At 46.0% G+C, this 72,089-nt stretch overlaps 1 protein-coding gene across 1 annotated transcript; it reads right to left on the reverse strand.

The window, feature by feature from the left end:
• Positions 1 to 20,686: 20,686 nt before the first annotated feature.
• On the reverse strand, positions 20,687 to 53,007 carry LOC132394673 (E3 ubiquitin-protein ligase TRIM39-like). Its single transcript, XM_059971042.1, has 6 exons — positions 52,571 to 53,007; positions 52,389 to 52,484; positions 51,345 to 51,578; positions 50,227 to 50,249; positions 50,012 to 50,130; positions 20,687 to 21,302 (listed from the first exon to the last, which is right to left on the reverse strand). The coding sequence occupies exons 1-6, from the start codon at positions 52,979 to 52,981 to the stop codon at positions 20,770 to 20,772; spliced, it is 1,416 nt and encodes a 471-aa protein (XP_059827025.1). The 5' UTR covers positions 52,982 to 53,007; the 3' UTR covers positions 20,687 to 20,769.
• Between the last annotated feature and the right edge of the window lie 19,082 nt (positions 53,008 to 72,089).

Here is a 72,089-nt window from a genome sequence, read left to right on the forward strand (position 1 = left end):
GTGACAGCACACACACCGGCCCTTCGACGTAACATGTCCCTGACAACCAAGGTGGCTTCCTCAGCACGTCCCATTTGACAGCATTTGGCCAGCATTCCTCTAAACATTTTCAATCAAATACTTCTCTAAAAGTCTTACAAATGTTTCAGTTCAATCAGTTCTGGATTCACAAAGCAATGTTCCCCCTGGATTCCATGCTTCCTTACTTTCCCAATAAGCCTAGCATGTGGCACCTTGTCAGATGCCTTGTCAAATGCCTTGCTGAAATTCATATACACTATATTTACTGCTCTTCTTTCAACAATGCGTTTAGTAACATCTTCAAAACATGCAATCAGGCTTGTAAGGCACGACCTGCCCTTGACAAAGCCATGCTGACTACTCCTAATCATATCATATGTAACCCCCTGGGTCGCCTCAGGCTCGCTCAGCTCGTTCTCGTCTAGGGGGAGCAGCCTTCGGCCCCGCCAAACTGGGTAATCAGCTGGTGTGGATGCTGTGTGATGTCCCCACCTCACCCAAAAACAGACAGTACACCATTTGCGATTAAATGAGTACAATTTATAAAGGTTACTATAACTAAGTGATTAATAACGATACAGTATATATGAAGAGAAAATTAAAGAAAAGGCGCCAAACTTATCAAAGTCCAAACCACTTCGTGCACAGCCGTTGGAGCTCAATTTCTGAAGTCTTCTGGCCACCATTCGATCCCCTCCGAACTCCTCGACTCGCAGCTCAGGACCCTCCGAACTCCTCGGACTCTCCAAACAGCTCAGGACCCTCCGAGTGGTCAACCAAGCACATCCAGCTTCATCCCCCACCTCCTCGGAGAATCTCCCGGCCTCGGACCCCCCTTTGGGGTCCGATCCTCGCCCAGCTTAGAGCATTGCGTCCTCTCTCTCGACCCCCTCGCGCCGATCTGCCCAAAAGCCCGTCAACAAAAGCTTACAGACTCAGAAGAAAGAACATTAGTCCCCATTACAAAGGAATACCATTCTCGGTATCAGTAAATTAGCATTCCTGCTAGTTAACAAAAAGAAACCCTTTCCCAACAGTAACAAAGAAAAAAGAAGAAACCTCCTTTACACTCTCCCTCCACCAAATAAGTCATGTCCTCATGACTACTAAATAACTCGCCACCTGTCCTGCCAACACACCGTAATCCAAGCACAAACAGTGACATCTCCTCCCCACACAGTAACCCTCATGCCCTGTTCCTCAGGCGCTACTTAGGCCAACTATCTGGGAGTTCCCTAACCCTTCTGAGGCCTCCGTACCCCCTCACCTAAACCCTTCAGGCTCGGACACAACTGGGAATACCTTGGGCCCACTACCAACTCCTCTCTCAACCTCTCACTCATGCCCCACACTGCACACAGCTAACCCTCCCCACTACACCTGACTCAATGGGAGAAGGGCCAAAGGTCTCTTCCTCAATCGATGGAAAGTCAGCAAAAAGCAGGATGTACCACACATCCAGCACATCATCCATCGAATCTGTATTCTTCCTCATTCCTGTGATCGGTAGCTACTGTTTGATCTTCTCCAAACAGAAACACATGGCCTGCACTGCTCCTGCAGTCTCTTCAGCCTCCTGTTCAGTATTCACTGCACTTCTCTCCAGCTTTTTCTTCCTCATGACTTCTTCCAGATCAACTTTCAGGTTTCGCACTTCATTTGAACTGTCGATGGTCATCTTCAGGTTCCCTTCAAGCTTCCGCTTCTCTCTTCTGAGATTCGTCTGTAATTTCTTCACCTCCGCAAACTCCCCTCTCCGGGTTCTCAGTTTGCTATTACCCTCAGTCAGACAACTTTCTTCATTCTCTCCAACTTGTAAGTCTTCCGACTGGTTCCAGATCGCTTTCTCCAGTCTCTCCGTCTTCATTTCAAACTTGATTCCGTAGAGACAGTCACTCACGAGCTGCGACCTTCGCCAGCCCTGGCACGTGTCCAGAAAACACTTTAACTCGGTAGTTCTCAGCTGCTCCTGCAACGACCTCACTTCATATTCTCCTGAGGCAAATCCAAATACCAAGAGATCATCCACATACACCAAAACTCCAAACGCCTCCATATCCCTATGGTCTTCCACCTGCCCCGCAGGAAGGTTGCAAGGGCTCCAGATATACCCTGTGGCATCTTTTCGGACCAGAAGACTCCTAGGGAATTTATAACGGCCGTCTTGTCCTTGTCCGCCCCACTCATCGGGATCTGGCAACATCCACTCCTCCGATCCAGCACCTTAAACCACTTCACACCACTCAGACAGGCCATCGCCTCTCTGGCCCTCAGGGCCGTATTCTGGTCACTGACAGTGCGCCTCTTCAAAGCAATATAATCCATACACACGCTGCCTACATCTTCCACGGCTGTAGGGGCCAGTCGCCGCAACTGTCTCTCCGAGGTGTCTTCAGCAGTCAACTCCCCTCCCTCGTGGTATTTCGCAGCGTCCACTAAGAGGGTCTCACCCTCAGATGCTTCCCCCAGGCCGTACCACCACTGGCTCTTGTTTGAATTCAGTATCGGCCCAATGCTGCTACACACGTCCGCACAAGCAGCTCGAAACTCTGGGTGCATCGACAATGCCTCCAAACAGCGCTCACCCGCCTCCTCCGGGCAGGCCCCCAAGCACACCAGCAGGATATTGGTTCTCTCTAGAACAGAAACGCTGCCCGTCTGAACAGTGTCCGGACACATCAGCATTAACGATTCATGAACCTCAGTCTCCTCCACATTTGCCTCCAAGAACTCCATTTTCACTGACCAACAACCGTCGTCTGGATAATCACCGGCACAGGTACCCCGAATCTCCAGTGTCCTCAATGTCGTCAAGGGTAAATGCTTCCAATAACGGTTATGAAACAAACTGTACAGCAACTTAACCGGCGCCCCGGTGCCGAGGATGGCTTTAACTTGACTTCCATCCATCCGTAACAACATCTGTGCGCATGGCCCCTCTAAGCCTTCAGGAATAGAGTCTGCTCCTTTTGGGAGTTCCTTGGTACATTGCTGGGACCGTGCACCCCCAGAGACCCCAAGCCGTTCCCCCACTGGGCCTCCTCTTTCCCGACACCTCTCGAATCAACGGAACAACTGATCCCCTTGACAGATCCCCTTTGCACCACAAGCAATTTATCTGCCCCCCTAGGCAAAAAGGATACCCTAAAAACTTCCCACCAATCTCCTGCCACAGATATAATAAGCCCCCCAGCTGCGGCATTTGACTTCCAGTCGAACCACACGCATTTTCCCACACTTTCCCAGAAATGGCAGCGGTCACTTCGAGGTAATTGCGCCCGACAGTTCTAACAAAGTCACCAGCCCGTCCCTGTCGCTTTTCCTCAGCCAAGCACTGCCACTCACCCAACAACTGAGGGGTCCGCTCCGCCCACGCCTCCGCCCCTTTAGGGCTGGACATTATTCCAACAACTGGGTGGAGCCCACCACTGCTGAAACATCCCAACCTGTCACTCCTCACTCTCCAAACAGTACGGACAACCCATGGTCACATCACCATTTCGTCAGCACTAGTTGGAACTCGAACAACGACCTCGAGGCTACCAACAGCAGCCACCCCACCCAACACACACGCAGCGATAACCAGCAATCACACACCCAGAAAGGCACACCAGCTCTTCGCCGCAGACACAATTTAAAGAGGGTGATCACACAGCTTCCACAGAAATCAACCCCGGACGAGCACCCCACAATGTAACCCCCTGGGTCGCCTCAGTCTCGCTCAGCTCGTTCTCGTCTAGGGGGAGCAGCCTTCGGCCCCGCCAAACTGGGTAATCAGCTGGTGTGGATGCTGTGTGATGTCCCCGCCTCGCCCACAAACAAACAGTACACCATATGCGATTAAATGAGTACAATTTATTAAGGTTACTATAACTAAGTGATTAATAACGATACAGTATATATGAAGAGAAAATTAAAGAAAAGGCGCCAAACTTATCAAAGTCCAAACCATTTCGTGCACAGCCGTTGGAGCTCAATTTCTGAAGTCTTCTGGCCACCATTCGATCCCCTCCGAACTCCTCGACTCGCAGCTCAGGACCCTCCGAACTCCTCGGACTCTCCAAACAGCTCAGGACCCTCCGAGTGGTCAACCAAGCACATCCAGCTTCATCCCCCACCTCCTCGGAGAATCTCCCGGCCTCGGACTCCCCTTTGGGGTCCGATCCTCGCCCAGCTTAGAGCATTGCGTCCTCTCTCTCGACCCCCTCGCGCCGATCTGCCCAAAAGCCCGTCAACAAAAGCTTACAGACTCAGAAGAAAGAACATTAATCCCCATTTGGTTTACAAAGGAATACCATTCTCGGTATCAGTAAATTAGCATTCCTGCTAGTTAACAAAAAGAAACCCTTTCCCAACAGTAACAAAGAAAAAAGAAGAAACCCCCTTTACACATATCTCTTCAAATGTTCATAAATCCTGCCTCTCAGGATCTTCTCCATCAACTTACCAACCGCTGAGGTAAAACTCACTGGTCTATAATTTCCTGGGCTATCTCTACACCCTTTCTTGAATAAAGAAACAACATCTGCAACCCTCCAATCCTCTGGAACCTCTCTTGTCCCCATTGATGATGCTAAGATCATCGCCAGAGGCTCAGCAATCTCCTCCCTCGCCTCCCACAGTAGCCTGGGGTACATCTCATCCAGTCCCGGAGACTTATCCAACTTGATGTTTCCCAAAAGCTCCAGAACATCCTCTTTCTTAATATCTACATGCTCGAGCTTCTTATTCTACCGCAAGTCATCACAACAATCACCAAGACCCTTTTCCATGGTGAATACTGAAGTAAAGTATTCATCAAGTACCTCTGCTATTTCCACCAGTTCCATACACACTTACGCACTGACACACTTGATAGTCCCTATTCTTTCACGTCTTATCCTCTTGCTCTTCACATACTTGTAGAATTTCCTTAATCCTGCCCACCAAGGCCTTCTCAGGGCCCCTTCTGGCTTTCCTAATTTCCTTTTTCTCCTTCCTATTAGCCTTATAATCTTCTCGATCTCTAACATTACCCAGCTCTCTGAACCTTTTGTAAGCTTTTCTTTTTTCTTGACTAGATTTATTACAGCCTTTGTACACCACAGTTCCTGTACCCTACCATAAATTCCCTCTCATTAGAACGTACATATGCAGAACAACACACAAATATCCCCTGAATATTTGCCACATTTCTTCTATACTTTTCCCTGAGAACATCTGTTTCCAATTTAAGCTCCAATTTCCTGCCTGTTAGCCTCATAATTTGCCTTACTCCAATTAAACGCTTTTCTAACGTGTCTGTTCTTATCTCTCTCCAATGCTATTGTAAAGGAGATAGGATTTCTGATATTCTTCAGAGCAGTGAACAGACTGAACTGTAGGAGGATAGAAGGGGTCAGGTAATAATAGAGGAGTAGAACCGGAGGGTGTTCCCCAGTAAACAGACATCTGGCAAGAAAACGGCTTTAAAACTGAGTTTGTGAAGGTTCAGGATCAGTATTTCCTTGTTAGAGTGAATGGCAAGACTGGAGGGATGAGGCAACCCTGGCTGACAAGGGTTATTGAGGCTCTGGTTCGGATGGAGTCGTAGTTCAGATGAAACCAGCTGGGGTTCAGAGAGAAAATCAGGAGAGCAAAAGGGGTCACGAGATAGCTTTAACAGGTCAGATAAAGGTGATTCCAAACAGATTCTGTGTCTGTGGTAAACAAAAGGGTAACTCGTGAGTGAATATGTCCCTTGAATGATTAGTGTGGGCATCTATGTGTGGAGACACAGCAGATGGGCGAGGTCTGAAATAAATACTTCTCATCTGTATTTACTGTGGAGAAGGTGACGGAAGCTGGGGAATTCCGGGAGGAGAATACGAATGTCCTGAAACATACCGACATTACAAAGGAGGCTGCCCAGATTAAACACAGAAAGATGAATAAATCCCGGGGTCTGATGCAGTGTATCCTCTGAAATTTCTGGGTCCCTGGCTGTGATATTTCAAACACTGAACACAGAACAGTACAGCACAGGAACCATGCTGTCTAGGCTGACCATGATGTTATCACATTTACCTGCAAATGATCCATATCCTCCATTCCCTGTCTGTTCATTTCCTTGTTTAAATGCATGTTAAATATCACGATCGTATCTGCTTTCACCACTCCCCATCCCAGCCGCACATTCCAGGAAGATACCACTCACTGTGTCCAAAAATATTCCTTGAACATCCCGGTTCAACTTTGACTATCTTACTTTAAAGCTTTGCCCTTCACGGGAGATTACACTGACTGAAACCGTCTGATAATTAGAAGAATAAGAGGTGGTCTCATTGGTACAGACACAGTCTCACTGGGTATTGACAGGAATGAGGCAGGAATGATGTTTCCCCTGGATGGGGTGTGGAACCAGGGGTCACAGACTCACAATCAGAGGTCGCCTCAGCAGGACTGAGTTGAGGAAAAATTCCTCACCCAGTGTGCAGTGAATATTTGGAAATCTCTACAAAAAGTTTCAGGATTTCAGAACATACAGGGTAAATGGTAGGGCATTGAGGAATACAGTGGAACAGAGAGATCTAGGAATAACAGTGCATAGTTCCCTGAAGGTGGATCTCATGGAGATAGGGTGGTGAAGAAGGCTTTTGGAACGCTGGCCTTTATAAATCAAAGCATTGAGTACAGAAGTTGGGATGTAATGTTAAAATTGTACAAGGCATTGATAAGGCTAAATTTGGAATATTGTGTACAGTTCTGGTCACCGAATTATAGGAAAGATATCAATAAATTAGAGAGAGTGCAGAGACGATTTACTAGGATGTTACCTGGGTTTCAGCACTTAAGTTACAGAGAAAAGTTGAACAAGTTAGGTCTCTATTCATTGGAGCATAGAAGGTTGAGGGGAGATTTGATCGAGGTATTTAAAATTTTGAGAGGGATAGATAGAGTTGACGTGAATAGGCTGTATCCATTGAGAGTAGGGGAGATACAAACAAGAGGACATGATTTGAGAGTTAGGGGGCAAAAGTTTAAGGGAAACACGAGGGGGTATTTCTTTACTCAGAGAGTGATAGCTGTGTGGAATGAGCTTCCTGTAGAAGTAGTAGAGGCCAGTTCAGTTGTGTCATTTAAGGTAAAATTGGATAGGTATATGGACAGGAAAGGAGTGGAGGGTAATGGGCTGAGTGCGGGTAGGTGGGACTAGGTGAGATTAAGAGTTCGGCACGGACTAGGAGGGCCGAGATGGCCTGTTTCCGTGCTGTGATTGTTATATGGTTATATGATTTAAGGGGATCATGATGATGGGATGGTGCAAGGAATTGGCACTGAAGTCAATGATCAGCCATATTCTGAGTGAAGGAACATTCCTGCTCCTGTTTCTTACGTTCTTGAAATACATGTCGATCTTAGTGTCTTTTAATTTTTTGGTCTTGAGTCTGTTGGATTACACAGGGGAGCGGTAACCAATGCACTCTGTGTAGAGCATCCTCTGTACCCCGTGTTGACTGTATTCACTCCACTGTCCCCAGTGTTTGTAACAGGATGCAGAGTTTGTTGCGTTCATTGTTTTTGTATCCAGTGAGAAACGCGTCTGTGTAAGCACCCGGGACACTTTACTGCATTTATACAGCGACTATCCCTAAATACCAGTTGCTGTTGTTGACTGCTGATTCAACAGCTGCTGAACATAGAACATTGAACAATACAGCACAAGAACAGGCCATTCAGCCCACAAGTCTGTGCTGAACATTGTGCCAATTCAATCTCACCCCATCTGTCTGTACATGGTTCACAACCCTACATTCCCTGTCTGTTCATGTGTCTGTCTAAATGTCACTGAAATGTTGTTGTTGTATCTGTTTCCACCACCTCCCCTGACAGCACGTTCCGGCACCGACCATTCTGTGTAAAAAAATACATACCTCATCAATCTCCTTTAAACCTTCTCCTCTCACCTTATATTTACTCCCTGTAGTAATTGACATTCCCACGCTGAGGATAAAGAGACTCTGACTGTCTATCATGTCTGTGTCAGTTGCTGACTGTTTCTTCAACAGCTGCTGAAGCACCGTGTTCCCAGACTTCTGTACCTTGTGATCCCCTCAGTCTCTGATGCCCCTTCCCTGGTAAGGGGACAGAGAGTGTGGACTAGAGTAATTTTCCACAATTCCTGCGGGACAGTGGGGAGCAGCGAATGCTCAGTAATCATTTGTTCACACACTTCGTCCCGACTGGGGGAAAACAGAGTGTGAGAGCGAATTACTGGAGCAATTCTGCCCCCTTTAAACCTTCTCCTCTCACCTGTCGTATTTACACCCTGTAGTATTTGACATTCCCACGCTGAGGATAAAGAGACTCTGACTGTCTATCATGTCTGTGTCAGTTGCTGACTGTTTCTTCAACAGCTGCTGAAGCACCGTGTTCCCAGACTTCTGTACCTTGTGATCCCCTCAGTCTGTGATGCCCCCTCCCTGGTAAGGAGACAGAGGGTGTGGACTGGAGTAATTCTCCACAATTCCTGCGGGACAGTGGGGAGCAGTGAGTGCTCAGTTATCATTTGTTCACACACTTCGTCCCGCACAGTGAGGACTGCCGAGCGCATCATTGGAGCATCCGTGCCCTCTATTGTGGACCTGTACTCTTCCAGGTTGAAGAAGAGGGCGGGGAACATCATAAAGGACTCCTCCCATCCTGCGCACGGACTGTTTGAACTGCTTCCGTCTGGTAGGCGCTTCAGATCCCTCCAGACTAAGACTAATAGGCACTGGAGAAGTTTTTTCCCTACTGCGGTCACTTTGCTGAACAGTTAACTGCCGGTTAACTGTCGGCTAACTATTACTTGGATTGCACTACTTGTATGTATAATCTATATTTTCATTTATATTTATCATTATTATTGTTATGAGCAGAGAGACAACATCTGCCGGAAGTAAATTCCTTGTATGTGCACAGATACTTGGCGATTAAAGTCTGATTCTGATTCTGACTGGAGGAAAACAGAGTGTGAGAGCGAATAACTGGAGCAAACCCGCCCCCCTGCTGGCCGCACCCGGAAATACACCTTCTCCTGCAGTCCGAGTTGCCTAATGGCGAGCCAGAAAGGCTTTTCAAATCAAAAGTATAACAGGGGAGATAAAAGATCCCGTAAATGATCAGTGTCTGTGTGGAATCATGGGAGATTGGTGAAGCCTGATGACTTGCCTGTGATTTAAGTGAAGAAGGGGAATTTGCTGACGTTTCCAACGTCTACATTTGCGTCCGACCTGATATTCTGGTGCTTTGCAAAACCGTAGTTAATGTCCTGAATTCAGGACTCCGCCATTTCTACTGATGGATGTGAGAAGGTTCAGTTCATGGCAGTGCCGCGATCAATCCGCGGATGGGGGTGACGAGCAGCCGGAATATCTGTGCTGTTTCTCTTTCCTGCTGGAACCGGTACTGCAGGAAGGACGGGCTCAAAATTCTGCAACTCCCTGCTGGAGCAAAGTCAAAGCGAATTTATTATCGAAACACATAAATCTGAATAAATGCCGAGAGTCTGACCAAGTGCATCCTCTTACATGGTGCGAATGCAGGGAAGGAATTGCTGGGTCCCTGACTGTGAGATGTCGAACAGTGAACATAGAACAGTAGATGTGGTGTACTTGGATTTTCAGACGGCCTTTGACAAGGTACCGCACGTGAGGCTGCTTAGCAAGATAAGAGCCCATGGAATTACAGGGGAGTTACTAACATGGGTGAGCATTGGCTGGTTAGCAGAAAACACGGAGTGGGAATAAAGATCAGGTTAGATTCGATTCAACTTCATTGTCATTGTGCCGAGTACAGATACAAAGCCAAATTAAATGCAGTCAGCATCTAACCAGAAATGCAAAGAATAGAGTTATTTACAAAATAACTGAGAATAAAAAGTACGTGCTACAGCACACAAATATAAAAGTACTGAGACAGTACAATATGAGTGCAATACTGCTTATCGTTGTGATGTGAGGTTCAGCAGGGTCACAGACTCAGGGAAGAAGCTCTTCCTGTGCCTGCTGGTGTGGGAGCGGAGGCTCCTGGATGTGAGGAGAGTAAAAAGTTTGTTGGTTGGTGTGAGATTCATCCTTGATAATGCTTTTCGCCCCGCCCAGGCAGCGTTTATGGTAGATGTTCTCAATGGTGGGCAACTGAGTGCTGATAATCTGCTGGGCAGTTTTTACCACACGCTGGAGAGCTTTGCGGTCTGATACGGGACAATTGCCTTACCACACTGAGATGCAGCTGGTGAGTATGCTCTCAATGGTACAGCGGTATAAGTCCGTCAGTATCCTGGGACAGAGGTGAGATTTATTGATGCTCCGCAGGAAATAAAGGCGTTGTTGATCAGGACGGAGGAGTTCAGGGACCAGGTGAGATAATCAGAAATGTGAATACCAAGAAATTTGAAGCTAGATACACGCCCCACCACAGCTCCGTTGATATAGGTGGGTATGTGAGTGTGGCTCCCAGCATGCCAGAAGTCCACAATGATATCTTTGGTCTTCTGGGTGTTAAGCGCCAAATTGTTGTCGGCTCACCACGTGGCCAGGTGCTGGACTCGTTCCTGTACCGTCTCATCATCTCCTCTGATCAGGCCAACCACCATGGTGTCGTTTGCAAACTTGATTATGGAGTTAGAACCATGTACAGGAATGCAGTCATAAGTGAAAAGGGAGTACAGCAGAGCGCTTGGCCCACAGTCTTGAGGGGCGCCGGTGTTCAGGATGAGAGTGGAGGAGGCGAGTTTGTCTGTTAGTCAGAAAGTCAAAGGTCTGATACCAAGGTGGTGAAGTTTGCCGATCAGCTTGGAGGGATCACAGTCTTGAATGCCGAACTAGAGTCAATGAACAGCATTCTGAGGTAGGAGTTGGGGCTGTCCAGGTGGGTCAGGGCAGAGTGAAGAGCCGTGGAGATGGCATCCTCTGTTCACCTGTTGGTGTGATAGACAAATTGATGGGGGTCCAGGGTTTGGGCAGACAGGATTTCAGATGTGATAGAGCCAGTCTCTCAAAGCACTTTGCAATGATGTGGGTGAGTGCCACTGGACGGAAGTCATTCAGACCCGTGGCAGTGGCACGATGATGGCAATCTCGAAACTTATGGGGACAACTGCCCGGACAAGGGACAGGTTGAAAATGTCCGTGAAGACCCCGGCCAACTGCCCTGCACAGACTCTGAGCACACGGCCAGGTATTCCATCCGGACCAGCTGCCTTCCAACATTCACCCTGCTCAGGGTGGCACAAACATCGGAGGTGGAAAGTGAGAGAGGCAGTTCACCAGGTGGGAGATCCGCTTTGAGGGTGACCTCCTTGTTCCCTCGGTCAAAGCGAGCGTAGACGTTATTGAGCTCATCAGGGAGTGAAGCAGAGCTGGAAGGCGCACATTACTAGATTTGAAGTCTGTAATGACCTGTATGCCATGCCACATGCACAGGGGGTCCAAGGAGCTGAAATACTCCTTGATTCTCTGTGTTTAGCCTGAGAGATTCCCCTCCTCAGGTTGGCCCTGACTGAACTGTACGCCGCCCGGTCTCCAGACCTGAAGGCTGAATCTCTGGCTTTGAGCAGGAGGAGAACCTCTCTGTTCATCCATGGTTTCTGGTTATGGAAGGCTGTTATTTGTTTTCTTAATAATGGATCTTATTATGGCTGGCTGCCAGTTACCAGTGGGGTTCCACGGTGCTGGGACTGCTGCTTTTTACGATGTATGTCAATGATTTCAACTGTGGGATTAATAGATTTGTGGCTAAATTTGCCGATAATACAAAGGTAGGAGGAAGAGCGGGTAGTGTTCAGGAGACAGAGAACCTGCAGAGAGACTTAGATAGTTTAGGGGAATAGGCAAAGAAGTGGGAAATGAAAGAAAATGTTGGAAAGTGTATGGTCATGCACTTTGGTGGAAGAAATAATTGGGAAGACTATTATTTAGATGAGGAGAGAATTCAAAATGCAGAGATGCAAAGGGACTTGGGAGTCCTTGTGCAGGATACTTAAAGGTTAACCTTCAGGTTGAGCTGGTTGTGAAGAAGGCAAATACAATGTTGGCATTCCTTTCTAGAGGAATAGTGTATAAGAGCAGGGATGTGATGTTGAGGCTCTATAAGACACTCGTGAGACCACACTTGGAGTATTGTGTGCAGTTTTGGGCTCCTTATTTTAGAAAGGATATACTGACATTGGAGGGAGTTCAGAGAAGATTCACGAGAATGATTCCAGGAATGAAAGGGTTACCGTATAAGGAGCGTCTGGAAGCTCTTGGGCTGTATTCCCTGGAGTTCAGGAGAATGGGGCAGGGGGGGGATCGCATAGAAACTTTCCAAATATGAAAAGGCCTGAACAAATTAGATATGGAAAGTTAATTTCCATGGTCTAGGTAGGACAAGAGAGAATGACATGAGGATTGAAGGACGTACGTTTAGAACTGAGATGTGGAGAAATTACTTTAGTCAGAGGATAGTAAATCTGTGGAATTTGTTGCCACGAGTGGCTGTGGAGGCCAAATCATGTGCATTTCAGGCAGAGATAGATAGCTTCTTGATTAGTCAGGGCATCAAAGGGTATGGGGAGAAGGCAGGGGATTGGGGATGACTGGAAGAATTGGATCAGCCCATGATTGAATGGCAGAGCAGACTCGATGGGCCAAATAGCCTACTTCTGCCCCTATACCTTATGGTCTTATGGTCTTATAGTACAGCACAGGAATAGGTCCTTCTGCCCACAATGTATATGCGATTATGACCAAATCACATTTGCCTCCAAATGATCCAAACCCTCCATTCCAAGCCTGTTCATTTCCCTAATTAAATTACTCCTAAACATCATAATCGTATTTGCTTCCACCCTCTCCGTCCCGGCCACTCATTGCGGGAACATACCACTCATTGTCTCCAAAAACATCTCAGTTCCACTTTGACCCTCCTACATTAAATCATTCCCCTTCGTGTGTGTCCTCAGGGAGATTACACCAACCAAGACTATCTCAGAATCAGAAGAATAAGAGGTGATCTCACTGACACAGACACGGTCTCACTTCCTCTGTTCCCTGTGTTTACTGTATCTTGTCCAGTTTCAAGTGCATGCAACAGTAAGCAGACAACACTCACAAAATGCTGGAGGAACTCGACAGGCTAGGCAGCATCTATGGAAAAAAGTACAGTCGACGTTTCAGGCCGTGGCCCTATGGCTGGACTGGAGAAAAAAACGATGAGGAGTATATTTAAAATGTAGGGGAGGAGAGAGACAAGCTCAGGGTGATAGCTAAAACCTGGATGGGGGCGGGTGTGGACGAAATATGCAGAGTAGCGGGTCTGGGTAAGCACGTGGTCGAGGAGACGGAGAGTATCAGGGATCACTGAGTGGGAGTAGTGAGAGAGGGTTTCACTGCACTCCCGTCGAAGGGAAGATTCATCCCTGGAAGATACTTCGCACACAGTGCAGTAATCAAATCACAAACAAGAGAGAATCTGCGGATGCTGGAAATGCAGAGTTTGTTGTATTCATTGTTTTCATTGTTTGTTGTTTATTCACAATAAACTGGACTGGTCAAAGAACCCTGAGGCTGTCTGCAAGAAGGGTCAGAGCCTTCTCTATTTCCTGAGGAGACTGAGGTCCTTTAACATCTGCCAGATGATCCTGAGGATGTTCTACTAGTCTGTGGTGGCCAGTGCTGTCATGTTTGCTGTTGTGTGCTGGGGCAGCAGGCTGAGGGTAGCAGACACCAACAGAATCAACAAACTCATTCGTAAGGCCAGTGATGTTGTTGGGGTGGAACTGGACTCTCTGACGGTGGTGTCTGAAAAGAGGATGCTGTCCAAGTTGCATGCCATCTTGGACAATGACTCCCATCCACTCCATAATGTACTGTTTAGGCACAGGACTACATTCAGCCAGAGACTCATTCCACCGAGATGTAACACTGAGCATCATAGGAAGTCATTCCTGCCTGTGGCCATCAAACTTTACAACTCCTCCCTCGGAGTGTCAGACACCCTGAGCCAATAGGCTGGTCCTGGACTTATTTCCACGGCATAATTTACCTATTATTATTTAATTATTTATGGTTTTATATTGATATATTTCTACACTATTCTTGGTTGGTGCGACTGTAACGAAACCCAATTCCCTCGGGATCAATAAAGTATGTCTGTCTGTCTGTATCCAGTGAGAAACGCGTCCATGTGAGCGTCCGAGACTCTTAAGAGCAACTGTACTGAAATGCCAAACGGGAAAACGTCCACTGTACTGTTTTTAATAGATGCCGCCTGGCCTGCTGATTTTCTCTAGAATTTGGTGTATGTTACCTAAATACCAGTTGCTGTTGACTGCTGCATCCACAAATGTTGAACATAGAACACTGAATAATACAGCACAGGAACAAGCAATTCAGTCCACAAGTCTGCACTGAACATTGTGCCAATTCAAACTCATCCCATCGGCCTCCATTCCCTGTCTGTTCATGTGTTGTCTGAATGTCACTGAAATGTTGTTGTTGTATCTGTTTCCACCACCTCCCCTGACAGCACGTTCCGGCACCGACCATTCTCCGTGTAGAAAAAAAGCTTACCTCATCAATCTCCTTTAACCCTTATGTTCTCACCCTATACTTACTCCCTGCAGTATTTGACATTCTCACACTGCAAACAAGGAGAGTGATTCCTCACAACTCCTGCTGGACAGTGGGGAGCGGCGAGTGTGCACTTGACACACTCCGTCCCGACTGGGTGAAAGCAGAGAGTGAGAGCGAATAACTGGAACAATTCCGCCCTCCTGCTGGCCGCACCGAGAAATGCACCTTCTCCAGCAGTTCCTCAGATTTGCAAAGCTGAGTCATGAAGGATTTTATAACCATATTACCAGCAAAACTAGAGCTAAGTATAGAAAGGTCCTTTTAAGGGTCAGTATCTGTGTGTGGAGCCAAGGGTGATTGGCGAGGTCTGATTACTTGCCTGTGTTTAAAGTGAAGGTGGGCGCGGAAGCTAGGGAGTTTGTTGATTTTCCAACATTACGTTTCCATCCTTATCTGATGTTCTGCTGCTTTGTAAAACCATAGTTCATTGCTGTTAATGTCCTGAATTCAGGATCCAGCTGATTAATGCCAGCGCTGATTTCAATGTGAAGATGGGAAAAGCAAAGCCAATGTAAATTTATTATCAAAGTGCGTACACGTCACGATATTCGGTAAAAACACAAAATGCTGGCAGAACTCAGCAGGCCAGACAGCATCGTTACTCATTTTCTTGTCAGTGTTTGCAGCGAAATAAATAAATACAATACAATTCTGGGGAAAAAAATCAAAAACGAAAACAAGTAATCAACTTGCAAAAGAAGACAATATCTGCAAATAGACATCGAATCATAGAGCTCTGCAGCAGAGAAACAGACCCTTCGGCCCATCTAGTCCGCATCGAGCTGTTGTTCTGCGAGTCTCACTGTCTTGCACCTGGATAATAGTCCATCATACCCTTCCCATGCATGAATTTATCCAAACTTAGATATTGAAATCGAACCACTTCCACAGGCAGCTCGTTCCGCCCTCGCACCACGCTCTCAGTAAACACGATCCCCTCCAGCTTCCCCTTAAATGTTTCACCCTTCATCCTTAACCCATGAACTCTAGTTGTAGTCGCATCCATACACAGTGAAAATCCTGCATGTATTTCCCCGATATATCTCTATCAAGTCATTCCTCATTCACCTAAGCTCCAGGGAATTAGTCCTCAGCTATTCAACATTTCCCTGTGGCTTGTTCTTAACATATCTGCAGACTCCCTTAGTATCATCCTTCACGTTTTCTGCTACGACAAACTCATGCCTTCTTTCAGCCCTCCTGATTGCTTTCTTCAGTGTTCGCTTGCATTTCTTACACTCCACACACACTTGTTCCTAAATTCCTTTACCTGCTAATCACCTCTTCTTAACCAGGGCCCCAGAATCCCTTGAAAATCAAGGTTCCCCAAGGCTATTACCTTTACCTTTTATTTTGACAGACACACACAACCTTTGTATTTTCAAAATTTCACTTTTAAAGACTGACCACACACCAAGTACACCATTGCCAGAAGACAGTCTGTCCCAATCCACACTTGCCCTATCCTTTCTGACAGCATCAGAATTTTCACCAGTTTAGAAGCTCATCCCGAGGACCAGACCGAACTATTTCCATATTTACTTTGCAACTAATGGCATTATGATCCGTAGATGCAAAATGTTGCCCTACACAAAGATCTATCACCTCCCTGTCTCATTCCCCAATATCTCACGCTCTCTGCCTGGGACTCAGACAAACCCCATTTCCAGAAAAGTTGGGATATTTTCCAAAATGCAATAAAAACAAAAATCTGTGATATATTAATTCACGTGAACCCTTATTTAACTGACAAAAATACAAATAAAAGATTTTCAATAATTTTACTGACCAACTTAATTGTATTTTGTAAATATACAGAAATTTAGAATTTGATGGCTGCAACACACTCAACAAAAGTTGGGACAGAGTTAAAATAAGATTGAAACGTGCACAGAATATTCAAGTAACACCGGTTTGGAAGACTCCACATTAAGCAGGCTAATTGGTAGCCGGTGAGGTATCATGATTGGGTATAAAAGTAGCGTCCATCAGAGGCTCAGTCTTTGCAAGCAAGGATGGGTCGTGGCTCACCCCTTTGTGCCAAAATTCGTGAGAGAATTGTTAGTCAGTTCAAAAGGAACATTTCTCAACACAAGATTGCAGAGAATTTAGGTCTCAATATCTACAGTACATAATATTGTGAAAAGATTCTGAGAATTCTGAGAAAGGGCAATGTCGGAAACCACTGCTGAATGCGCGTGATCTCCGAGCCCTCAGGCGGCACTGCCTGAGAAACCGTCATGCTACTGTGACAATTATAGCCACCTGGGCTCGGGAGTACTTCGGAAAACCATTGTCACTTAACACAGTCCGTCGCTGCATCCAGAAACGCAATTTGAATCTGTATTCCGCAAGGAGGAAGCCATACATCAACTCTATGCAGAAACGCAGGCGAGTTCTCTAGGCCCGAGCTCATCTCAAATGGACCGAAAGACTGTGGAACCGTGTGCCGTGGTCAGATGAGTCCACATTTCAGCTAGTTTTCGGAAAAAACGGGCTTCGAGATCTCCGTGCCAAAGATGAAAATGACCATCCTGATTGTTATCAGCGAAAGGTGCAAAAGCCGGCATCTGTGATGGTATGGGGGTGCATCAGTGCCCACGGCATGGGTGAGTTGCATGTATGTGAAGGTACCATTGACTCTGAGGCGTATATTAGGATTTTAGAGAGACATATGTTGCCATCAAGGTGACGTCTCTTCCCGGGACGTCCATGCTTATTTCAGCAGGACAATGTCAGACCACATTCTGCACGGGCTACAAAAGCGTAGCTTTGTAGACACAGAGTGTGTGTGCTTGACTGGCCTGCTGCCAGTCCAGATCTATCTCCTATTGAAAATGTATGGCACATCATGAAGAGGAGAATCAGACAACGGAGACCACGGACTGTTGAGCAGCTGGAGTCTTATATCAAGCAAGAATGGACAAAATTTCCAATTGCAAATCTACTACAATTAGTATCCTCAGTTCCAAAACGATTAAAAAGTGTTATTAAAAGGAAAGGTGATGTAACACAATGGTAAACATGCCTCTGTCCCAACTTTTGTTGATTGTGTTGCAGCCATCAAATTCAAAATTTGTGTATATTTACAAAATACAATTAAGTTGGTCAGTAAAACTATTGAAAATCTTTTCTTTGTACTTTTGTCAGTTAATAAAGGTTCACATGAATTAACATATCACAGATTTTTGTTTTTATTGCATTTTGGAAAATATCCCAACTTTTCTGGATATGGGGTTTGTACATTCTGATAAAGGAAACTTCCCTGAACACGAATGACAAACTCTCCCATCTAGTCCTTTAACAGTATGGGTGCAACAATCAATATGTGCATTTTAATTCCACGTCCCATTCCCATTCTGATATGTCTATCCATGGCCTCCTCTACTGTCAATGTGAATCCAAACAACATCTTATCTACTGGCTGGGTAGCCTCCAACCTGATGGCATGAACATTGACTTCTCTTATTTCTGTTAATGCCCCTCCTCCCCTTCTTACCTAATCCCTGACATATTTAGTTGTTTTTTTTTCTCTCTCTCTCTCTCTCTCTGCCCATCACTCTGCCTGTTCTCCATCTCCCTCTGGTGCTCCCCTCCCCCTTTCTTTCTCCCTAGGCCTCCCGTCCCATGATCCTTTCCCTTCTCCAGCTCTGTATCCCTTTTGCCAATCACCTTTCCAGCTCTTAGCTTCATCCCTCCCCCTTCGGTCTTCTCCCATCATTTCGCATTTCTCCCTCCCCCCACTACTTTCAAATCTCTTAGTATCTTTCCTTTCAGTTAGTCCTGACAAAGGGTCTTGGCCCGAAACGTCAACAGTGCTTCTCCCTATAGATGTTGCCTGGCCTGCTGTGTTCCAACAGCATTTTGTGTGTGTTGTTACTATGACAACCTTGTGTTTCCTGCAACAGTCTGTGATCTCTAGAAATATAATCCTATAAATCCCACGGAGTGTTTGGTGGCATATAATACAGGCCCACGAATATGGTCATACCTTTCTTATTCCTCAGTTCAGACAGCCGAAACGTCGTCACTACCTCCTCCCATAGATGCTGTCTGGCTTGCTGAGTTCTGCCAGCATTTTGTGTTTTTATTTATTTCCAGCATCTGCAGATTCACTCGTGTTGCCGATAGATGTTTGGAAGTTCAGTTCATTGCAGTGCCGCCTTCACCCACAGGGTGGCAGTGGCGAGTGACACACATATCTGTGCAGTTTCACGGTGCAGGATCACCACCTGCTGGTGAGAATCGGTACAGCAGGAGGAGCGGAAAGAAAATGAGGCAATTCTCGTGGGCGGGGGGGAACAGAGGCAAGAATTTACTGCCACCGAATGTCTTTGAAAAATGAGCGACTTAAGCTATTACATTCCGTGTGGTGTCATCCATATGAATCAATCCTTTACAATAATGTTAAACAGTGTTTATTAAGGTTAGTATTCTATTGAAGTTATTGGATAATTAATATCGCTCTCTCAACTTAAATGGGTGGCCACTGGGGGATGACGTATTGTAATGGGAATGGGAAGCGGAATTAAAATGGGTGACACTTCTGTTGGGGTCATTTACTGTGTTCTGCGCTCCCAGTGTGGCCTCCTGTGTATCTGAGAGACACGACCTACATTGGGAAACAACTTCACTCAAGCACCTACGCTCTGTCCACCAGAACAAGCGGGATCTCCCAGTAGCCACTCATTTTAATTCCACTTCCCATTCCCATTTAGACATGTGCACCAATGCCCCCCCCCCACCCTTCCTCCTTCACCATTTTCCCTCCCTCAGCTTATCTCCTTGCCCACCCATTGCCTCCCTCTGGTGCTCCCCCCCCCCACTTTTTCTTTCTTCCATGGCCGACTATCTCTTTCACTAATTTCTTCCCAGCTCTACTTCATCCCTCCCCCCCACCTGTCACCTGGTGTTTCTCTCTCTGCTGCCACCAAACTTTTAAATCCACTGCTCAGTATTTATTTCTCCAGTCCTGCTGAAGGGTCTCGGCTTGAAAACTCTACTGTGCTTTTTTCCATAACTGCTGCCTGGCCTGCTGAGTTCCTCCAGCATTTTGTGTGGGGAAGTCAGCAGCCATGCAGCATCGATGGAAAGGAATACAGTCAGTGTTTCGGGCTGAAACCCTCAGCAGGATTGGAAAGGAATGAGAGAAGGTGGGGAATGTGAAGAAGATGTACAAGGTGGCAGGTGATAGGTGGAGATTCCAGGAGAGGGAATTGGCATGGAATATGAACTCTACGGATTCGGACTGATGTGATGCACGTTTCCTGCATTTCCTGGAACAAAAATGGGTTCAAAACCAACTAACTGATTCTATGTGCGAACCTGCTGGGATCCCGGTTCTATTTGTCTTGTTCTGTCTGGTCAGCCTGCAACTTAGCTGCATGAACATCAAATTTTCGAACTTCTCGTACCTACTCCCTCACCCTCACTGTCACTTTTCCTTTTTAATTCTCTCTGCCCTCCTGATTGACAAACCATATCACCTTATCTCTTCCCCCTCCTCCCCATCTGCCCATTCCCCAAACACTCCCCCACCTCTTTCCATTTATTCTGGGCTCTACTTTCCTCTCCTAACAGATGCCATCTCTCACCTCCCAGCTGCTGACACATTTCCACCCTCTAACCCCTCCCTCATCTGTCTATCACCCCCTCACCTAGATCCACCCACCACCTGCTAGCTCTTACCCCACCCTTCTCTTCATCATTCCACACTGGTCATCTCTCCTTTTCTTTTCAGCCCATTTGAAGGGAATGGAACCAAAATGACAATTACTTATTTCCCTCTACAGATGCTGCCTGACATGCTGAGCTTCTCCAGCCTGTTACAATCACATGTCCCACCTCCGCAAGAGTCACCTTAACCTCCCTCTCCCAGTCAGCATCACCACCACTTGTCCCACTTCACCTGTCTCGGTGCGGGTGGACTTTAGCACCCGGGGGAGCCGGGGAGCTCAGGACCCGCCGCCCGCGGCTGCTGCTGAATCCGCAGTGTTTCTGTTCCGTTGACGGATGTGGTGAACGAGTTAAAATTAATTGATCGGTAATTCTCATATCGTGTTTATTTCACTCTCCGCACATTTATATTTGCACCGACTTACTCCTGACGCCAGTCCCAGAACCGACCCGTTTACAGACCCGGAGCGGAACCGGAGCAGATTCTCAGCCACTGGTTTTTATCCCTAGTCCAGAACAAAGGATAAAGTTTCTCCGTGAATTTATTCCCAGTGAAGGTGTGGAGATGGGACTTGGTCTCCGCGTTGTAAAATGAAACTGTCCCGGACTCGTAACGGAGATAAACTCCCACCCTCCCGGGGATGGGATCGGCAGGGAGACGGGACACAGGAGAGGTGTGAACCCACATCTCGTCATCAAGCTGCCTGATGATCCAGAATCCGGTCTCCGGACTGGGTCCGACCCATATCTTCCTCTCCACCGACTCTGCGGCGACTCCCAGACCCCACCGCCGATTCCCCGTCACCTCCACCTCCCAGTAATGTCTCCCCGATGTGAATCCCTCCGATCCCAGCACAGAAAACCAGCCTGTGAACCTCTTCCCGGTGTCAGGGAGATCCCTCCGGGTCCCGGTCAATTTCACACTCTTCCGATCCTCAGACACCTCGAGCCGCGGACTCGCCGTTTCCACATCCAGGGTGACAGAGACTGGGGGGAGAAGCAGAGAATTAGAGAGTCCCCGGGGATCGGGGGGAGACTCAGGCAGCGCGGCCCCGGGGATCGGGGGAGACTCGGCCAGCGCGGCCCCGGGATCGGGGGAGAGGCCGTTGTGCCGCAGGCACAGTCGAGTGGCGACAGACCCTTTCCCGGGGTTTTACCCAAACACAGCGGAAGGACAATCAGTATTTTCCCGAGATTTTTCCTCGACATGGAGATCGGATGTTCCCCGATCAACACACAAAATTCTGAATGATATCAGAGGGTCAAGCAGCCAGTGTTATGGGAGATGTACAGTCGATGTTTCAGCCGAGACCTTTTCTCAAAGTTAGAAAGAAAGACGGGAGATAGCAGTGGAAACGTGTATGAGGAAGGGGTGGAGCAACAACTGGATCCAGATGAGGATGGGGTGAGTAAACACTGGAGGCATTTAAAGAGGAGGTAAGGCAGAATTCATTCGTGCCGACCAAATCACTTTACTGAACTAGTTCCATTTGCAAATACCATTAAACCTTTCCCACCCAAGTATCTGTCCAGGTCTTTTCAATCATTGTAACTGTATCCACCTCTACGGTTTCCTTTGGCAGCCTCCTGGATATTCTGGGAAAAAAAATCCCAGAATATGCAGACTCTCCTTATAACCCAAACCCTCCAGTCCCAGTAACATCCTTGTAAATCTGTTTTATACCCTCTCAGTTTAATGACATCCTTCCCGTAGAAAGATAACCAGAACTGTACAGGGTGATCAAAATCATAAAGACAAGAAAATTTGCAGATGCTGGAAATCCAAAGCAACACACACAAAACCCTGGCCCAAATCATCAACTGTTTATTCATATCCAGAGCTGCTGCCTGACCTGCTGAGTTCCTCCAGCAGTTTGTGTGTGTAACACTGCTCCAAATGTGGCCTTCCCAATGTCTTGTACACTCATAACGTGACGTCCCAGCTCCTGTACTCAGTACAGTATTCTGACCTCTTGGTCTCTCTGTTCTCCAGGGCCCTACCGATTGTTGTGTAAATTCTGTTTTAACTTCTGAAATACGACACCCAGATCTTTCTGACTTAAAATCAGTTTCCATCCAATGGCCCAGAGACCAAATTAATCAAGATCTCGTTGTAATCTTGGATAAACCTTGAGCAACAGGTTTTGTAGCGGATAATGCAGTACTATTCCACCTCGGGGCGTTCCAGAGTTCAGAGTTCAATTCCGACACCATCCATAAGGAGTTTGTACGTTCTCCCAATGACCTTGTGCATTCCCTCCAGGTGCTGCTGATTCATCCCTCAGATTGGGGAGGAGTGGACAGCGAGGAAGACCATCATTACTTGCAGTGGGATCTGGAGCAGCTGGGAAAATGGGCTGAAAAGTGTCAGCTGGAATTTAATGCAGACAAGTGTGAGCTGTTGCTCTTCGGTAGGACCCCAGTGTCGGTCTTTCACAGTGAATGGTCGGGCACTGAGGACTCTGTTCCACAGCAGATCTGGGAACGCAGGTCCAGAATACACCGAAAGTGGTGTTACAGGTAGATAGGGTCATAAAAAAAGCTTTTCTTTGGCCTTCATAAATCAAAGTATTGAGTACAGGAGTTGGATGTCATGTTGAAGTTGTATGAGATGTTGGTGAGGCCTTATTTTGAATATTGTGTACAGTTTTGGTCACCTACCTACAGGAAGGATGTAAACAAGTTTGAAAGAGCACGGAGAAGATTTCCAGGGATGTAGCTGGGACTGGAGGACCTGAGTCATAAGGAAAGATTGAATAGTTTAGGACTTTATTCCTGTAACTTAGAAGACTGAGGGGAGATTGGATAGAGGTATACAAAATTATGAGGTAAATGCAAGCAGCTTTTTCCACTGAGGGTGTGTGGCATTACAACCAGAGGTCATGGGTTAAGGGTGAAAGATGAAAAGTTTAAGGGGAACATGAGGGGAAACTGCTTCATTCAGAGGGTTGTGAGAGTGTGGAACCAGCTGCCAGTCCAAGTGGTACATGCCAGCTCGATTTAAACATTTAAGAGAAGTTTGGATGGTACATGGACGGTCGGAGTTGGAGGACCATGGTCCCGGTGCAGGTCGATGGGAGCAGGTAGTTTAAATGCTTCGGTACAGACCAGGTGGGCTGAAGGGCCTGTGCTGTTCATTTCTATCACTCTGTGACGCTCGTACAAAAACATAACGGTTTGTAGGTTAAATGGACATTGTACATTGCCCCGTGATTAGGCTGGTTTTAAATAGTTGGGGTGCTGGGTGGAGCGGGTCATTGGTCTGGGTCGGCCCGTTTCACACTGTCTCTAAATAAATAAATAACCTCTTCACTGTCCATGAAACCACCGATTTTAGAGCCCTTCACAAACCTTCTAAACATGTCACCTACATTCTTTCCAAATCATTCATATGAATGATGAAAAACAGTGGACCCAGCCCCGATCCCTGCAGAACAACCACTGGTCACGGGACTCCACCCAGACAACTCTGCATCCTATTCCAGATCGTACTGTATCCCATGTGATGTAACTCTCTGCTACCTTGTCAAATCCCTCGCTAAACTCCATGGAGACGATGTCTACTGCACTTTCATCAGCTGTAATTTATTTATTGAGATACAGCACGGAATAGGCCCTTCTGGCCCTTTGACCCCCACCACCCAGAAACCCGATTTAATCCGAACCTGACCATGGGACAAGTTACAATAACCCCCACCACCCAGAAACCCGATTTAATCTGAGTCTGACCATGGAACAAGTTACAATGACCCCCACCACCCAGCAACCCCTGATTTTGACAATAGACAATAGACAATAGGTGCAGAAGTAGACCATTCGGCCCCTCGAGTCTGCACCGCCATTCTGAGATCATGGCTGATCATTCACTATCAATACCCAGTCCCTGCCTTGTCCCCATATCCCTTGATTCCCCTATCCATCAGATATCTATCTAGCTCCTTCTTGAAAGCATCCAGAGAATTGGCCTCCACCGTCTTCCGAGGCAGTGCATTCCACACCTCCACAACTCTCTGGGAGAAGAAGCTCTTCCTCAACTCTGTTTTAAATAACTGACCTCTTATTCTCAATCCATGCCCTCCGGTACCGGACTCTCCCAACATCTGGAACACATTTCCTGCCTCAATCCTATCAAATCCTTTAATTATCTTAAACGTTTCAATCAGATCCCCTCTCAATCTCCTCAATTCCAGCATGTACAAGCCCAATCTCTCCAATCTCTCTGCGTAAGACAGCCCTGCCATCCCAGAAATCAACCTAGTGAATCTACGCTGCACTTCCTCAACTGCCAGAATGTCCTTCCTTAAACCTGGAGACCAAAACTGTACACAATATTCCAGGTGTGGTCTCACCAGGGCCCTGTACAAATGCAAAAGGACATCCTTGCTCTTGTACTCAATTCCCCTTGTAACAAAGGCCAACATTCCATTTGCCCTCTTCACTGCCTGTTGCACTTGCTCATTCACCTTCATTGACTGGTGAACTAGGACTCCTAGGTCTCTTTGCATTTCTCCCTTAACTAATTCTACACCGTTCAGACAATACTCTGCCCTCTTGTTCCAGCTTCCAAAGTGGATAACTTCACATTTATTCACATTGAATGACATCTGCCAAGTAACTGCCCACTCACCCAGCCTATCCAAGTCTCCCTGTATTCTCCTAATGTCCTCTTCGCATGTCACACTGCCACCCAGTTTAGTATCGTCAGCAAGCTTGCTGATATAGTTTTCAATGCCCTCATCTAAATCATTGACATAAATCGTAAAGAGCTGTGGTCCCAATACAGAGCCCTGTGGTACCCCACTAGTCACCTCCAGCCAGTCCGAGAAACACCCATTCACTACTACCCTTTGCTTTCTATCTATTTAATCCAGGCCTGACCATAGGACAAGTTACAATGATCAATTAACCTGCCAACCGTACGGGTTTGGACTGTGAAACCGGAGAACCCAGAGGAAATCCACACAGTCACGGGAAGAACGTACAAAATCCTCACAGGCAGTGACGGGACATGAACCCAGGTCACTGGTACTGTAAAGCGTTGTGCTAACCACTATGCTACCGTACCGTCCATGCAGAAAACCAAGCTGGGTATCCCTGATTAGTCCTCGCCTTTCCAGATGAATGTAGATCCTGTCTCTCAGAATCCCCTCCATTAATGAACTGGTCTGTACTTCCCTGACTTTTCCCGACAGCCAATCTTCAATAAAGGTTCAACGTTAGTCTCCCTCCAGTCTTCTGGCTCCTCACCCGCAGCTATCGATGGGCTCCACACTTCCTTCCTGAGCTTCCCACAAACTTCTGGGACACACTTGATCAGGATCTGGGGATTTATCGACCTTTGTAGGACCTGCAGCACATTTGCTTCTGTAATGTGGTAGAAAATGAGGTCGATCATCTTCTGTAATACGGGGGAATTGAGGGCCTTGTGGAACTGGCGTAGAAGAGGTGTTGAGACCTGGGACAGAGAAGTGATGACAGGGAGGGTTTAGAAGGATACGGGCCAAATACAGGTAAATGGGCTGAGGGGTGATCTGACAGAAATAGATACGATGATGAGGGGCTTAGATTGAGCAGATGGTTGAAATCTTCTCCCCACAGGAGTGGGATCAAATGCAGGAGGTCACATGTCTGAGGTGGGAGGAAGGAGTTTAAAGGTGAGTTTACTTGAAGAGTCAGTGTTTGATGTTGGAACTTGCTGCAGAGGAGGTGATGGAATCAGATACAGTCACTGTGTTTCGGAGACACACAGACAGACACTTCAATCGACAAGGCACAGAAGGAGACTGAACTAAATAGGTCAGAACAGAGGTGATCGGCTGAAGGACCTTTTTCTCTGCTGTACGACGATGACTCTGTGACTTTAAATGAACTGAATGACTGAGACCCCACAGCCTCCAGTGCAGAGAATTCCAGATACATCATCCTCTGAGGGTTCACCCATTCTGAGATAGTGACCCCTGATCCTCGACCCCTCAGACAGGGGAAACATCCCCCCTGCATCCTGCCTGCTGCATTTGGAAAGACAAGGACAAATCAGGGACAGTCAGTACAGCATTGTGCATGGAAAATCACGTCTCACAAATTCGAGTTTGTTGAAGAGGTGACAGAGAGGGTTGACCAAGACAGGGTGGTAGACATTGTCCACATGAACTTCACCAGAGCATTTGATGTTGATAATAGACCACATGTGGAGTATTGTGTGTATTTCTGGTTCCCCGACTCTGGGAAGATGTCATTTCACTGGTCAGGAAGCGTCAGGAGGCTGTAACAATGGCTGGAGGGCTTGGGTTAAAAGGAGAGACTGGATAAACTGTGGACATTTCCCTGGAGCAATGGGTGTTGAGGGGTGACCCCTTACCGAGGTATATAAAATCTGGGGCAGACGTAAGGTCATGGTCTTTTTCCCCAGAAAGGGGGAGACCAAAACCAGCGGGCAGAGAGGGAAGGTGAGAGGGGAAAGTTTTTTTAAGGGAGCTGCAGGGCAACCAGTGACCAATCGGCATCTGGGATTGATTAGTAAGAGCAAATTAAAAGAAGATGGACAAGAACAGTGGCCATCGTCCAAGTGGACATCGTCAGAGTGGACACCATCAGAGTGGACATTGTCCGAGTGGACACCGTCAGAGCGGGCACCGTCAGAGTGGACATCGTCAGAGTGGACATTGTCCGAGTGAACATCGTCAGAGTGGACACCGTCGGAGTGGACACTGTCGGAGTGGACATCATCCGAGTGGACACCGTCAGAGTGGACACCGTCCGAGTGGATATTGTCCGAGTGGACACTGTCAGAGTGGACATCGTCCGAGTGGACATCGTCCGAGTGGACATCGTCCGAGTGGACACTGTCAGAGTGGACATCGTCCGAGTGGACACTGTCAGAGTGGACATCGTCCGAGTGGACATCGTCCGAGTGGACACTGTCAGAGTGGACATCGTCAGAGTGGACACCGTCAGAGTGGACACCGTCAGAGTGGTGACCTTCAGGTTTTAGCTCTTCGAGGATTCGCACAGTGAAAGCAAAGGAAAGAAAAGCTCAAATTGATTCCTTCTCTTCTTTTTATCTGCTCAGCCCGGACGGTAGAGATGCCAGGCAGGACAGTCAAATGCTCCTCTTGCGGGATGTGGGAAGGCAGGGAGACCTCCAGTGTCCCTGATGACTGCAACTGTGAGGTGTACATCCAGCTGCAGCTTCTAACAAACCACGTTAAGGAGTTGTAGCTGGAACTGGATGAACTCTGGATCATTCGGGAGCCTGAACGAATGAGAGACAGGACATATAGAGAGATAGTTACACCCAAAGAGCAGGACATGGAAACTGGGTGACAGTCAGGAGGGGGAAAGGGTTTAGAGAGCCAGTGCAGAGTACCCTGTGGCTCTCCACTCAACAACAGGTTTATCATTTTGGATACTGTCCAGGGGGGATGACCTAACTGAGGAAAGTCTCAGTGGTCAGGTCCCTGGTACTGAGTCTGCCTCTGTGACTCAGGAGGGAAGGGGAGAGAAGAGGCATGCTGTGGTGATAGGGGATTTGTTAGTTGGGGGAAAGGACAGGAGGCTCTGTGGGTGAGAAGGAGATACCCGGATGGGATGTTGCCTCCCGGGTGACAGGGTCTGGGATATCTCGGATTGAGTCCTCAGCATTCTTAAGTGTGAGGCTGAACAGCCAGAAATCATGGTCCATATAGGAACTTATAACATGGGTAGATTGAGTGAAGAGGTTCTGCATAGGCAGTTCATCATGTTAGGTGCTGAGTTAAAGGGCAGGACCTCCAGGGTTGTGATCTCAGGATTGCTCTCCATGCTATGTGTTGGTGAGGCCAGAACAAGCAAGATTATACAGTTAAATATGTGACTAAGGAGTTGGTGTAGGAGGGAGGGCATAAGAGTTTTGGATCATTGCACTCCTTCCAGGGAAGGTGGAGCCTGTACAGAAGGGACAGTTTGCATCTGAACTGGAGGGGGACTAATATCCTAGTGGGAAGGTTTGTTAATACTGCACAGTGGAGTTTAAACTGGATGGGAAGTGGAGTTTGAACTGTAGGGGGATGGGAACCAGAGTGCCAGAACAGTTAGTCGAGAGGTTGTGGAGTTAAGAGCTCAGACAGTGTTAGAAATGAAAAGGATGAACATGGTGTAACTAGTGTCCTGAGCTGCATATATTTCAATGCAGGAAGTATCGTAGGAAAGGTGGATAATAGTGTTGAAGATGAGGTAGCTGGTTTACAAACAGAGGCAATGTGTAGTGATGAGAGGCTGTTGGTAGGACAAAATTGTATTCAACAGGATGAGTTGCAACGTAAAATTGAAAAAGGACTGAAGTTCAGTAGATGAAGTTGTAGCACAGTTGCAGATTGGCAGGTATCTCCATGGCTGAAAGATTACAGCAAGGAGCTTAATGTCCAAGGATAAACATTGTATCGACGGGACAGGCAGGAAGGGTGATGAGGCACCATTGCCCTGTTGGTAAAAATTGAAATCAAATCATGAGAAGGATGTGACATTGGTGTTGAATCCGTGTTGATCGAGCTAAGGAACTGCAAGAGTAAAAAGACCCTGATATGAGTTGTATACAGACTTCTAAACAGCAGTAAGGATTTGACTTGAAAATTACAATGCGAGATGGAAAACACATGCCAGAAGGGCAATGTTACCATGGTCACGGGGGACTTCAATATGCAGGTAGATTGGGAAAATCAGGCTGGTGCTGAACTACAGGAGGGAGAAGTCCGAGAGTGCCTATGAGATGGCTTTTTAGAGCAGCTCGTGATTGAGCCCACAAGAGGATCAGATACTCTGGCCTAGGTGTTGATTAGAATTAATTAGATAGATTAAGATACAAGACTCAGGGACAAGTGATCATAACATGATCAAATTCACCCTGGAGTATGCAGGGAGGCTAAAGTCAGGTATACATTATCAGGATGACAGTGTAGTAAAGGGAATAACAGAGGCATGAGAGAGGAGCTGGCCAGAATTGATTGGAAAAGAACACTGGTAGGGATATCGGCAGGGTAGGAGTGACTGGAATTTTGGGAAGCAATTCAGAAGGAACAAGATATAGACAATTCTATCTCCTGTGATCACAGTTCTATCTCCTTTACCATAGCATTGGAGAGGGATAGGAGCAGGCAAGTTAGGAAAGTGTTTAATTGAGCGGAAATATGAGGCTATCAGGCAGGAACTTGAAAGTGTAAATTGGGAACTGATGTTCTCAGGGAAATGTGGCAAATGTTCAGGGGATATTTGAGTGCAATTCTGCATAGGTACATTCTAATGAGATAAGGGAAAGGATGGTGGAGTACCGGAGCTGTGGTGTACAAAGTCTGTTGTAAATCTAGTCAAGAAGAAAAGTTCACGAAAGATTCAAAAAACTAGGTAATGATAGGGACCTAGAAGATTATAAGGCTGGCAGGAAGGAACTTAAGAAGAATATTAAGAGAGCCAGAAGGGGCCATGAGAAGGCCTTGGTGCCTGAAGGATTAAGGAAAACACCAAGGTTGTCTACATGTATGTGAAGAGCAAGAGGATAAGACATGAGAGAGTAAGACTGTGGAAAAGTGTGTATGGAACTAGAGGAGGTAGCAGAGGTACTTAATGAATACTTTGCTTCAGTATTCACTACGAAGAATGATCTTGACGATTGTAGGGATGACTTACAGTAGACTGAAAAGCTTGAGCATATAGATATTAAGAAAGAGGATACGCTGGAGCTTTTGGGAAGCATCAAGACCATATGAGATGCACCCTAGGCTACTGTGGGAGGCAAGGGAGGAGATTGCCGAGCCTTTAGTGATGATCTTTGCATCATCAATGAGGATGGGAGAGGTTCCGGAGGATTGGATGGTTGCGGATGTTGTTCCCTTATTCAAGAAAGGGAGTAGAGATAGCCCAGGAAATTAGAGACCATTAAGTCTTACTTCAGTGGTTGGTAAATTGATGGAACAGATCCTGAGAGCAAGGATTTATAAACATTTGGAGAGACATAATATGACTAGAAATAGTCAGCATGGCTTGTCAAAGGCAGGTCATGCCTTACGAGCCTGATTGAATTTTCTGAGGATGTGACTAAAGACATTGATGATAGTAGAGCAGTAAATGTAGTGTATATGGATTTCAGCATGGAATTTGATAAGTTACCCCATTCAAGGCTTATTGAGAAAGCAAGGGGACATCACTTTATGGATCCAGAACTGGCTTGCCCACAGAAGGCAAAGTGCGGTTGTAGACAGGTCATATTCCACATGGAGGTCAGTCACCAGTGGTGAGCCTCAGGGATCTGTTATGGGACCCCTACTCTTCGTGACTTTTATAAATGACCTGGATGAGGAAGTGGAAGGATGGGTTAGTAAATATGCTGATGACACAAAGTTGAGGGTGTCGTGGATAGTGTGGAGGGCTGTCAGAGGTTACAGCGGGATATTGATAGGATGCAAAATTGGGCTGAGAAGCGGCAGATGGAGTTCAAAGATAACTGTGAGGTGGTTCATTTTGGTAGGCCAAATATGATGGAAGAATATAGCAATAATGGTAAGACTCTTGGCAGTGTGGAGGATCAGAGGGATCGTGGGGTCTGAGTCCATAGGACACTCAAAGCTGCTGCCCAGGTTGACTCTGTGGTTAAGACGAGATACAGTTCATTGGCTTTCATCAATAAAGGGATTGAGTTTAGGAGCTGAGAGGTAATGCTGCAGCTCAAGGACCCTGGTCAGACCCCACTTGGTGTACTGTGCTCAGTTCTGGTCACCTCATTACAGGAAGGATGTGGAAACTATAGAAAGGGTACAGAGGAAATTTACAAGGATGTTGCCTGGATTGGGGAGCATGCCCTATGAGAATAGTTTGAGCGAATTCGGTCTTTTCTCCGTGGAGTGACAGAGGATGAGAGGCGACTTGATAGAGGTGTATAAGATGATGAGAGGTATTGATTGTGTGGATAGTCAGAGGCTTTTTCCCAGGGTTGAAATGGCTAACATGAGAGGGCACAGTTTTCAGTTGCTTGGAAGTAGGTTCTTCCAAGCTTATTTGGAAATACCTACTACAGGATCATAGAGGAATAGACTGAATGGATTCGAATGGTGGAGGAACAGGCTGAATTGATCTGAATGTGACAGGAACATGCTGAATGGATCGTGACGGTACAGCAACAGTTTGAATGGAATGGAATGGTAGCAGAACAGTCTGAATCGATCAGAAAAGTACAAGAAACGGAGGTAGGAGATGTCAGTGGTAAGTTTTTTACACAGAGAGTGATGAGAGAGTGGAATGGGCTGCTGGCAACGATGGTGGAGGCAGATACGGTAGGGTCTTTTAAGAGACTCCTGGATAGGTACATAGATCTTAGTAAAATAGAGGGCTAAGGGTAACCCTAGATAAATTCTCAGGTAAGGACATGTTCGCCAGTTTTGTGGACCGAAGCACCTGTGTTGTACTGTAGACTTTCTATGTTTCTACATCCCAAAGAAGAGGTATTCTAAAGGAAAGATGATATAACTGTGGCTAACAAGAGAAGCTGAAGCCAACATAAAAGCCAAAGAGAGAGCATAAAGAGCAAACAGTAGTGGGAAGTTTGAGGATTGGGAAACTTTTAAAACCAACAGAAGGCAACTGTAAAGTCATAAAGAAGGTAAAGATGGAATACTAAATTGTTAACCAATAATATTCAAAAGGATAATAAAATTTTCATCAGATACATAAAGAGTGAAAGACCATAAGGCATAGGAGCAGAATTTGGCCATTTGCCCATCAACTCTGCTCCACCATTCAATCATAGCTGATCCTTTTTTTTTCTCTCCTCCTCAACACCAGTTCCCAGCCTTCTCCTCATAACCTTTGAAACCATGTCCATTCAATCTCTGCCTTAAATACACCCAACGACCCGGCCTCCACAGCTACATGAGGCAATAAATTCAACAAACTCACCACCCTTTTGCTAAAGAAATTTCTACACATCTGTTTTGAAAGAGTGCCCCTCTATCCTGAGGCTGTACCTTCTTGTCCTGGACTCTCCCGCCATGGGAAACATCCTTTCCACATCTACTCTGTCTAGACCTTTCAATATTCGAAAGGTTTCAATGAGATCCCCCCTCATCCTTCTGAAATTCTGACCCAGAGCCATCAAACGTTCCTAGTATGATAACAAGTTCATTCTTGGAATCATCCTTTTGAAACTCCTCTGAACCCTCTGCAATGCCAGCACATCCTGAGGAGTCCAAACAGATCACAATACTCAAGGTGAGGCCTCACCAGTGCCTTATAAAGCCTCAGCATCACATCCCTGCTCTTGTATTCTAGACCCCTTGAAATTAATGCTAACAATGCATTTGCCTTTCTCACCACTGACTCAACCTGCAAGTTAACCTTTAGGGTGTTCTGCACAAGGACTCCGAAGTCTTTGTGCATCTCGGATTTTTGGATTTTCTCCCTGTTTAGAAAATAGCCCACACATATATTTCTACTACTAATGTGTGTGACCATGCATTTTCCAACATTGTATTTCATTTGCCACTTCCTTGCCCATTCTCCTAATCTGCCCAGGTCCTTCTGCATCCTACCTATTTCCTCAACACTACCTGGTCATCCACCAATCTTCGTATCATCTGCAAACTTGGCAACAAAGCCATCCATTCCATCATCTAAATCATTTATGCACAGTATAAAAAGAAGTGGTCTCAACACCGACCCCTGCAGAATACCACTAGTCACTGGCAGCCTACTAGAAAACGATCCTTTTATTCCTACTCACTGCATCCCCTTTATCTATCCTACTTGTAATCTCCTCAAAGAATTCCAACAGGTTCATCAGGCAGGATTTTTCCTGACGGAAACCATACTGACTTTGTACTGTCTTGTCCTGTGTCACCATGTGCTCCATCAGCTCATCCTTAACAATTGACTCAAACATCTTCCCAGCCATTGAGGTCAGGCTAACTGGTCTATAATTTCCTTTCTGCTGCCTCCCTCCTTTCTTAAAGAGTGGAGTGACATGTGCAATTTTCCAGTCCTCTGGCACCATACCAGACTCCAATCATTTTTGAAAGGTCATTTCTAATGCCACCACAATCCCTAACACAACCTCTTTCAGAACCCTAGGGTGCAGTTCATCTGGTCTGGGTGACTAATGTATCAATAGGTCTTTCAACTTTTTCAGCACCTTCTATCTTACAATAGTAGCTGCACTCACTTCTTTTCCTTCACACACTACAACATCAGGCATACTGCTAGTGTATTCCACAGTGAAGATTGATGCAAAATAGTCATTTAGTTCACCAGCCATCTCCTTGTCCCTTGTTATAATTTCTCCTGCCTCATTTTCTTCTGGTCCTGTATCCACTCTAGGACCTATTTCTCTTTTATTTTTAACATACATGAAAAAACTTCTACCATCCACTTTGATATTAATTGTGAGCTTGCTTTCACATTTCATCTTTTTCCTTCCAATGATTTTTATAGTTGCTCTGTGTAGGTTTTTAAAAATTTCCCAATCCACTATCATCCCACTAATTTTTGCTTTGTTGTATGCCCTTTCTTTTGCTTTTACAATAGCTTTGACTTCCCTTGTCAGCCATGGTTGTACTATTTCACCATTTGAGTATTTCTTCATTTTTGGAAGAAATTAAAGCATACTCATGTCCTGCAGCTTCCTCATTTCCCCAGAAACACAAAACATTGCTGTTCTGCTGACATCCCTGCCAGCACAGCTCTTTCTAATTTACTTTGGCCAAATCGTCTCTCATACCTCTGTAATTTCCTTTACTCCACTGAAATACTGCTACATCAAACTTTACATTCTCCCCGTCAAATTCAAGTTGAACTCAACCATACTGTGACCACTGGTTCCTAAACATCCTTTTACCTTAAGTTTCCTAATCGCCTCCAGTTCATTACATAAGAGCCAGTCCAGTATAACTGATCCCCTAGTAAGCTCAATGACAAACTGTTCTAAAAAAACCATCTCTTGGGCATTCACAAACTCACTCTCTTGAGATCCATTACCAACCCGATTTTCCCAATCAACCTGCATGTTAAAATCTCCTATGACTACCATAACATTGCCCCTTTGACACAGCTTTTCTATTTCCTGTTGTAATCTGTGGTCTACATTCCAGCTTTGTTGGGAGGTCTGTATATAACTGCCATCAACGTCCTTTTTTTACCCTTGCAGTTTCTTAACTCAACTTACAAGTATTCAACATCTTCCGAACCTGTGTCACATTTTTCTACTGATTTGATGCTATTCTTTACCAGTAGAACCACATCATACACTTTGCCTACCCTTCTATCCCTCTGATATAATGTGTAACCTTGGACATTCAGCTCCCAACTACGACCATCCTTCAGCCTCAATTCAGTGACGGCCACAACATCATACCTGGCAATTTCTAATCGTGCAACAAGATCATCCACTTTATTTCTTATACTACTGCTTTTATATATAACACATTGAATACCATATTTGTTGTCCTTTATGATTCTGCATCCCTAATATTTTTATACTCAGTCTGTTGGCTGCAACTAAGTTCCATCTCCTGGCTGCCCTTATTAACTTATTTCTATTAAATTATTTATGGTTTTATGTTGCTATATTTCTACACTATTCTTGGTTGGTGCAGCTGTAACGAAACCCAATTTCCCTCGGGATCAATAAATCATGTCTGTCTGTCTTCCTGACAGTCTGACTGCACGCTACCTTTACACTTTTACTATCTGTCCTATCCTGAGTCCCTTCACTTCAATTCCCAACCCCCTACCGACTTAGTTTAAATCCTCCCTAACAGCTCGAACAAGCCTGCCCGCGAGAATATTGGTCCCCCTTGGGTTCAGGAGCAACCCATCACTTTTGAGCAGGTCATACCTCCCCCAGAAGACAACCCAATGATCCGAGAACCTGAAGCACTGACCCCTGCACGAACTTCTCAGCCACACATTTATCTGCCAAATCATCCTGTTTCTTCCCTCACTGGCACGTGGCACAGACAACAATCCAGAAATTAGTACCCAGGAGGTCCTAATTTCTGGATTAGAGAGAGGCAAGAGTGGATATCGGACTGCTGGAAAACAATACTGGAGAGGCAGTAATGGACAATGAAAGGGTGGAGAAACTGAAGAAATATTTTGCATCAGTTTGCATTGTGGAAGAGCCTAGCAGTATGGTGGAAGTTCCAGATGTCAGGGGACATGACGTGTGTGAAGTTGCCATTACTAGACAGAAAGTTCTTGGGAAACTTAAGATCTTAAGGTAGCTAAGTCACCTGGACTAGATGGTATACATGCCAGAGTTCAGAAAGAGGTGGCTGAAGAGATCATGGAGGCATTAGTAATGATCCTTCAAGAATCACTAGATTCTTCAATGGTTCTGGAAGAATGGAAATTTGCAAATGTCACTCCACTGTTCAAGAAGAGAGAGAGAGAATAAAGGAAACTCTAGACAAGTTAGTCTGACCTCAGTGGCTAGGGAGATGGTGAAGTTGATTATTAAGGAGGAGTTGTCAGGGTACTTGGAGGCACATGATAAAATAGGCCATAGTCAGCATGGTTTCCTCAAGGGAAAATCTTGCCTGACAAATCTGTTGGAATTCTTTGAAGAAATGTTGTGTACCTGGATTTTCAGAAGGAGCCACACATGAGGCTACTTAACAAGCTACAAGCCCATTGTATTACAGGAAAGATCCTAGCATGGACAAAGCCATGGCTGATTGTCAGGAGGCAAAGAGTGGGAATAAAGGGAGCCTTTACTGGCTGGCGGCCCATGACTAGTGGTGTTCCACAGGGGTCTGTGATGGGACTGATACTTTTTACACTGTATGTCAATTATTTGGATGATAGAATTAATGGCTTTCTTGAAAGGTTTGCAGATGATATAAAGATAGGTGGAAGGGCAGGTACTTTTTGCAGAAGTAGAGAAGCTACAGAAGGACATACAGTTTTGGAGAATGGGCAAAGGAGTGACATATTGAATACAGCGTCGGGAAGTGTATGGTCATGCACTTTGGTAGAGGAAATGTAAGGCTTGACTATTTTCTAAATGGAGAGAAAATATTAAAAAAAAAACTAAGGTACAAAGGGACTTAGGAGTCCTTGTGCAGGATTCTGTAAATGTTAATTTGCAGATTGAGTCTGTGGTGAGGAAGATAAATGTGATTTTAGGATTCATTTCAAGAAGACTAGAACATAAATGCAAGGATGTAATGTTGAAAAGTTATAAAGCACCAGTCAGGCCTCATTTGGAGTATTGCATGTAGGTTTGGACCCTTTATCTTAGAAGGGATGAGCTGAAACTGGACAGAGTTCAAATGAGGTTCATGGAAATGATTCCAGGGTTGAATGGCTTGTCATATGAAGACCATTTGATGGCTCTGCATCTGTATTCACTGGAACTCAGAAGGATGAGGGTGATCTCATTGAAACCTGGTGAATGGTGAAAGACTTTGATAGAGAGGATATAGAGAGGATGTTTCCTATGGTGGGAGAGTCTAAGACCAGACAACACAGTCTCAAAATGGGGAAAGCGTTCTTTTAAGACGGAGATGTGTAGTAATTTCTTTAGCCAGACAGTGGTGAATCTGTGGAATTCTTTGCCACACCTGATGTGGAGGCCAAGTCTTTATGTATATTTAAGGCAGAGGTTGATAGATTCTTGATTGGTCAGGGCATGAAGGGATATGAGGAGATGATAGGAGATTGGGTCCAAGAGGAAAAGGACGGGTTGCACTTGAATCCCAGTGGGACCAATGTCCTGGTGGGCAGGTTTGTTAGAGCTGTTGGGGAGGGTTTAAACCAGTTTGGCAGGGGGGTGGGAATCAGAATGTGAGTGCAGGGATTAACGTAAAAGAACAGGCATGATGCTAAGAGTTCTGAGTTGATGAGGAAGGACAGGCAGGGGACAGAACATAATGGTAGACATATGTCTATTTCAATGCTAGGAGTATTAGGAACGAGGAGGATGAACTTTAAGCATCGATTAGTACATGGAACTACGATGTTGTGGCCGTTACTGAAACATGGTTGGACGAAGGGCAGGATTGGATGACGCAGGTCCTGGGGTTTAGGTGTTTTAAAAGGAATAGGATGGGAGGTAGTAAGGGGGCGGAGTGGCATTGCTGGTCAGGGATAGTATCACAGCTATAGAGAGGGAGGACGCTGCAGAAGGAGTGTCCACAGAGTCAGTCTGGGTGGAAGTCAGAAATAGGAAGGGATTAATCACTGTGCTGGGAGTAGTCTTTAGGCCCCCAAATAGCCCACGGGACACCGAGGAGCAGATAAGCAGGCAGATTTTAGAATGTTGCAGGAAATATATGGGTGACTTCAACTTCCCTCATATTGACTGGCACCTCCTGAGTGCAAGGGGGATAGATGGGGCTGAATTTGTCAGGTGTGTTCAAGAAGGCTTCCTGACACAGTATGTGGACCGGCCGACGAGAGGAGAGGCTATACTGGATCTAGTTCTGGGTAATGAACCTGGTCAGGTGACACACCTCTTGGTGGGGGAGCATTCTGGTGAGAGTGACCACAGCTCCATTAGCTTCAGCATAGCTATGGAAAGGGATCAAGTCAGACGAAAAGGTACAGTACTTAACTGGGGAAGGGCTAACTTTGAAGGAATGAGGCAGGAGCTAGCGAGAGTAAATTGGAAACAGATGATAAAGGGGAAAGCACAGAAGTAATCTGGGAGAAGTTTAGGGACCACTTGAGCTGGGTTCAGGATAGGTTTGTCCCACTGAGGGAAGGAAAAAATGGTAGGAAAAGGGAACCATGGCTGACAAAACATGTGAGGCAACTCGTCAAGAGGAAAAAGGAAGCATATGTTATTGATAAGAAGCAGGAAGTAGGAGGGGCTTATGAGAAATATAGGGTAGCCAGGAAGGAGCTAAAGAAAGGACTTAGGAGAGCTCGAAAGGGGCATGAGAAGGCCTTGGCATGTAGGATTAAGGAGAACCCCAAGGTGTTCTATGCGTATGTGAAGAATAGGAGGATGACGAGAACGAAGGCGGGACAGCTAAAGCATAAAGAAGGCAACAAGTGCCTGGAGGTGGAGGAGGCTGGGGAGGTCCTAAATGAACACTTTGCTTCAGTATTCACAAGTGAAAAGGATCTTGATCAGGATGAGGTCGAAGTAGAACAGGCCTGTGTGCTGGACAATGTGGAGATTAAGGAAGAAGAAGTGCTGGATCTTCTTAAAAACATTAAGATTGATAAATCCCCAGGGCTGGATATGATACACCCCAGGTGGTTGTGGGAATTGAGAGAAGAGATCACAGGAGCATTAGCTACGATCTTTGAATACTCTTTGGCTGCAGGGGAAGTGCCGGAGGACTGGAGAATGGCAAATGTAGTTCCCTTGTTTAAAAAAAGGTAATAGGGAGAATCCTGGAAACTAGAGACCTGTGAGTCTTATGTCAGTGGTATGCAAACTACTGGAAAAAAGTCTTAAGGATAGCATCTACGAGCATTTGGAGAAGTACAGTCAACTCATGGATAGTCAACATGGCCTTGTGAAGGGAAGATCATGCCTCATGAGCCTGATTGAGTTTTTTGAAGAGGTAACAAAAGAAATTGATGAGGGAAGGGCAGTGGATGTGGTCTACATGGACTTTAGCAAAGCATTTGACATGGTCCCTCATGAGAGAATCATCCAGAAAGTCATGAGGCATAGGATAAGTGGAACCTTGGCTGGATAAAAAAATTGGCTTAAAGGAAGAAAACAGAGGGTAGTTGTGGAAGGAAAGTATTCTGCCTGGAGGTCGGTGACTAGTGGAGTGCTGCAGGGATCTGTCCTGGGACCCCTGCTGTTTGTGATTTTTATAAATGACCTGGATATAGAGGTGGAAGAATGGTGAGTAAGTTTGCGGATAATACTAAGATTGGAAGACTTGTGGGTGGAGCTGTAGGTGGTCGAAGGTTACAAGAGGATATAGACAGGCTGCAGAGTTGGGCAGAAAAATGGCAGATGGAGTTCAATCCGGACAAGTGTGAGGTGATGCATTTTGGAAGGACAAACCAGAAGACTGAGTACAGGGTTAATGGTCAGTTACTTAAGAGTGTGGATGAACAAAGGGACCTTGGGGTTCAAATCCATACATCCCTCAAGGTTGCTGCACAGGTTGATAGGGTAGTTAAGAAGGCCGGTGGGATGCTAGGCTTCATTTACAGGGGGACTGAGTTCAAGAGTAGAGAGGGCATGTTGCAACTCTACAAATCTCTGGTGAGACCACACTTAGAGTATTGTGTTCAATTCTGGTCACCTCATTATAGGAAGGATGTGGAAGCTATGGATAGGGTGCAGAGGAGATTTACCTGGTTTGGAGAACAAGTCATATGAAGCAAGGTTAGCGGAGCTGGGACTTTTCTCTTTGGAGCATTGAAGGATGAGAGGGAACTTGATAGAGGTCTACAAGATTATGAGAGGCATTGGTAGGGTGGATAGTCATTACCTGTTTCCCAGAGCACCAATAGCAAAAACCAGAGGGCATATGTACAAAATTAAGGGAGGGAAGTTTAGGGGAGACATCAGGGGTAAGGTTTTTTTACACAGAGTAAACATTGAGTGCCTGGAATGACTTGCCAGGGATGGTGGTGGAGGCTAAAACATTAGGGGTATTTAAGAGCCTCTTGGACAGGCACATGGATGAAAGAAAAATGGAGGGTTATAGGGTAGTGTGGGTTTAGTACTTTCTTTTTAAAGGATTATATGGGTTGGCACAACATGGAGGGCTGAAGGGCCTGTACTGAGCCGTAGTGTTCTATGGTTCCATGGATGAAATGGTGGAGCAGACTCAATAGGCAAAATGGCCCAATTCTCCTCCTATATATTAGTCTTATGGTTTTTAGTCTAATTAAAATATTTTCAAATAAATTTAGACAGGTCCACGGATATGAAATGGTTAGAGAGATATGGGACAAACACACGGTGATGGGACTTATTCAAGACGACATCTTTGCCCGGATAGATGAGTTGGGCCATGGGTTCAACATCTACCAAACCCCTTCCCAGATCATCCCACCCTGGAGTCTGTCTGTGAACTGATGGTGTGACGTCAGTTCAATGCCACAGGAACAGGCAGATTGGATAAAGGTGGCAGATTTCATTCTTAAATGTAAATTTGTGTCTGTGTCTCTGACTGTCTTTATCACTGTTCACTGTTGTTTGTGTGTGTGTGTGTGTGTGTAACTAACAATGTGCAATGTTGAGGCTCTGACTACACTCTATCAATCGTCCTTGTGCATGTGTGTGAGGGAGATTTGCCAGGCTGGTTACATGATCTTCTCACGTCGTTCACCGAGATCAATGATGGTGTGTCCGAGTTCAGTCTGACGATGCTTCAATGTGGTGGTTTGATCACAACAGTGAGACTCGTGAGTCCAGCAGGGAGCAGAGCTGAGTCAATCAGACTGCGGTCACGGACAGGTCAGACAGGGTGAGGGGCTCAAAGGACTGCTGTGTTTTTCTGACGATCCCTGTCACCACAGTGATACCAGATTTTATCCACTTTTATCTTGAGGATAATCCGAAAATCCGAACGAAAGTAGAAGTGTGATAAGCATCAAATTTCCTTTGAAATTTTGAGAGACAATCTTCATAAATATCAGGAAGCAGTTAAAGCTGTGAGACCAAAATATTTTTCTGACCTAATTTCTAATAATTCTCATAATCTCAAGGTCTTATTCAGTACCATAAATTCTGTTATCTGTCCCGCCCTTGGTATCAGCTTAGGGGTGTCCCCGCTAAGTGCGAAGAATTTTTAAAATTCTTCATGAGCAAAGCTGAGGACATTAGAACGAACATTCCCCATCCCTCACCCACAATCTAGCTGTCTCACTGGTTTGTTCATCTAAACTGGACTGTTTCCAACCCATCACGCTGCCCTTCCTTACAAAGATTGTGTCCATCGTGAAACCTGCAACTTGCCCCCTTGACATTGTCCCCACTGCCCTCCTGAATGTTGGCTTTGACATATCCAGTCCCAGCATCCTCTGGCCACTGGTACCGTTCCAATCTGCTTCAAGCGCCCTGTGGTCCAGCCCCTCCTGGAAAAAACCCAACTTAGACCCTACCTTACATAGTAACTACAGACCTACTTCTAAACTTCCATTCCTGTCAAAGGTTCTTGAAAAGGTTATTCTCAGTCAATTGCTACCTACACCAAAACAACATCTTGGAAAGATCTCAGTCAGGTTTTAAGGCTTATCATATCAGAGTCTGCCCTGCTAAAAGTGTACAGTGATCTGCTCCTCTCTATCGACTCAGCTGACTCTGCCATTCTAATTCTTCTTGACCTCAGCGCAGTGTTCAATACTGTGGATCACGCCATTTTAATAGACCTTCTCCAGTACGGGGTTGGTGTTGATGACACTGCCTTGAACTGGATTACATCCTACCTCAAAAATAGAAGCTTCTCCGTCAATATAGGCAAATTTTCTTCTCCCCCAGCTAGTCTCTCCTGTGGGGTCCCTCAAAGTTCCATCCTAGGTCCCTCTCTTTTCTCTCTCTCTCTCTCTCTCTCTCTCTCTCTCTATATATATATATATATATATATATATATACTTCCCCTCAGCCAAATCATTCAGAAATACAGCATTTCTTTCCACTGTTATACTGATGACACACAGCTTTGTCTCCCCCTGAAACCAAACGTCCAGTCAAATAGACAACAGACAATAGGTGCAGGAGTAGGCCATTTGGCCCTTCGAGCTAGCACCACCATTCACTGTGATCATGGCTGATCATCCTCAGTCAGTACCCCATTCCTGCTTTCTCCCCATATCCCTTGACTCCGCTATCTTTAAGAGCTCTATCCAACTCTTTCTTGAAAGCATCCAGAGAATTGGCCTCCACTGCCTTCAAACCCCTTATTCTACTTCCAGGTCACTCAGGTCAGCTGACCTGGGGCTTCTGGCTGTCCCGCGATTTAAATTTAAACTCAGGGGTGACCACGCCTTTGCTATTGCAGCCCCTAGACTGTGGAACAGCATTCCCCTCCCTATTAGATCTGCCCCCTCCATCGACTCTTTTAAATCCAGGCTCAAATCCTACACTTATTCACCAGCATTTGAATCCTCCTGATTTGGCTAAATTTTTGGCTTGTGCCTAGGCCCTTGTGTTTCTTTTGTGCCCATAAGCTATTTTCCTTGTTGTTTTATGTCTGTGTTTCTTGTATTTGTGATTTTAACTAGTTGCTCTGGTCTGTACAGAACTTTGGTCAACGTGGGATGTTTTTCAATGTGCTATATAAATAAACTTGACTTGACTTAATGTCATTCATTGAATGTTAATTCCAGAGCTACTGTGTTCAGATTCAAACTCATGCATTGGCGTATCTGTCCAGTGCGAATGGGATCAGGATGCAGTGGTTCACATAACAGTGCTGTGTATGGGTTGTACGTTGCCCCCTGTGTTGGTCTGTTCAGGGATTTGACATCTCCAGCTGACCATGTAACTGTGCTGCTTCCCAACAGGTGGAGTTGGTGCCAGAATAAACTTCAATTCTGATGACCCGATTAGTGGCAGGAGCAGGGCACAGTGACGAGGTTTCCAGCAGGTTGGCGACACTTGTTTAAAAGGAGAGCTTCGCAGGCATCCAGCCTCATTCTGACAGCCCAATCAGCGACAGGAGCAGGCCTCAGTTGGTTGCACTTGTTTAAAAGTACAGAAGGGACAAACGGAGCGGCCATTGTTGGGATTCGGTTAGTGGTGAGAGCAGGCTTCGGCTCGAAGGAGGCTTCAGCTCCAAAGAGGCATTGGCTCTGGGTAAGCTTCTGTTAAACTTCCCTTTTTTTCTCTTACTGTACCTAGTGTAGTAAATGGCTGTTGTGTCTTCTTCATGCCGGATGTTGGAGTCCTGGGTGACCCAGAGTCTCCCAGTGAACACCACCTGTGTGAAGTGCATCTGGCTGCAGCTCCCTGAAGACCATATTCAAGCACAAGACCATAAGACATAGGAGCAGAACTAGGCCATCTGGCCCATCAAGTCTGCTCCACCATTCAATGATGAATGATTGTTTTGTTTCTCCTCCTCAACCCCAGTTCCCAGCCTTCTTCCCATAACCTTTGATGCTGTGTCCATTCAAGAACCTATCAATCTCTGCCTTAAATACACCCAACAACCTGGCCTCCACAGCCGCATGTGGCAACAAATTCCACAAATTCACCACCCTTTGGTGAAAGAAATTTCTCTGCATCTCTATTTTGAAAGGGTGCCCCTCTATCCTGAGGCTGTGTCCTCTTCTCCTAGACTCTCCCACCATGGGAAACATCCGTTCCACATCTACTCTGTCTAGATCTTTCAACATACGAAAGGTTCAATAAGACTCACCCTCACCTTTCTGAATTCCAGCTAGTATAGATTCAAAGCCATCAAACGTTACTCATGTGATAACCCTTTCATTCCTGGAATCATTGTTGTGAACCTCCTCTGGACCCTCTCCAATGCCAGCACATCTTTTCTAAGATGAGGGGCCCAAAACTGTTCACAATACTCAAGGTGAGGCCTCACCAGTGTCTTATAAATCCTCAGCATCACATTCCTGCTCTTGTATTCTAGACCTTTTGAAATGAATGCCAACATTGCATTTGCCTTCCTTACCACCGACTCTACCTGCAAGTTAACCTTAAGGGTGTTCTGCACAATGACTCCCAAGTCCTTGGGGATGTTTGGGATCTGGAGCTGCAGCTGGATGACCTTTGGATTGTAGAGGAGAGTGAGGAGATAATTGATCAGAGTCACAGGGAAGTAGTCACCCGGAAGCTGCAGGAGGCGAGGAGCTGGGAGACTGTTGGAGAAATGGAAATGTGAATAGGCAGTGAGCACAGAGCAAAGAGGTCCTGAAAAGAGAATTTAGAGAGTTAGGAAGAAAGCTAAGAAGCAGGACCTCCCAGGAAGGAATTTCTGGATAGTTGCCTGTGCCACGCACCAGTGAGGGTAGAAACAGGATGATTTAACAAATTCTGGAGGAACTCTGCAGGCCAGCCAGCATCTATGCAAAAAAGTACAGTCAACGTTTCGGGCCAAATCCCTACAGCAGGACTGGAGAAAAAAAAACTGAGGAGTAGATTTGGAAGGTGTGGGAAGGAGAGAGAGAGAGATACACCAGGCGACAGGTGAAACTTGGCAAGGGAGGGATGAAGCAAAGAGCTAGGAGGTTGATTGGTGAAAGAGACAGAGGCCGTGGAAGAAAGAAGGCTGGAGAGATCCGTTGGGGGAGCAACAGAGGGAGGCAGTGGGCAGGCAAAGAGATACCATGGGAGAGGGAAAAGGGATGGGAAATGGTGAAGAGTGGGGGGGAGGGGGGAGGCATTACTGGAAGTTTTAGAAATCAATGTTCATGCCATCAGGTTGGAGGCTACCCAAATGGAATATAAGATGATGTTCCTCCGACATAAGTGTGGCCTTATCCCAACAGTGGAGGAGGCCATGGACAGACATATCGGAATGGGAAGTGGAATTAAAATGGGTTCACTGTTTGTTCTGGTGGACGGAGCGCAGATGCTCAGAGAAGTGGTCTCCCAGTCACCTGGAGTGTCATCTCACCTGGAAGGACTGTCTGGGGCCCTGAATGGTAGTGAGGGAGGAGGTGTAGGGGCAGGTGTAGCACTTGTTCTTCTCGCAAGGATAAGAGCCAGGAGGGAATCCAGTGCGGAGGGGCGAGTGGACAAGGGAATCATGTAGGGAGCGATCCCTGTGGAAAACAGAAAGAGGGAGTAGGGAGGGAAAGATGTGTTTGGTGGTGTGATCCAATTGGGCATGGCGGAAGTTTCAGAAACTTAAGTGCTGGACGCGAAGGCAGTTGCGGTGGTAGGTGAGGACAAGAGGAACCCTATCCTTGGTAGCGTGGTCGGAGGATGGGGTAAGAGCAGACATGCTTGAAATGGAAGAGATAAATTTGAAGGCAGCATTGATAGTGGAGGAAGGCAAGCCCCTTTCTTTGGAAAATGAGGACATCACCTTTGTTCTGGAATGAGAGAAGGAGATGGTGTTTTTAAAAGGAGCAGGGTGGGACGAGGTATAGTCCAGCTGGCTGTGAGAGTCCATTGATTTATAATAGACATCGGTGGATAAGCTGTCTCTGGAGATAGAGACAGTGAGTTTGAAAAACGGAAAGGAAGTGTTGGAAATGGACCAGATGAATTTGAGGGGAGGGTGGAAATTGGAGGCAAAGTGGATGAAATCGACAAGTTCAGCATAGGTACAGGAAGCAGCACCAATACAGTTGTTGTGTAGCGTAGGAAATTATGGGGCGGTCACCAGGGTAGGATTGCAACATAGACTCTTCCAGGTAGCCAATAAACAGGCAGGCATGGCTGGGACCCGTGTGAGTGCCCATGGCTACCCCTTTTGTTTGAAGGAAGTGGGAGGACTCGAAGGAGAAGTTATTTAGAGTGAGGATGAGTGGAGAGTGAGAGTGGTGGTGGAGGGGAATGGATATATCCATGGTTGGGACGGGTGTCCAGAAAGGAACAGAGAGCTCTGAGGCCTTCCTGGTGGGGGATGGGGGTGTACAGGGACTGGACATCCAGAGTAAAAATAAGATGATGGGGGCCAGGGAACCTTAAAGATCAAGAGTGTGTGAGGTGTCACAGATGTAGGTGGGAAGGGACTGAACCGGGGGATAAAACATTGTCTAGAACTGCAGATATGCGTTCAGTGAGGCAGGAACAACTGAAACAATGGGTCTACCTGGACAAGCAGGTTTGTGGATTTTGGGTAGGAGGTAGAAACAGGAAGTGTGTGATGTGGGCTGTGAGAGTCTGTTGGTTTATAATAGACATCGGTTCCCTTCCTCCACCATCAACGCTACCCTCTACCGCATCTCTTCCATTTCACACATGTTTGCTCTTACCCCAACCTCCACCACCCTACCAGGGATAGGGTTCCTCTTGTCCTCACCTACTGCCTCACCAGCATCCGCATCCAGCACATAATTCTTCGAAACTTCCACCACCCAACGGGATCCCACCACCAAACACATCTTTCCCTCTCTTCCCCCCCCCCCTTTCTGCTTTCCACAGGGATCACTCCCTCTGCAACTCCCTTGTCCATCTGTCCCTCCCCATTGATCACCCTCCTGGCACTTACCCTTGCAAGCAGAAAGGTGTCTCACCCTCCCCTACACCTCCACCCTCACATATTCAGAGCCCCAAACAGTCCGTCCAGGTGTGGTGACAATTCACCTGTGAGTCTGTTAGGGTCATGTGCTGCACTCGGTGCTCCCGGTGTGGCCTCTTGTATGTCGGTGAGACCCGACGTATATTGGGAAACTGCTTCACCAAGCTTCTACACTCCGTCTGCTGGAAAAAGCGGGATCTCCCAGTAGCCACCCATTTTAATTCCACTTCCCATTCCGAAATGTCCCTCCATTGGAGGAACAACACCTTATATTCTGTTTGGGTAGCCTCCAACCTGATGGCATGAATATCACTTTCTCAAACTTCCAGTAATGCCTCCGCCTCCCCCCTTCACCATTTCCTATCCCCTTTCCCTCTCTCATGTTATCTACCTGCCCACCCATCGCCTACTTCTGGTGCTCCTCCCCCACCTCTTTCTTCTTATTTCTTCCATGGCCTTCAGTCTCTTTCACCATTTAACTTCCTAGCACTTTGCTTCATCCCTCCATCATGTATCTCCTGGCATTTCTCTCACTCTTCTCCCCGCCAAAGGGTTTCAGAATGAAACGTCGACTGTACTTTTTTCCATACATTGTGCCTGGCCTGCTGAGTTCCTCCAGCATTTTGTTTGCGTTTCTTGGATTTCAAGCATCTGCAGATTTTCCCTTGTTTGTGATTTGCCAAATTAATGCCTGGCTGAGAAGCTGGTGCAGGTGGGCAGGGCTTCAGGTTCTTATATCATTGGGATCTCTTCTGGGGGAGTTATCATCTGTTCAAAAGTCACAGGTTGCACCTGGAACCTAGTGGGACCAATACTCTCACGGGCAGGTTTGTTAGAGCTGTTGGGGAGGGTTTAAACTAATTTGGCAAGAGGTGGGAACCAGAGTGAAGGGACAGGATAGGAATTATGGTAACAAACCAAAGATAGCCTACAGTCAGACTGTCAGGAAGGGCGGGCAGGTGATGGGACATGGTCTCAGTCAACAGGGTGAGTATCAGTACTTCAGGAACACAGAATCAAAAAGGGTAGCAAATACAGTACTCAGTGTTATATCTCAATGCATAGAGGATAAGAAATGAGGTGGGTGATCTTGTTGCACCATTACAGATTGTTGGGTATGATGTTGTGGCCATCACTGAATCATGGTTGAAGGATGGTTGTACTGTAGTTAGGAGATGAATGTCCCAGGTTATATCGGATGGATCGTTGTATTGGATGGATAGGAAGGTAGGCAGAGGGAATGGCATGGCTCTGCAGGTGAAGAATGACATAATTTCTAAGGTAAGGCACAGCTTTGTGGGCTGAAGGGCCTGTATTGTGCTGTAGGGTTTCTATGTTTCTAGATCAGTAGAAGGATGTAACATAGGATTGGAAGATGTTGAATCCTTGTGGGTTGAGCCAAGAAACTGCAAGAGTCCCAATAGTAGCTGGGGTGTGGACCATAGATTACAACAGGATCTGGAAAAGGAATGTCAAAAGGGCAATGTTATGATAGCCATGGCAGGACAATTGGTAAAATCATGTTGGAAATGGATCTCAAGGGAGTGAGTTTGCTAAATGCCTGTGAAATGACTTTTTAGAGGAGTTTGTCGTTGAGCCTACTAGGGGATCAGCGATACTGGATTGGGTGTAATGGAATGACTGGGGGCAAATAGGGTGTTTAAGATAAAAGAACCCTGAGGAAGCAGTGATAGGGAGAAAGTAAAGTCTGACATAGCATTAATATAGTGGAATAAGGGAATTTACAGTAATATGTGAAAGGAGTTGGCCAAAATAATTTGGAAGGAGATGCTGGCAGGAATGATAGCAGAGCAGCATTGGAGTGAGTTTCTGGGAATAAAAGATGAGAAGGATGGATGTATTTCAAAAGCAAAGAAATACTTAATTGGAAAAACAATACAAGGGAAGTCAAAGCTAATGTAAAAGCAAAGGAAAGGCCATAAAACAAAGCAAAAATTAGTGGGAAGAGAGGATGGAGAAGCTTTTAAAAACTACAGAGCTCAACTAAAAGAATCATTAGGAGGAAAAAAATGAAATATAAAAGCAAGCTCGCCAACAATATCGAAGTGGATAGTAAAAGCTTTTTCAAGTATGTAAAAAATAAAAGAGAGATTAATGTGGATGTAGGATCACTAGAAAATGAGGCCGGAGAAATAGTAATGGAAGCCAGGGAGGTGGCAGATGAACTAAGTGAGTGCAGTTAATTTTATAAGGGAAAAGCTGCTCAAAAAGCTGAAAGACCAAAGGGTACATAAGTCACCCAGAGCAGATGAACTACACTTGGGGTCTGAAAGAGGTAGTGGTACAGATTGTGGAGGCTTTAGAAGTGATCTTTCAAAAATCACTGGAATCCGGCATAGTGCCAGATGACTGGAAAATTGCAAATGTCACTCGATTCTTTAAAAGAGCATGGCAACAGAAAGGAAATTATGACCAGTTAGCCTGACCTCAGTGGGTGGGAAGATGTTAGAGTCAATTGTTGAGATTGAGGTTATGGAGTACTTGGTGACACAGGACAAGATAGGACAAAGTCAGCATGGTTTCCTTCAGGGAAAATCTTGCATGACAAACCTGTTGGAATTCTTTGATGAGATTATACATAGGATAGCTGAAGGGGATGTTGTATAAATGGACTTTCAGAAGGCCTTTGACTAGGTGTCACATGAGGCTGCTACCACGTTAAGAGCCCATGATATTAACAGGAAAGTTACTGACATGTTTAGAGAGTTGGCTGATTGGTAGGGGCTGTGATTGGGAATAAAAGAATCATTTTCTAGTTGGCTGCCAGTGACTAGTGGTGTTCCGCAGGGGTCAGTGTTGGGACCACTTCTTTTTATACTGTATATCAATGATTTAGATGATGGGGTAGATGGTTTTGTTGCCAAGCTTGCTGATGATATGAAAATTGGTGGAGGGGAAGGTAGTTTTGAGGAAATGGGGAGGCTGCAGAAGGACTTAGACAGATTAGGAGAATGGGAAGAAAGAAGCAACTGAAATACAATGTTGGAACATGCATGGTCATGCACTTTGGTAGTAGAAATAAATCTGCAGATTGTATTCAAATGGGGAAAAACTCCAAGAATTGAAGATGCAATGAGACTTGGGAGTCCTCGTGCAGAACAAACTAAAGGTTAACTTGTTGGTTGAGTCAGTGGTAAGGAAGGCAAATGCAATGTTAGCATTCGATTCAAGAGATCTAGAACACAAGAGCAGGGATGTGTTGCTGAGGCTTTATAAGGCACAGGTGAGGCTTCACCTTGAGTATTGGGAACAGTTTTAGGCTCCAGGTCTGAGAAAAGGTGAGGGCATTGGAGAGGGTTCAAAAGAGGTTCAGAGATGGGCTAAATAGACTAATTCAGCTCCTATGCTTTATTGTATCTAGTTCTGTTCAGCATTATTAGTACAACCATATTTTGTGTCTAATTATAACCATATAACAATTACAGCACGGAAACAGGCCATCTCGGCCCTTCTAGTCTGTGCCGAATGCTTACTCTCATTCTAAGTCTTAATAGTAACATTCTAAGAGTGTTACTATTAAGTTACTCTATAACGTAATTGTGTCTCATAAACAAGGACAAAAGAATCTGTATGTTTTACCTCGCTTAATACTGCCAAACACTTCTTCCGATGCTCTGTTAAGCAAATAGGGATGATCAAATTTTTCAACCAATAGGGCATCATCTGTCACCGACAATGTCTGGGTATCCTCACTAACCCTGTAAATATTACACAGATGGCTATAAACTGAGTATCAGTGATAATTGAACTATTTTACAAATTGATACAGTGTTTCAGTAATGACCATCTCTTACCTCATCTCCCGACAAGCTTCCTCCTGAAATAAATAAAACACAGATCTCAATTGACTGAGATGACCGTCGGCATCCGAACAGCAGGAATCTGAGACAGGTTATTAAAAACTGCTGAAAATTCCCACTTAACTCATTCCCACTGACACAAACAGAAAAAGAGGGACATAGAACCATGGGAGACAGTACAAGGAATGTTTATGAAAATTGTACTATAACTGAGAGGATGGAACTTACAGGAGAGACTGGACAGGTTGTGTATTTTTATCTGGATATGAAGTTAGGGAGGGTCAGATGGGGGAGTTTAACATTCCAAATGGATTTGATGGGGTGGGAGTGGAGAAAATATTTCTACTTCGGCAGAGACCAAAAATCAAAGATAAAACATCAGTTGGTCGTTAATAAATCCCACAAGAAATGTAGTGAAGAGAACGTGGAACTCACAGCCACAGGAGTGGTTGAAGTGGAACAGCAGAGATTGATTGTAATGGGGAAGCTGCATAAGCACATGAGGGACCATGGAGTTCAGGGCACTGTTGTTCTGTGTGGTGAATGTGTGGGAGGTTACTTGTGAAGCAGGGAAATTGATAGGAGAGGAAGGGCTGAAAGACCTGTCTTTGATGGAAAATTGGATATAATTCAGAACAGAATATATCTGAAAAACAAAAGAGATAGGACAAAATTCTCCAAAACAATGAATCTGATACAAACCAGATATTGATGGTAAATCTGATGCGTGGGTCACATTCTGGAAGTCAACCTCAGTTCCCACTGATCGACAGACAGACCCTCGCACCCACTGCACTAGACACACTCACACACTCTGACTGTAATGGGATGTTACTCTGAGTATCAGGGGATATTATATGTGGAAATCACAGAAACGATCACCAGCTCAGTGCTCTGATCAGAATAACTCATTCCCGAGAAGGCTGCAGACTGTCCTGTGATGTACAGATGTTGTGGGAGGCTGGTTTGGGGAATGACAACAGTCCAGAACAGTGAAGACATTTGTCCAGTTTAAATCAGTTTACAACTACATATTTGTAAATACCACATTGATTTAAAATACATCATTTTGTGACTTTGCATTTTTACAGGACCAAACTGAAATCTCTCACCATGAGGAATGTGACATTTTCTTGTTGATCCATCTGTTCCTGTAACTTTGAGATTTCCTCCTGAATACAATTTAAATTCTCTTGAATCTCTTGAAGATTTTTCTTCATTGTATTTAGAATCCTCTCCTCTTCTTCCCTGATATCTCGGAGTGCACGCTGCTCTGTCTCAGTGAGAATCCGGCGCAGTTCATCAAACTGGGATGTGATCTGGGACTGAATGCTTTGTGACTGTTCCTGTCAAATGAAAGGAGAGGTTGGTTTATTATTTGGCCCTGATGTATTTCCTTATGATATGGAAGGGTCTGTCCAGCCCACTATCATCCAAGAGGACCACAACCTTGCCATTGGGTTTGGAGGCTTGTGTGCCTCAATGACCCAAAGAACTCTGTTGGCTGGAATGTGGGCTTTATGCTTTGACTCTTGGTGGGGTCACCCATGCCAAACAGGTCAAAGGGTAGAGGCCAGAGTAAGAGTGGTCCACTGGTCCTCCAGGTTCATGTGTTCAGCTCAGGGCTAACAATACTGACTGGTGAAACAAAACTGTTACGGAAACAATGAAGAGTGTTTCTACATCTGAGTGCCATGTTATTCCCGAGTTTCCACTCAGGACCTGCATGACCAACAGTAGTGAAAACCGAGAAGTAGCTACTGACATGTTAAATGAAGACATGAACACTGCCGGAGATGGACGACCTTCATTGCTGTCCCAAACTCCAGTGGCAGAACAGGCAGAGAGTGAGTGGTTCCCAGATATTCAATCATATTTCCCTGAAACCCAGTCTTCCTCACTAACGCATTAACTCCCACCTGATTCACACACAAACCCCCTTCAAAGGGTTAATTACAGTAGCCAATTTACTGTTCAACCATGAAATGTCGGCTAAAAGAAGGTACTGCTTACTGAGAGAATGTGCAAACTCCACGCAGACAGCACCAGACATTAGGATCGAACCCAGGTTACTGGAGCTGCGATACTCTGCTATTCTGCATTAAAGGGAACAAAACTACACAGCGAATTTGTAAATTCTGCTCAGGAAGACTCACCCGAACTCCAGAAATCTTCTCTTTCTGCTGCTGCTCTATTTCCCGTAAGTCCGATTCCTTTTTTGTGAGAGAGTCTAAGGAAGATTTAACCCGACCCTGGGAATCAGAGAGTGAATGTATTAGACAAAAAATTGACAATTTTGGATTAGGCAAAAAGACGATTGAAAGCAGATTATTTTTACCTTGTACATTTTAATGGCTTCGTTAACCGGCATGAAGTTGTGAGACTTGTGTTCCCGCGCAGTCGCACAGATCAGGCAGATCAGTTTCTTGTCCGTCTCACAAAACAGCTTCAGTTCTTCCTCATGTTCCGCGCAGAGAAGTTTATTTTCCTTCTCTGTCGGATTCAGGTTTAGTTTTCGAGCTTTCTCAGACAGATTTGCCAAGGCCTGACTGGCCCTGAGGGTGCGGTCTGCAATCTCCTCTCTACATTCCGGGCAGGAGTTTCTCTCCTCCCTTTCCCAACACCGTGTGATGCAGGAGCGGCAGAAGTTGTGTCCACACTCCAGTATAACCGGATCGGTGAAGAAATCCAGGCAGATGGAACAAATTACCTCCTCGGTTAAACTCTCGACCTGTCCTTTCGAAGCCATGTTAACTCCCGGTACTTCCTGGTTCAGGATCCTTTCACTTTCGGGAGCTGATGAGCCCCTGCAGTACCGGGAATGTCCACTAGGCGCGCTGCAGTCTCGGGAATGAACAACATTGCTCTAAGTGTTCTCTGGCCGGGAATCGCGGCAATTTCCACGTCAGGGTGGGATCAGAAACACATTAAAGAGGTCTGAATATAAATGAACCCGGAGCGCGGGGCCTGGTTCAGTGTAAGACAGAACTGAAAGGGACAATTCCTGAAAAGCGAGATAGACTGTTGGCCTATATTCCGACCCTGTTCCTGGGTACTCCAGCCCCACTGAACTCGTGTCCTCATATATTGACTTCATTCTATCCCCTTCAGGTCAATCCCTCCCAACCCACATCAGCGACACTTCTCATGCCCTCAATCTCCTCAGCAATTTTCAATTCCCAGACACTGACCGCCTCATCTTCACCATGAATGTCCAGTTGTAACTTCTATCCCCCATCAAGAAGGCCTTACAGCTCTCCGTTTCTTTCTCAATAAAAGAACAAACCAGTTCCCCTCCAGCTGGAAGGACTGGTGCTCACCGTCACCAATTTCCCTTCCGCTCCTCCACCTTCTCCAGACTCGATGGCTATCCACGGATATCTGCGTGAGCCCCAGTAATGACTGTCTCTTTGTTGATTACGTAGAACAGCCCATGTTCCAGGCCTTCCCCAGTAACGCTCCCCAAATCTTCCTCAGAAACATTAATGACTGCATTGGTGCTGCTTCATGCACCCATGCTGAGTTTATCAATTTCATCAACTTTGCCACTAACTTCCACCCTGCACTTGAATTTACTCAGTCCATTACAAACACCTCCCTCCCCTTTGCCCTTCTCTCTGCCTCCATCTCTGGAAACAAACTGTCAACTGACATATTTTATAAACCTACTGATTCCCACAGGTATCTCTTCCCACCCCGTCTCCTGTAACTTTTCTAAACTCCTACATTTCCACTGAATCTGTTCCCAGAATGCAGTTTCCCCTTCCAGAACGTCAGGTACGTCCTCCTCTGTAAAGAACGGTTTCCTTTCCTCCGCTATTGATGTTGCCCTTACCCGCATCTCCTTCATTTCCCGAACATCTGTGCTCACCTCATCTTCCCTCTGCCTCAACAGTGATAGAGTTCCTCTTGTCATAACATACCAGCACATAAGTGTCCGCATCCAACACATCATCCTCCGAAACCTCCTGCATTTCCAAAGATATTCGACCACCAAACACATCTTTACCTCCTCCCTTCTCTACTTTCTACAGGGATCTCTCCCTCCATGACTCCCTTGTCCATTCACTCTCCCCACTAATCTCACCCCTGCAAGCAGCCAAAGCACCTATTCACCTCTTCCCTCACCTCCATTCAGGGACCCAAAAAGTCCTTCCAGGTGAGGCAACACTTCATCTGCTGGGTCATTTATTTGTTCTGCTGCTCCCAATGCAACCTATTCTACACTGGTGAGACCTGTTGTAAACTGGGGACTGCATTGTCAAACACCTCTGCTCCATCTGCCAAAGATGGAACATTTTAATTCCAATTCTCATTCCTATTCCGACAGTCCATGGGCAACTCTTGTACGAAGGAAAAACACCGTATATTATGTCTGGGTAGCCTCCAGAAAAAAATTCCGTCCCTATCCCCTCTTCATCTATTCCCCACTCTGGCCTCTTACCTTCTAACTGACTATAAACTCCCCCTGCGTTCCCCTCTCCTTCCCTTTCTCCTATGTTCCATTCTTCTCTCGTATCAGATTCCTTCTTCAACCCTTTATCTTTCCAACCTACCTGGCTTTACCTATCACTTTACAGTTAAAAACCGAAGTTTTTTCGCCAACAGCTGACGTCACTCAGGTGTGACGTGGCGGCACGAGCAGAGGCCTCCAGACGACAGTTGTGGCTCAGCGCTCGTACTTGTTACACGTGCATTTGCTGTTCGCTGATATTTTGTGTTCACTGTTGACTTTGTGTTTAATTTCACTGTACAAATGTCAAAAAGAGCTGCAGAAACCCCTATGGGTAGCAATGAGAAAACGAGAAGGAAGCATCTATCATCAATAACGCAGAAAGTGGAGTAATTGCAGAAGCTTGATCGTGGTGTGGCTGTGCGGCGTCTTACTGAATAATATGGTGTCGGAACTACCACTGTATACGATTTAAAGAAAAAGAAAGACAAGTTACTGAAGTCTTATCGTGACAGTGACGTTCTACATTTATTCCAATAAGTCATTTACCATGTGTTTGATTCGGTTCGTTTGAAGCTGTATATTTTTACGTTTTATTGAATGTTTCTGTTGGAAATAAAATTTTCTTCTTGCCATTATTCCATAAACAATACAATATAACAAATATTTACATAGCATTTACATTGTATTAGGTATTATAAGTAATCGAGAGATGATTTAAAGTTTACGGGAGGATGTGCGTAGGTCTGGTGCTCCGCAGGGTCCTAAATTCCATCGTTTTCAAACTGGTCAAATAAAGGACCTGAGCATACGTGTTTTTTGGTATCAGCGGGGTTCCCGGAACTAGTAAGGAATGTTAGTCCTGAGTGAACCTCCAAACCTGGAGGACAGGTAGACAACTCTTGGTCTGGCCTCTAACCTTTCAGGTGTTTGGCATGGTTGACTTTACCAAGAGCCAAAGCATAAAGCCGTGACTCCAGCCAACAAAGCTCCCCAGGTCATTGAGGCAGCAAGTCTCCAAACCACGACAAGGTTATGGTCCACTGGGAGGATACGGAGTTACGTGTTTCATCAATCCGGATTGAAGTACAGTTCCCTGTTCCCACGAGGGTGCGTGGCCACACAGTAACTGAAATTCTCCCATGCACATAGCTTTTGTTGTCATAGCTGGGAAATGTTTATGAAATGTGGAAGATTTTCTTTGTTGTACTGCATTTCATTACACCCTTCAATTCATAGAAAATCAGTTTTCATTCTAAATATTCATAGTATGCACATTACAAAAAAAAAAACATTCATTTAAAGTGCTGCACAGTTTCAGGCCATGTAAAAATTTCCTGCTCAGAGCAATGGTTGGTCCGCAGAGCTGTAACAAAATTAGAGGGAACGTTGGCCCAGCCAATGCAAATGTTTGCTCTTCTCCTCCCTCCCACTGGGCAGAGAACACGAAAGCATGACAGCACATACCACCAGTTGAAGGAGAGTTTCTATCCCAACCATGATTCCAGATCCCTCCGTTCTGTCACACCCCAGTGCCCGACCGTTCACTGTGTAAGTTCTACCCTAGTTTGTCCTCACAAGGGTTAAGATGGTGCTACTGAAGACGGACAGCAATTTGCTGGTGGTTCATAAAACAACTAAATACTTTATTAACAACACATATACTGTGGAAAATTGTGGTAAGCTATCTCCGCAAACAATGAAGAGATGAGAAAAGACAAGGCTGACTCAAGGGTTGAGGCATGCGACTGTGAGGCAAAGTTGGAGTGAGGTCGAGGTGTGGCCAATGCGCAATGGTCAGAGTGAGGTCGAGACATATTTGAGATGGAGTCAGGGTCAGAGGCGAGAAGTCAGAGCAGAGGAGTATCAGAGCCCGTCCGTCAAAACCGAGTGTGAGTTTGAATCGATGAAACCACTGAGCTGATTTGGAAAGGTTGACAATTGGTCAAAATGTAGAGATAGAGTCCAGGCCCAAAGCATACCAATGCAGTGGGAGCCGGGTCCCAGAGTGGTGGGTGACCTGATGATTGAACTATTTCAATGTCGGGCCAGATGGACTGAAAGGCAGGGTGTCGGGACTGGAGGCGAGGGTCTGCCTGATTCTGCTCACTGATCCAATGTTTACTCCGCTCTCCGTGGAGCTGAGGTTGAGGCTGTGACCTGCTCTGGCTGATCTGGGCTTTGTGTCTGTGAGATTCGTGATGATTTGCCCTACTGTGTGATGAACTGAACCCGAGGCTGTGACCTGCTGTGGCTGCTCCAGGTTCCGGGTCTGTGGACTCACTTTTGTCCTAAATCCTGTTGCTTGCTCTCAGAGTTGGCATGATTTGTGTTTTGCTGTCATTGTTGGCACGGATTGTGAGTTTGTCTTTTTTTAATTGGGTTCTTTCTGGTTTCTTGTTTTGTTTCTGCCTATAAGCAGACTAATCTTAAGGTTGTTTAAATTAAATTAAATTTATCATTAATGTATTTTGAACTTTGAACACAAAGTGCAATACCTCACATTTGTATTCATCAAATTGCATCTGCCATTTTTCAACCCATTCTTCAGATGGTGGAAATCCAGAGCAACACAAAAATGCTGGAGGAACTCAGCAGATCAGGCAGCGACAGTGGAGGGGAATAAACAGTTGATGTTTGTGCTGACGCTTTATCAGGGCTGGAAATGATGGGGGCAAAAAGCCAAAATAAGAAGGTGAGGGAGGGGTGTAGTACAGGCTGGCAGGTGACGGGTGAGGCCAAGTGAGGGGAAAGGTAAGTGGGTGGCGGAGAGGGGGTATGAAATAAGTTGGAAGATTGTGAGGGATGACGCATAGAGGGCTGAAGAAGAAGTAATCTGTTGGGAAAAGAGAGTTGGACATAGCAGAATGGAAAGACGAGGAGAACCAGAGGGAGTTTTACTGAAACTGAAAACTGCGCAGCACTTTTTTTATGTAATGTGCAACCTATGAATATTTAGAATGAAAACTCAAAAATCACACACTTTTGATGTTATTTATGAATTGAGGGGTGTGTGTGTGTGTGTGTGTGTGTGTGTGTGTGTGTGTGTGTGGAAATAGGAACAACACTAGGCTCTTTCAAACCTAGGGGTAAATAAGTACAGTCTTACGAGATGATGAAAAAGTTCAGTTGGAGGTAGTTAGTTGAATAACGTTGGAGGGAGGGAGGGAGAGAGGGAGAGGGGGGGGGGGGGGAGAGAGAGAGAGAGAGAGAGAGAGAGAGAGAGAGAGAGAGAGAGAGAGAGAGAGAGAGAGAGAGAGAGAGAGAGAGAGAGAGAGAGAGAGAGAGAGAGAGAGAGAGAGAGAGAGAGAGAGAGAGAGAGAGAGAGAGAGAGAGAGAGAGAGAGAGAGAGAGAGAGATTGAGATTGAGATTGCCGTTGTCTTCCGAAATCCTGTTGCAGTCACCGACTATGACCATGGCACGTATGACCATTCTTCAGTTCTCGAATTATCACCCAGGCAAGGGTGGACGCACAAATAATTCCCCACTGGTCGCACCTTTTCACACTGTGAGTCACTGATCGATTTCCCTGAATCGATCCTCCAAAACCCCACCTTCACAGGGGTGCACAAAGCTCGTTCAGTGTCCGACACAATGTGTGCCTCGTGGTGTGTCTTGGTGTGTCTGTCTGTGGCCCAGTGGATCTGCTTTTTATCTGCACATGTTGCACACCAGCTGTCCATCAACTTGCTCCACCCACCGCTTTCTGCAGACTCTCTACAAACAGGCAAGTGACCTCGGAGAAAGGTAAACAATCAGCAGAGGAACCAAAACATCATCCTTTCCAGCAGTTTCTGTCTCTCTCTCTCTCTCTCTCTCATTGCGCTGGATGCCTCCCTCTCTCTTTCTCTTAATAGCAGCACAGTTCATAGGGTCTCTTCTGGACCCCTTTCCAAACTAGGGTGACCCCTAACAGCTGTAATGAAATACAGTACAACAAAGAAAATCTTTGACGTTCCATAAACTTTTACCAGTTGCTTGGCAACAAAGACTACGTGCATGGAAGCATTTCAGTTACTGTTTGGCCACGCACCCCAGACGGAACATGGATCTGTACGTCAATCCTGCTTGACGAAGCACTAGACTCCGTATCCTCCAAGTGTCGTGGTTTGGGGTTTTGCAGCCTCAGTGACCCGGGGGGCTCTGTTGGCTGAGTCAGGGCTTTATGCACAAATTGATCATGATAATAAACCTGATTCTAATTCCTGCATATCCTGCCCTTGTAAACATATCCCTTTAGTTCAAGACTCCCCCACCAGTGGACGCATGCCCACATCTTCTGGAGAAACACTCGTGGAAGGGAAACAATCAATTCGCTCATTCCTCTCAACACCTACGTGTGCAGGGGCCCGGAAGATGAAGTCACGTGCACCAATACTCTGAATGTGAAATAAAGTTTGAAGAGCTTCCAAGAAGGTAAATCTGACCAACAGCTGGATTGACCTGTGTTAAAACAAGACCAAACCGAAAAATAATCTGAACAAATAATTTTGCAAGTGCAAATTTCCTCCACCCACTGTAAACTCAAAATGATGGCAGGCGTTCCGTTTCACCAAGTGATCATTGGGATGTCCACCGTCAGTGGGCGGGTCTAACTCCCCGACCAATCAGTGTTGGCGTGTTTCCGTGCGCTATTACCAATTGGCTGTAAGTGGTCCTAGGACAGCCCTCCTCCGTGAGATAGAGAAAGTGTGGAACACACACAAAATGCTGGAAGAACTCAGCGGGCCAGGCAGAATCTACGGAAAAAATTACAGTCGATATCAGCAAGTTTCTTGCTGTTACTTTTATCACCCTCTCAACATCAACCACACATGGTTAAACTTCACTATACATATTTGCATTATTTTGATCTGGTTATTTTCTTTTCAGGATTCGTATGGCAATATGTTTATATTTACATTTGCATAATTAGTCCTCTTTTGCACATTGGATGTTTGTCCATCTGTGTTTGAGTGCAGTTTCTCATTGATTGAATTGTGTTTGTTTGTACTGTGGATGCCCGTAGGAAAATGAGTCACATATGGTCTGTACTTTAATAGATTTACCTTGAACTTTGAGTCTATGATCCCATCTCCATGTCTCCATCTCCTTTTGTTTTATGTTTATTTAATATATATTGTTATTGCTATTTATAGTATTTTTAAAGTTTTGTACTATACTCATGGTGTCAAGCAGCATCAGGTTGATTGTTTGGCCAAAAAAGCTGTTAAAATTTCATCTGTGGATACAGACCTTCCACAGCAAATCAGAAACAAAGGGATTGGTGGGGCTCAGAATTCCGGGATTTATGGCAAGACTTGTGGGATAATGGACATAAGGGGAGACACCTTTACAGAATACGTAAAACTATTGGATTGATGGGAGAAGGGGTTAAGACAAGGAGGGAAGGATTTATATTGAATCGACTTTAGAACTGGGCATACGATATTTAAATCTTCCTTGTATCTTGTTGGAAAACATCACTCTGGGATGTGTAAGTTTTATCATTATAAAACAGTTGAATATATTATTTTACAATGAGAAGCATATAAGGTTGAAATAAATCAAATGGAGGCTGCACTACTAGCTTTGGGGGGGGGTGTTGGCAGTTTTAATTTAAAAACTGTACTAAGTAAATATAATTCACAGTATTGTCTTTCATTATTTAAAATCTGTAGGGCTCTTTCAAGTAATTTAGTTTTCATTTGATTAAGAACTGTTACGTACACGCAATGGTTTAAATGGATCAGCAGCAATAGACCGCAGCTGGAGCCTGGTTTTGATGTTAAAACCACTTCCTTTATTAGTAACTACTTAATTTAAGGCATTAGTAAAAATAACCAACAATACATGTAAAAGGGTGCATATATGTGTGAGTGTCATCACAGTTCTCAGTCATCACAGCTTAGGAACAAATCTGGAAAGTCATTTAAGTTCATTCTTCGCAATCCAGCGTCAAAATGTTGCAAAGAAAGGATTTCCAAGTGAAGTGGGAGGCTGAGGAAAGTTGAGTGACAGCACTATCGAAGCTCCACGAAATATTCGCCCAAGTGGTCGTCACAACACTCTCTTGTCCTCCTGGGGCAAGGGTAACGGAACGTGTGATTCCACAATACTTCCGAAAAAACTCAGGCAAGGGTCAGTCGAAGTGACTTTTATTTACCACCATTGTCCACATCGACAAGCCACTTGGGACGGCTCGTGGCGCAGTCTTTCAAGATGGTAGAACTCTCTGCTGAGACCCGGTCGCATTCTCCAGACACGACTGATGCTCAGGTCGTATAGTCCACCTTCGAAGATTCACCAAAAGCAGCTTATTACAGGGGTACCCTCTTCAAGGGAACTACCACTCAGGCAAGAGTTAACACATAGGTAGATTCCACAGGACTGCCCCAATTACACAACGTGATAGCCACTTATCGATACTCTGGATCGATACTCAACCAACCCTTCTGGGCACTCGAAAGTTGCAACCTGTTACCTCTTGTCACCGGCTTCCCTCCATTGTCCGACTCCAACTGGAACTGTCTGTGAGAGAGTCAGTGTCCTCGTTAAAATCCAAATCACACTGCGGAGAAAATGTAAACACAAGCTGCAGAAAAATAGTTCCGCTCCTCTCTCTCTCAGTAAAAAATCACACAGAAGCCGAGAAAGCTAGCGGCTGACGTCACTCAGGCACTCTCTCTTTAATGTGACAGTCCACAGCAAGATGAAACCCTAGGGGAGGGTTCCCAAGTTAGTTTTCCACAAGGGCCAAATTATATCAAGCGTGCCAAGCCAAGGGCCCAAACGTCCAGGTTTTTTTTTCATTGTGCCAGTAAGTTGTTTTATGGATAGATATTGTTGTTGCTGCTATTACCATTGTTGTTATTATTATTATTATTATTATTATTATTATCATCATTGTATTGCAGTAATAATAGTAGTAGTAGTAGTAGAAGTGGTAGTGGTAGTGTTAGTAGTAGTGGTAGTGGTAGTAGTAATATTTAGACCTGGTATTCTCAAAGCCTGTGTTGTGGGTCACACAAGAGAAAAAAGCAATCTTGAAACAAAATAAGTCCAAAACCAACCATTGAATTATGACTCTAACTATCACAACTGTCAGCTGTCACATTGAGAAATCATCTGGGACTTACAATACATGCGCACACACACAGATATGGTAGTTTTCACCACTTCCACACAGAGTTTTAATAGTACTACCTTTTCCACTGTTTCTGTTCTCTCATTTAACTATTTATTCTTTTTAATTAAGCTATGTAACAATTGAAGTATGAAGTGTAGCTATAAATGAAATTATCAGTATTATTACTGTTGTTGTAATATTATTATACCAGAATAAGATTGACAAATGGACAAAAATAAATTGATTCACTGACCAGTCAGTGAGAGAAGTGACAGCGACGGGATGAGGCAATCCTTCTGACGTCAGGCCTGTATTCTGTTGTGAAAATCCTGAGGCACTGGCCAAGATCTGCATTGGAGAGTCTGTTTCTGTCCTGGTTCTTGATACAGTTCATTGAAGAAAACAATGACTCACATAGAGGGGAGCAGTATGAGTTGGAGCATTGTAATAGCTCTCGTGCTTTTTAATTGAACTTGGGGAACCACGTTCATCCGAAAGTCACTCACCCCGACGTCCTTGTGTTTGTCGGGGTCCGGTCCGGTCCGGAACCCGCGATCCGAGTCTTGCTCCGGTCCGTGGATTCCGGACTCCGGGTCTTGCAGCTATCCCTCCCATCACCCTTGAGCCAGATGGGATCCTCCTGGCTTAAGCAGGCACACCTATGGCCAATTCAGCTGCAGGTATTTATAAGGGGCCTTGGGACTGAGACCAGGCGGGTGGTCGTTTTGTTCTGTATCCTGTTTACCCTACCCGGGTTCTGATCTGCTCCGCATCCTGTTTACCCTGCCCGGGTTCCGACATGCTCTGTATTTGTTCTGTCCCGGTTGGTCTTGTCCCCTCCTTTTTCTTTCATGCGTAGTCCCGCTGCTCCGCCCATTCTGCCTTGCTCGCGCTGTCTGCCTCTCCCGAGTTACCTGAGGATCATGGCTGTTGTGCTGGTCACCCTGGACCTAGTCCCCGTTCTACCACTTTACCTCCGTCGGGCAGGCCCGGCAGGCTTGCCGCTGCCCGGCGGGGTGTTCTGCTCCTTTCTTCCCCACCCCCCCCCCCCCCCCGCTTCCTATGGGTTGTGCCCCGCACCGGCCTAGGAGACCGCGTCTTGCCCAGGTCTCCGTGTTTCCACCTGGGAGGCGGCCCTACCCAGGACATATGCGACCCGCCCGGGGGGGGGGGGGGGGGGGGCTCTCCTCCAGCCAAGCCATGTACCTCAAGACCCCGCCTTCTGCCTGAATTCTGGGATCCTTCTGCCTCGCCTGACGCTGGAGTCCTGCTCTGCCTGCCCGACTAAGACTCTGTCTGCCTGAACCCCAGCATTACCCCTTGCATGCAATGGCATCCCCCTCCTGCCCTCCTGTCTTACCCCTAGTACTTCAGTGCCTGCGTCCTGCACTTGGGTCCATTCGTGTCCCTGTTCCTGACAGTTTTGTGCTTTGAGCAAATCAGATGTTCCCATTTCCAAGATCTCCATCTGAAGAGTTGCCTCATCTATTGAAGGCCCCAACAGTTTGGCCCTTGCGGTCCACTGTCCGTCAGCCGAAACGGATAACGGCTGTCTCAGGGAGGAAGATGTCACCTGAGCGTTTAGGGGAGCTTTCAAATCGTTCCCTGAAGTTTTCTGCCAGGCTCGTCACGAAATCGTTCATCACTGGATCCTCCCGCGTTTCATTCTTTTCGCAATGCTCCCGCAGACGTGGAAATTGCAACTTTCTCCCATGAATGTCTCTCTCCAAAAGGTTCAGCCTTGACCGTAAAGCTTCAATCGCCTCGTACATGTCCGCAACAGTGCGGCTGTTGCCTTGTAATCGCAGATTAAGTTGATTTAGATGAGACATGAAGTCACACACACAAAAAAAAACGTGCTATCGCATTGTCACTTACAAAACCTCTTAAACCCATGGGCTTTTTAGCTCTGCAGGCTGGAATAAAAATGACACAAGTTCATCGCGCAGATTGCACACCCTCTCCAACACACAGCCTTTGCTCAGCCAGCGAACATCATTGTGCAGCAAAAGATCTTTCTGTTCCGCTGACATTTCCCCCTTGAATGCTTTGAAAAGCGATGTCGCAGACTAGAACTCTCACGAACGAAATTTACCAGTCTCGTCACAGTATCCATCGCCTCTTTCATTTCCCCATACAGTTTAGCGCACAACACTGATGTGTGAATAATGCAATGAAATGCCAAGTGTACTGGGTTACAGCGGCAAACCTGTTTAGCAAGCCCTTGTGTTCTCCCACCATCGACGGAGCCCCATTGGTGGCAATGGACACATTCTTGCTCAATCTTGCTCAAGCCATTCTTCTCAAAGAACTGTGTCAATTCGTTAAAAATTATTTCCCCAGTTGTGAGCCCAGGCAGAGGAAACAAACGAAGTAGTTCTTCCCGAATGGTCTTCCCATCAAAAAATTTTGCGAACACAGATAGCTCTTGCATATCGGGTCGGTCACAGGACGAGTCTATGGCTAGTGATATGGCTTCTGCTTTCTCCATATCGGTGAGTAGATTGGAAAAATACTCCGCTAAAATTTCTACTCTTCTTGTTGCCGTGTTAGCCGACAATGGCACCGTGCAATTGAAGTTTTGGCGAAGTTTTAAGTCATGATGAGAAAACCAAGAAACCAATGGCACCGTCTTCAATAGCTCCATAACCGTTTTCTTGGTTTTTGGTTTTCCTGAGGTTGTCTCCCCTAGGGGTTCATCACGGAACAAGTAGGTGTTTTATTTCCCAACTCTCAACACCACACTCCAGTCCAGCTGGTGGTGGGAATGCACATTAAAAGTTGGACTGCCAACCGCCATTAAAAGTCAGAAGAAGAAGAAAGAAGAAACGGAACGCAGGCGCGAGTGGGTCTGAGGAGATACTAGACATCGGGAACTGCACCTCGGGCAAAGGCTGCAACGCCAGCCCAAGCCGCGAAAGCTTTCAGTGGCTGGGTGAAGTGACTTTGGCAGAGTTTCCCTGAGTTGTTTCAGCTACACAGAGGGTGCCCGGTCTCTGCTTACCGTAGATCGGGGCCTGGTGTCTGCAGCTGCCTCCTGCTGTTGGGAGACGGGAGCTGTACTGTAGCGGCTGCTGATGGATCTCTGAAGCTCTCACCACTCCCCTGTGTAATGCGACAGACTGAAGGCCAAAGGTGAACACAGCGCAAAGGTAAACGTGTTTAACTAAAAACAGACTAGGCCTGTGCACTGTGTTCTTTACTCTTGTATTCAAACGACATTCATCTTCATTTAATACAGAACTCAAAAGGTGAAGAGATAAATTATTTCTTCAGCAGTTTGAACGGGGCACGACTGCGCAAGCGCGTGGACGTCAGCCAGAGAGAACAGCGAGAAGAGTTTAAAAAGAGGACAATTTATACAGCGGGCGACAGAGTAGGAAGGCTTTGACTCTACGGGGCTTCGGCAATAAAGGGTGAGGCAAGGTAAGTTATCTGTGTAGAACTGAGCAAGGAACAATGCGTGTGAAGCCGGTTTTCTGTGCTCGGTGTCAGATGTGGGAAGTCTGGGACACTAGGTGCGTCGAGCTACAGTTCAGTAGGGACCGCGTTAGGGAACTGCAGCTGCAACTCGATGACTTTCGTATGGTCAGGGAGAGTGAGGAGGTGATAGAGAGGAGCTAAGGGCAGGTAGTCACTCCGGGGTCTGGGGAGACAGGTAGATGGGTAACATTCAGGAGAGGGAAGGGCAGAAATCAGAGGATAGAGAGAACCCCTGTGGCTGTACTGTTATGAATCCCGTAACTGGAAAACTTACCAGCAAAGATAGAGAGGTCCGTTGAAGTCTGATGTCACTATTTTCAAACGTTTTATTCGTAAAGGGACACAAAAGTAAGGTTAATACATACATTCAGATAGTGCACATTGGCAACATTCAATCTAAAGCGCGGGTATAGTAATAATCATCATTAAGAAGTGAGCTCTGCTGGTGTCTAGGGGTTAATAGATTGTCCGTTGGAAATATAAAAGTCACTCTGAAAGTCTGCAGAGCTCAGCCCTTTTGAAAATCGCTGAGTTTTGCGTGGGGCGACCGAGAGAGAGAGATTGGGGGAGCAGAGAAAGAACTTGCCGAGTCTTGATGAATCTTCCATGAAATCGGGGGAGCGTTGGTTTCCTCTACCCGATGTTAGTTAAAAGCGGTTTTCTGTGATTCCAGCCACAGATTCCAATCCTGGAATCTAACGCACGTGGCTTCCTTCAGAATGGCTTCCCGCTGCTGCGGGAACACTCGTGTCTTCTTGGTGCGTCTGAGGGGCTGTCCCCCTGAGACTCTCCTTTATACTTCCTCACGGGGTCGCAGGTGTCAATCAGGTTGGGATGATGCAATCTCTCTCTCAACCAGCCCACCTTGCCCGAGGGCTTTTCACGAGGTCTCCCTGAGACAATAGTTGCTGGCATCTTATTCTGTATCCCTGGTGGGACGTGCAATTTTTCACGTTTCTCTCTCTCTCTCACTTCCTGGATCTACTGACCCCGCCCCCCCCCCCCCAACGGGTGCTCTTGCGATTCTCACAAAGGAGGGGGCTGGGATCATAACACCTACCCTCTTAAAAAGATGTTTTGCTAGCGGTTAAAACGGAGTGGTCCACAGTCTTACAGGAGTTTTGGATCTAACACAATACACAAGTTTTTCTTTTCACAAAATACTACCGTTATACATTCAAGTCAGTATCTAAATAGTTAACGATTACAGTGTCCCTTTCTTTCATATCTTAACATTGCGAACCGTACATCAGACTTCAATTCAATAACCACCTATTTAATTTTTTTTTCTAAGCAACAAAACTAAGGAGGTGTGACCTTAGGAGGTGCATTTACAAAAGTTTACGCGAATACTAATCGTTTCAGTCGTTTAACTTAACCGGCAGGTCTCCAAAGGGCTGTCTTTATTATTCACAGGCTTTGGCGCAAACCTGTTCAACCTGCCTGGCTGTCTAACAATGGCATCTCCATTAACCATCGCCTCTTTTCCGGCGGCCACCCCCCCCCCCCTTGGGGAACTTGAGTAGTTTTGCGTGGTGAACTCCCGCCCGCCCCGCTCATCGGGGTTATTTTAGCAACACCATGCCCCAGACTTAGACCATTTCCACCCAACTCTTTGATTTTACCCAGGAGGCTGGCCCTTTTATCAGTCCCCTTCGGGCTATTGGTGTTTGATTCGAACTCTTCGCTCAAGTAGCCTGTCGAAGGCAGCCTTTTCACACTCCATCCTGGCGTAACAATAGAGTGGGGGGGCCCGCTATCCCCCGGCTCACTCTGTGAGCGATCTGCCAGATTTAAGATTTCTTCCTTCGATTTGGAAACTACAGACTTTTCGTTTCCTCCGCCAACAATCCTCACCACCCCCCCCCCCATTCTCAAATTCTGCATTAACTTTGAACACTCCTTCGAGTACAGACGCCGGGGAACTCACACTTTCCCCGGTTACCAAGGTTAACCCTTTTCCCACTGAACCGAGTCCATCTGACCCACAAGGACGGCCGCCCCGTTCCACTGAATCAGATACCTCAGACTTCTTCTGAGCTCCGTTACCAGGTTCAGCACCTCGTGCATCCCCATCTCGGACACACTCAAACGGGACATTGGCCTCTTCCAGGCTTTCAACACCCGTACCTTTTTCAAATTCTAACCTCCCCCGATCCTCCCAGTTACTCTCTGGGCAGCTCCCACCCGGGGAAGGCGCAACCCTGCGAGCTGAAACAACCTCCTCGGCCTTTTCAGCAGACTCCTTCGAGGCAAGGGTATCCTTTCCATCTAGGACTGCCCTCCTCTCATTATCGGGAACACCTTTAGAACTCTCAAGTTCTTCAAACAACTCTGCCAAGCCAGACAGATCATCCATGTCCAACTCTGGACCTTTTAATAGCTTTATCTGTTTCTCATCTTTATTTCCTACCTTTAGGACCTTTCTCTTCGCTAAAGGCAGATCTATCTCCTCTCCCTTACCCCCTTTCACTTTACTACTCTTCGTCTTACCACCCTCGAAACCCTCATGGCACAGGGTCGGCAAAGACGTCTCGGCCAAATCTAAGCTGGCCAGATTTAAACTGCTCTCGTTCACAGCTCTCTCTCTCGACAGGCTTTGAGTGACCGCTCCGGCGAGATGGTCCTTGGGCGCTAGGGGCGGGGCCACCACGCTCACCAGTCGCCAGGTCGGCAGCATGGCTGACCAAACCTTACCCCCTGCTAAGTCATTTCCCAGCAGGATGTCCACGTCATCTCTCGGGAATTCTGAGGGCACCCCTATTTCAACTGATCCATACACCAGCTCACAATCCAAAATGACCTTATATAAGGGCACCATTTCTATCCGTTTATTAATTCCTTCCACCTTTACCATGCCCGTTTCCCGACCAAATTCTAGTACCACGGCTAACCAGGGATAATTCAGAGCCCGTATCCCTCCAGATTCGTACGGAAACTGGTGTGTCTCCCTCCGTCACAGACACGGTTCCGTGTGACAGACAACTCCCAGAGCCCTCTCGTACTCTGTCTACCCTCGGCTCTCTGGTCGATTTGCTGATTACTACGGCACACCCGATAGGGTCTGTGGTTTTCCCTCTTCCTATCTCCTTCCTCGGAGCAAAGCATCGAGATGCAATGTGCCCCTCCTTTCCACAATTAAAACAGGTCAAACCCGGAGCCCTCTGGCCGTCTTGCCTTCCCCCTCAACCTTACCGCTAGCTCCCGGTGGAACCTCTGCCTCACTCGTCGGACTTTCTCGATCGTTCCCACGGTCTCTCTGGGGACCTTTATTCGAGGGAGTCTTTGTCTTGTAGGTTAGGGCATATTCGTTCGCCAACCTGGCAAATTCTGAAATGGACTTATCCGGCTTCTCTTTCAAATACACCCGGATCTCCTCCGGAACACAACTTTTAAATTCCTCAATCAAAACGCCCATAATGAGACGCCCATAATCCTCGCCCACTCTTTCCGCGGTGCACCAACGGTCCAAGAGCACCCCCTTCTCATGGGCTAGCTCGGTATACGTTTGATTCCACCCTTTCCTTAAATTTCTAAACTTTTGTCTATAGGCCTCAGGTACCAATTCGTAAGTCCGGAGAATTACCTTTTTTACCTCATCATAATTCTCCGCTTCTCCCTCCCCCAGGGACAAAGCGGCATATGCTCGTTGGGCCTTCCCCTTTAACACACTTTGTAACAACGCCACCCATTGCTCTTTTGGCCACTTCTGATTTACTGCCACCTTTTCAAAAAGCAAGAAATAGCTATCGACATCTGCCTCCTCGAACGGGGTCACCAATCTCAACTCCCTACTAGCGTTAAACCGCTCTGCTTGGTCTAACCCTTGATCTCTTCGCTCGTTCTTCCTCTTCTCAATTTCCCGGTCATGTTGCCTCTGTTTCTCTTCTGCTTCTAGCTTCTTTAGGTGAATTTCATGCTGCCTTTCCCTCTCTCTCTCCTGCCTTTCCCTCTCTCTCTCAGCCGCTTCCAGCTCTTTTAACTTAATTTCACGTTCCAACTTCAATTTTTCCACCGCTAACCGAACCGTCACACTTGATGGTATCTCCCAATACCTCAGCTTCAAACACCTTCTTCCCAATGTAATACTGAGTTATGGTCCTTTTCATGGACGACCTCACTTCTGTGAGGTTCAACCCCTTCGCTAAATTTAACAAGTCTGATTTTGTGGCCGCCTCCACCGTCGGTTTTCCCATAAATTCACCCACGTCCATCTTTGCTGGTTTCCCGTCTGGCTACCCGCGTAACCAGATTTCAGTTTTGGACTACAAGCCCGATTCACTGGCCTCCCAATTTGGTGTCAAATCCCGAGACGAGAACCCCAACTGTTATGAATCTCGTAACTGGAAAACTTACCAGCAAAGATAGAGAGGTCCGTTGAAGTCTGATGTCACTATTTTCAAACGTTTTATTCGTAAAGGGACACAAAAGTAGGGTTAATACATACATTCAGATAATGCACATTGTCAACATTCAATCTAAAGCGCGGGTATAGTAATAATCATCATTAAGAAGTGAGCTCTGCTGGTGTCTAGGGGTTAATAGATTGTCCGTTGGAAATATAAAAGTCACTCTGAAAGTCTGCAGGCCTCAGCCCTTTTGAAAATCGCTGGGCTTTGCGTGGGCCGACCGAGAGAGAGAGATTGGGGGAGCAGAGAAAGAACTTGCCGAGTCTTGATGAATCTTCCGTGAAATCGGGGGAGCGTTGGTTTCCTCTCCCCGATGTTAGTTAAAAGCGGTTTTCTGTGATTCCAGCCACAAATTCCAATCCTGGAATCTAACGCACGTGGCTTCCTTCAGAATGGCTTCCCGCTGCTGCGGGAACACTCTCTCGTGTCTTCTGGTTGCGTCTGAGGGGCTGTCCCCCTGAGACTCTCCTTTATACTTCCTCACGGGGTCGCAGGTGTCAATCAGGTTGGGATGATGCAATCTCTCTCTCAACCAGCCCACCTTGCCCGAGGGCTTTTCACGAGGTCTCCCTGAGACAATAGTTGCTGGCATCTTATTCTGTATCCCTGGTGGGACGTGCAATTTTTCACGTTTCTATCTCTCTCACTTCCTGGGTCTACTGACCCCCCCCCCCCCCCCCCCACCAACAGGTGCTCTTGCGATTCTCACAAAGGAGGGGGCTGGGATCATAACAGTACCCCTTAACAATAAGTACTCCTGCTTGAGCATTGGAGAGGGATAAGAACAGAAAGTTAGGGAAACGTTTAATTGGAGTAAGGGGGAAATATGAGACTATCAGGCAAGAACTTGGAAACGTAAATTGGAAACAAATTTTCTCAAGGAACGTTTGGAATAAATGTGGTAAATTTTCAGGGGATATTTGCGTGGGGTTCTGCATAGGTATGTTCCAATGAGACAGGGAAAGGATGGTAGGGTACAGGAACCGTGGTGTACAAAGGTTGTTGTAAATCTAGTCAAGAAGAAAAGAACTTACGAAAGGTTCAAAAAAACTAGGTAATGACAGAAGATCATAAGACTAGCAGAAAGGAGTGTAAAAGTGAAATTAGGAGAGCCAGAAGGGGCCATGAGAAGGCCTTGGTGGACAGAATTAGGGAAAACCCCAAGGCATTCTACAAGTATGTGAAGAGCAGGAGGATAAGATGTGAGAGAATAGGATCAATCAAGTGTGACAGTGGAAAAGTGTGTATGGAACCGGAGGAAATATCGGAGATACTTAATGAACACTTTGCTTCAGCATTCACTACGGAAAAGGAACTTGGCGATTGTAGGGATGACTTGCAGTGGACTGAAAAGATTGAGCATGTATATATTAAAGAAAAGGATTGGCTGGAGATTTTGAAAACCATCACGTTGGATAAGAAACTGAGACCAGACAGGATGTACCCAGGCTACTGAGGGAAGCGAGGGGATAGATCGCTGAGCCTCTGGCGATGATCCTCGCATCACCATTGAGGACAGGAAAGTTTCCGGAGGATTTAAGATTTATGGATTTTGTTCCCTTATTCAAGAAAGGGCATAGAGATAGCCCGGGAAATGATAGATCACTCAGTGGTTGGTAAGTTGACAGAGAAGATCCTGAGAGGCAGGATTTATGAACATTTGGAGAGGCAGAAAATGATTAGGAATAGTCAGCATGACTTTATCGAAGGCAGATCGTGCCTTGGAAGCCTGTTTTAATTTTTTGAAGATGAGACTAAACACATTGATGAAGGTAAAGCCGTCGGTGTAGTGTATATGGATTTCAGCAAGGTATTTAACAAGGTACCCCATGCAAGGTTTATTGAGAAAGTAAGGAGGCATGGGATCCAAGGGGATGCTGCTTTGTGGATCCAGAACTCGTTTGCCCACAGGATGCAAAGACTGGTTGTAGATGGGTCATATTCTGCGTGGAGGTCGGTGACCAGTGGAGTGCCTCAGGGATCTGTCCTGGGACCCCTACTCTTCATGATTTTTGTATATGAGCAGGATGAGGAAGTGGAGGGATGGGTTAGTAAATTTGCTGATGACACTAAGGTTGGGGGTGTTGTGAGTAGTGTGGAGGGCTGTCAGAGGTTACAGCAAGACATTGATAGGATGCAAAACTGGGCTGATAAATGGCAGATGGAGTTCAAAACAGGTAAATGTAAGGTGGTTCATTTTGGTTGGTCAAGTATGATGGCAGAATATAGTATTAATGGACCCTTGGCAGTGTGGATGATCAGAGGGATCTTGGGGTCCAGTCCATAGGACACTCAAAGCTGCTACATAGGTTGACTCTCTGGTTAAGAAAGCATACGGTGCATTGGCCTTCATCAATCGTGGGATTGAGGTAAGAGCAGAGAGGTAATGTTGCAGCTATATAG

The sequence above is a fragment of the Hypanus sabinus genome, chromosome 5, assembly GCF_030144855.1.
Source record: "Hypanus sabinus isolate sHypSab1 chromosome 5, sHypSab1.hap1, whole genome shotgun sequence".
Lineage (NCBI taxonomy): Eukaryota > Metazoa > Chordata > Chondrichthyes > Myliobatiformes > Dasyatidae > Hypanus > Hypanus sabinus.

What these genes read in the sequence shown, in the direction of transcription:
- LOC132394673 (XM_059971042.1), bottom strand. Translation starts at nt 52,981, where the DNA reads ATGGCTTCGAAAGGACAGGTCGAGAGTTTAACCGAGGAGGTAATTTGT. An exon ending in AAGCCATTAAAATGTACAAG is followed by an intron (nt 52,485 to 52,570) that starts GTAAAAATAATC and finishes TCTGATTCCCAG; the next exon opens with GGTCGGGTTAAATCTTCCTT. An exon ending in AAAATGTCACATTCCTCATG is followed by an intron (nt 50,250 to 51,344) that starts GTGAGAGATTTC and finishes TATTTATTTCAG; the next exon opens with GAGGAAGCTTGTCGGGAGAT.